The sequence below is a fragment of the Danio rerio genome, chromosome 13 (genome assembly GCF_049306965.1).
Source record: "Danio rerio strain Tuebingen ecotype United States chromosome 13, GRCz12tu, whole genome shotgun sequence".
Taxonomy (NCBI): Eukaryota; Metazoa; Chordata; class Actinopteri; order Cypriniformes; family Danionidae; genus Danio; species Danio rerio.
Window position 1 is genome coordinate 9,167,035 of NC_133188.1, and position 62,966 is coordinate 9,230,000.

A 62,966-nucleotide genomic window follows, 5' to 3' on the forward strand; every position below is an offset into this window, starting at 1 on the left:
TATGTCCGTTGTCAATGAAATCCTCTTTTTCACTAAAGCAATCTGAGATCTTTATATTTTTAAAGATCTTTCCAGGCGACACAGTAGGTAGTGCTGTCGCCTCACAGCAAGAAGGTCGCTGGTTCGAGCCTCGGCTGGCTCAGTTAGCTTTTCAGTGTGGAGTTTGCATGTTCTCCCTGCGTTCGCGTGGGTTTCCTCAGAGTGCTCAGGTTTCCCCAACAGTCCAAAGACATGCGGAACAGGTAAATTGGGTAGGCTAAATTGTCTGTAGTGTATGTGTGTGAATGAGTGTGTGTGGATGTTTCCCAGAGATGGGTTGCAGCTGCATAAAAACGTGCTGGATAAGTTGGTGGTTCGTTCCACTGTGGCGACCCTGTATTAATAAAGGAACTAAGCCGAAAAGAAAGTGAATGAATGAATGAATGAAGATCTTTCCATTGCTGCATGCTTTGAATGTGAACTTGCAGCTAATTAAAAAAGTCCAACATGTCAGCAAACACATGTCTGTGATTCATTTAAATTAAGTAGAACATAAAATAAACGTATCCCTGGTTTAATTATTCACATTAAGACCAACTCCATGCGTTAATAAAATATAAATCTGAAGTAAAAAATATAAAAACTGAAGTGGTTTCACGCACCATTTGTTTAACTATAGTCCTTACTTTCTAAAGACAAATTTAATTACAAAAAAAAAAGATGCTTTTGAGGGCAATATAGTCACGAAGGAGCCAATTGTAGGTGTTAAGAATTCCTATCCTAGTTTATTTTGAGTTAATGTGGAAGTATGCGCTGAGCATGTTTACACATAAACCTAGATGACGTGTTTGCCCTACAATAGTTTTGGGTATGAGCGATTATACCATATGTGGGCTGAAGTGTGAAGGCAAGGCGTCTATGTATATACTTTACTCATCTCAATGTGTTGTTCTCCTGAAATGATTCACTCTTCCATGTTTTTACAAGCCTATTTATCTCAGAAGTTTTTGTTTCTTCTAAGGTAAGGCCTTATTTGTGGCGACCCTGTATTAATAAATTAACCACTTACAATGGTATGATTCATTCTTAAATTAGGGGAGGGGGTGGATGTATATCCATATATGGATGTATATGGAATGTATATTTATATTATCTATTATTTTTATTATACATATTATTATTTAACATATACAGTTTAAGTCAGAATTATCAGCCGCCCTTTGAGTTTTGTTTTCTTTTTTTAAATATTTCCCAAATGATGCTTAACCAGTTAAACTCTGCTGTTATTTTGGGATTTCCGCCTGGATTTTGCCTTCTCAAATTTAGAAGCTTCCCAAATCCACATGCAGAGGTGTAAATGCAAAAATTTGGTATCATTTTAAAGAAAGCCCTTTGAATTTTCATAAAACACTATTGAAAGTGTTAAAAATAACTGTATATGTTGTCTGTGTTATAATAAACACCTAAAAAGAGGCGCTTTTTGCATTTTTTTAAAAGTATTGTATATTTTTTTTAAAGTGAACCTTTTAGGTTTTGTGTGGTCTAGCTTGCTTTAATTAATTTTGGTGGTTCCTGCACATGTCTGTAATCATAGAAAAAAAAGAAAAATGTCTCCACCATAATCTATGCAAAAGTTATTGTATTCCAACTGATGAGAGGTGCTATACAAGCCACAGGGATCGCTCATTGTTTTCATATTTCACTATTCTTTTGTTTGATCAAACATAATAAACTGTGTTTGGACCACGTCAGACATATAAAAGGATTACTTATGCACATAACCTCAAAAACAGAGGAGAAATGGCCCTGAAGCACACAGCATAAGGTAAGAGATGACAGCTGTCTGTGCTATCTGGGGCTGCTTATTGATCATAAATGTATTGTTTTCACTTCTGCACCATGGAAACTTAGCGATTCATTCGGCAACTGTTTGATATATGAATATAATTCAGTAAAAAAGAACGCTAGAACTGTATGAGCACCGGCAAGAGCTTTCATTTGAGCTATAACTTGTACATGTGTCATATATGAACCATATGAAAAATACCGGGTCCGCAGAGTTTAACGGGTTAACAGAGCAAGGAAACTTTCACAGTATGTCTGATAATACTTTTTCTTATTTGTGAAAGTCTTATTTGTTTTATTTCGGCTAGAATAAAAGCAGTTATTAAATTTTTAAACACCATTTTAAGGTCAAAATTATTAGCCCCTTTAAGCTATATTTTTTCTGATAGTCTACAGAACAAACCATTGTTACACAATAACTTGCCTAATTACCCTAACCTGCCTAGTTAACCTAATTAACCTAATTAAGCCTTTAAATGTCAGTATAACCTGTATAGAAGTGTCTTGAAAAACATCTAGTCAAATATTCTGTTTTGTCATCATGGCAAAGATAAAATAAAATAGCTATTAAAAGTGAGTTATTAAAACTATTATGTTTAGAAATGTGATGAAAAAAAATCTACTCTCCGTTAAACAAAAATTGGGGAAAAAATAAACAGGGGGGCGAATAATTCTGACTTCAACTGTATATAAGAACAATCTATTTCTCACCATTTAAAGGGATCCAGTGGCTGCCATCTGCTCGGATGATTTAATTAATTAGTTTGATCTCCTATTGCACTTTGTATCTCCAAATTCATAATGTTAGTTAAATTATGACCGTGTATTACATTAACTACATCATATTAAAATTACTTTGTACAACATATCTACAATTTAATTAAAATAAATGAATAAATTGCTACAGTATGTCAACAAGTTCAATGAGAGTAAATTCTTAATTTTGGGCATACTTCTTTTTTTTGTAAACAGGGCTCTACAAAAACACGTACTTCTGTCATTAGTATATGCAGTGTTAAAGTATTATATTTGTGTCATTAATATGCCAGTGTTAGTTCCAAAAAATGCACCCCTGCCAGATTATGCTTCTTCTTCTTCTTTTTTGGCTTTAGTCCCATATGGTTGCGGGGTCGGCTCTTTTGGAACAAGTCCTCCATTTAGATTTGTCCATATGATAACGACTTTTTTAAACCTTCTGGCCGGCCTGTCGCCTGGGCCTGTCACCCTCATACACTCATACAGTACGGACAATTTAGCCTACCCAATTCACCTGCAGCATCTTTGAATCTTCTGGCCCCCCCGCCAGATTATGCATGGTTGAGATTTAGCTATTAGGTAGCAAATTCAGATGCATCATTTGACATGGGCGCATTTTAAAGCACATTACACCGCCTCAGAAGTCAAAAGTTGTGTGTCAGTGCCATTAAGCTCTTGTGTGGCAAATAGTGACATGGGTTGGTTAATACAGCAGAAGGACATTAACCTCAAGTTCAGTGAAGATTTACAGCCAGATGTTGTTGTATTCATGCAGTTTCTTAACGGTTACACTTAGACTGAAAAGCCGTATTCAACATTACCCAGAGCCCAACTCTGGATTAAATTGCTTGGCAAAAACCAAGCTTGCAGAAATTACGTAAATGGGCACATCAGGCCGGAGCATGAAAGAGCTTACTTCACATCCTAAACTTTATAGTTTTATGGCTGGGAGATAAAAGCTGCCAAAGTGCAGAGTCCAAAGGCATCAAGACTGATAGCTATTTACTGCAACAGTTAAAAGGATCCAGATTCACTTTATGCCATTTATGTCACTACAAATAGAAAAATTTATTTTATTAGACAATTTACTTCTCATCTAAATGAAAAGACCCATTTACCTTAGAAGATAGAACATACTGAGAAACTTTACACATCTTTCAAGCTATGTGACATATTTGCATGTAAACCATCTCTCTTTTAGTAAAGTAAGAAGTTTATATTGTGTGTGTGGTCACCCTGAGGCTGTATAAATAGACTATCATACTTTAAAATATCAAGTTGGAACATGATGACAATAGCACACTTCTCAAAAGTATATTTACAAGCATTATAAAATTTCAAGTCAAATGGAAGTCATACACAGGCCAGTAGCCAGCCATTTGTAAGGTGTGGTTCTTTTGTCTCAAAAAGTGGACCTTTTTGCAGTTATTCACCACATTTTCTATTTAATTATGAGGTTTAAATTTTCCTCAGTTAGAATTTGGCCATTTTAATGAAGTTTCACAAACCAATTTCGGGAGGAGCGCATGATATGATTGACTGCAGCTGGCCACTCATCTACACTCATTAGCTAGCCAATCAGATTGATCCAAACTCACTATAGGTAACCTAGCTAAGAACAACTCCCTTGTCTTCGTTTCCCGAAGAAACCCCCCATCCACCCCTTCTCCTCCTTTCCTCTTTTGCTGAGAGAAGCTCTCGAGAACACCTGATCTCGTACTCCCCTCACATGCTCTATGGACCTGGCGGGAGCCCTGGGCTCAACTATCTCCGAGCTCAGGGTTCTCTCCTGGGACAGCATGCCAAACAAGTTGTCAAACAGTATCTGAGTGTGAACTCTTGAAATAACAAATGAACAAATAAATAAGCAATAATAATGTAGAGCTTTACACTTTTTAAGGATTTTTCTCTTGTAAAAAAATTCAATTAAAAATTCATAAATAACAACAGCCTGATTAGTATTAAAATTTACTTTAATAAGGGCCATCTTTGATGCTTCACACCTTTTTATTGATAATTTTTTGTTTCACGGATAAGCAGGGGCGCCCCCAAGGGGTGGCCAACTCTGGCCCTGTGTCCACCCCAATATGATTTTGCTGTTGATTTTATTAATTTAAATGTACTTACGTAAATTCACAATATTTCAATAAATAAATAAACAAATAAATAGCAGCCACTAAATTATTGTGGATTGATTGATGCCACTGACGTTGCTGATTCACTGCCCCTTCCCCCTCCCCAATCATTGTTGATAGCACCTTCAATAGACAGCAATAGCAATTTAATATTTATGGTACATCAATACAAGAAGCTGTATTAATATTATCATGGCTTAAAAAGGAATAAGGATAAATTATATTATTAGGGTCTGTATAGTGAGTGTGTGTGTGTATATAGTAATGCCTTTTGTTCAGTTTTTCACTTATTTGTTTTATTAATTAATTAATTTTTATTTATTTTAGACATGGCATATACTGTATGCTGTAAATAACATTTTTTCCTTCTTTTTAAATACTTCCCAAATGATGTTTAACAGAGCAAGGAAATGTTCACAGTATGTCTGATAATATTTTTTCTTCTAGGAAAAGTCTTATTTGTTTTGTTTTGGCTAGAATAAAAGCAGTTTTTAATTTTTTTAAATCCATTTCAGGAACAAAATTATCAGCCCCTTTAAGCTATATTTTTTCTTTATAATCTACAGAACAATTTACTGTTATACGATAACTTGCTTAATTACCCTAACCTGCCTAGTTAACCTAATTAACCTATTTAAACATTTAAATGTCACTTTAAACTGTAAGTGTCTTGAAAAATATCTAGTAAAATATTATTTACTGTCATCATGGCAAAGAGAAAAGAAATCAGTTATTAGAGATGAGTTATTAAAACTATTATGATTAGAAATGTGTTGAAAAAAAATCTTCTCCCAGTTAAATAGAAATTTGGGAAAAAAAAAATAAACAAGCAGTCTAATAATAAGGGGGGGGGGCGCTAATAATTCTGACTTCAACTGTGTGTGTTTATATATATATATATATATATATATATATATATATATATATATATATATATATATATATATATATATATATAAATATAAATAAATATTGATTTTCATTTGGTTTACACATGTACTTGCTAAATCATTTCAAGAAATAAATTGCAATATTTCAAGAGTAATTAATTAAATTAATTAAAACCACATTATTTCATTTACCAAAAGCAAAAATATAACATTACACTGAATTCATTTTTTTTTGTGCCGCCTCCACCTGCCAGATTGGGTGTGGCCTCTTTTGGCCACCCCTAAGAAAACGTTCTGGGGGTTCCACTGCAAATAAGGTCCATGATATAATTTTTTTCCCTTCTATTTAACAGCAAAACAGGTCAGTGGTGAAAGATGACTTGACTTTCGTCAGATTGTATGTTGTCTTGCACAGATGTTGGATTCATGTAATTGAATATAATTCAATTCAAGTCATATAATTGTTTGAATTGGCCAAAACTAATAAGTCACGACAGCCAACAGAGCATTCTGCTTGATCCTAAAGCCTTTCTTTGATGGGTTATTTTCACAATTTATGATGGAATAGCAGTCGAAATGATTTCATGTATGGGTCTTTTGTCAGTGGGGGGTGGGGTCTTTTAAACCACCCGAACGTCCCCGGCTAAAGGCCTGATACATGAGGGTGGGTTGGTCAGAGGAGAACTGTTCCCAAGCGAGTCTGTTTTTTCCCTCCTTTTCTGTCACCTTGTGGAGTTTGGATTCCTACGGTCACAATTTGGCTTGTGTAGCTGGGAATGGTAGGGCTTCCCTAAAGCTAAATCACATCCTTCAACAGTGACATTCGCATTGAACTAAGATGAATCTTGACACAAAGTGAAAACAGCGCTCATTTCCGTTGAACTGATGAATCTCTGTGAAGCTGCTTTGACACAACCTACAATGTGTAAAGTGCAATGTATGAAGGGACTTTACATATTTATTCTGGCAGAATCCATTCGTGAAGACAAAAGGAGTGTGTTAGCTGAAGAAGTTCTCTAAGAGATTTGCAAGATGATTTGCAAGGAAAATAGAGAAAAAATAAAGCCACGAAGGGCTGATGGGGGAAACTATTCAAACAGTCTATGATAATAATCATTGTATAGGGACAAAAATAAGGATGGTTAAGAGAGGAGGTATAATATAAAGGACGGAAGAAATTAAAGTGTAAATGTGGCTACTCCCCTGCCCTTGACCCATTCTCCTGATGTGGGTCTTCCTCTGCAGTGCAGGGCTGCACACAACTCTGATGATCTCATCCTGCAGGAGCCACCACACACACTGCATAGGGAGAAGTGTAGGTATCTAGCCAGAGCCTCTTGTGATTGACTGCCTGCCCTAAACATCACAGAAACACATTGCTGCCACCAAGGGGTAAACTGTTTATACTACACTTTTACGTCACCAATTGTTAACACCTCTGTTGTACAGCCACATACCGTACATTGGGGAAAAAATGACACATACAGTTGAAGTCAGAATTATTAGCCCCCCTTTGAATTTTTTTCTTTATTAAAATATTTCCCAAATGATGTTTAACAGAGCAAGAAAATTTTCACAATATGCCTGATAATATTTTTTCTTCTGGAGAAAGTCTTATTTGTTTTATTTCGGCTAGAATAAAAGCAGTTTTTAATTTTTTCAAAAACATTTTAGGGTCAAAATTATTAGCCCCTTTAAGCAATTTTTTTTTCGAGAGTCTACAGAACAAACCATCAATATAATGTATAATATCTTGCCTAATTAACCTAGTTAAGCCTTTAAATGTCACTTTAAGCTGTATAGAAAAATATATAGTCAAATATTATTTACTGTCATCATGGCAAAGATAAATTAGTTATTAATTAATTAGTTGTTAGTTTTTAACACTATTATGTTTAGAAATTCATTCATTCATTTACTTTTTAGCTTAGTCCCTTTAATAATCCAGGGTCGCCACAGCGGAACGAATCGCCAACTTATCCAGCAAATGTTTTATGCAGCGGATGCCCTTCCAGCTGCAACCCATCTCTGGGTAACATCCATACACACTCATTCACACTCGTACACTACAGACAACTTAGCCTACCCAAATCACCTGTACTGCATGTCTTTGGACTGTGGGAGAAACCGGAGCACCCGAAGGAAACCCCAGCGAACGCGGGGAGAACATGCAAACTCCACACAGAAATTGCCAACTGACATTAGAAATGTGTTGGAGGAAAATCTTCTCTCTCTTAAACAGAAATTGAGGAAAAAATAAACAGGGGGGCTAATAATTATGACTTCAACTATATATACAATTGAGTGTTGGAGGTTTCCTTGCTAAATTTGACCAGCCTAGTGGCCAACCTTCATTGAGTGCAGAGTAATAGCACAGTTGTGCTTAAAATGCAATGCACACAACATTATGGGTGACATTGCATACCTGTCAACATTGGGATGTGAAAATAAGGGATATGCACACCATAATAAGGAATCCCCTCTAAGAAAATCCCCAAATTGCTATGCTCATTTAAAGCTGTTTCATTGTAAATTAACAGTTAAATGGTTAGTAATTTGTTTTAGTATTATTTACAAAAGAAAAAAATAAATAGTATACATTAGCAGCAAAAAAATAGCATTAAGCTTATTAAAATTAGCTATTATTATCAGCTTATAAAAATGAGCTATTATAATGAAATAGAATCAAGTTATCAAATCTCATTAGCCGTTTCTTCACTGTATAACTTACACATTCTGATTAGAGAACAATGAATGAATCTCTTATTTATTTAGATTTTTTTGTTAGATTACATTAAATAACAGGTTTCACTTTAAAAAAAAGCACACATCTAACGTTATAATGAAAGCATTTGATTGCTTTTATAACTTTTTATGCTCATTTAGGACAAAATTAGTTGTGTTTGAAAAAATAAAAAAACACTAAGATCGACACCTTTAGATGTTATTATTAATAATTATGTGTACATGTCTGTTCAAACACGCACCCAAAAGCCAGACTTTCGCTCCGCTTTAAATCACGAGTACAGAATCCGTTTGGGAAACAGCGTCTATTTATCACTATGGAGCGAGTCAGCTGACAGTCACGCACCGCTACATGACTGTTTTGAGGATTGCATATGATAGGGGGGCGATGGCACCTGTAATGAAAAGGAAGTAAATCCCACCTTTTTAATGTTTATTTCAGTGTTTTCATGCCTAAATAAAGCGAAAGCACAGAACAGACTCACATTTAAGAGTGAGGGGCGGCCCCTGGTGGTTCGGCAGTATGGGTTGCGTAAAGGGATGCTCGGCTCTTTAATGTTTATTTAACACCCTTCAGAGAAAGACTGAAAATACAGGAGAAATACCGGAAAATACTTTTACAGGATGATAGCGGGATAGAACTGTAAAATACGGGAGAATCCTGGGAAAAACGGGAGGGTTGACAGGTATGGGTGACATACAAGAGCTCAAAAGAGCACATGTGTGACCAAGACAGCAAGTTTTTGTGATGTATCAAGAGTGTATCCAAAAAAAATTATCAAAAAAACCCCCAAAACATTAAACTACAGCTAAGCAACTCACCATATACTGTCAATACTGATCTAAAAAAATTACATTTATTTAATACATTTATTTTCTTTACAAAAATTGTTTACTGACTCCTCAGTTCAACACAAAAATCACGTTTTAAAAAGAAATCATTCTTTTTTTACATTTAAAGAAAATTTGCTAATGGGTGTACAAACATCATGGTCAAAACAAAGTATCTGATGATGTTTGAATGGGATTAACGGTGCTTTATATTTATTACTGATAAAGGCATACATTAAATTGCATCAAATTCATATTTATTTTAGCATCGAAGACATTACAGTTTTTACAGACGCTTGGACACATTTCTTAATGCTTGAGTCACTTTTGCAAAACTCTTCCCACAGTGAGCACAACAGAAGTCCATGTGGGCCAAACTGAGGATCAATATCATTGCACAAAGTCGAGTCAATGACTACATCTCTCAAATTTCATGAATTATTTGATGACATTTTTTGATAAAACATGGGTTTTGGGTGCATGTTTGAGCAGACATATACACATAAATATTAATAATAACATCTAAAGGTGTAGATCTTGGTGGGTTTTTTTCAAACACAACTAAATTTGTCCTAAATGAGCATAAAAATGACATTTTGCACGTGCTTATATACTGTTTTCAAAACTGTTAAACTTCTGTTTACAACAATAACATAATGCAAAACTGAAAAAGACAGCAAAATTCAACAGCAATATTTTATTGAAACATATATCAAATCTAAAAATGCAGTTTAACCAGCCTGATTGCTATTGCTATTGAATGCATTGCTATTCTGTATCAGTGGATGGTGTGTATACAAACTCTTGTATTTTAAAAGTACTTACAGTAGTGCAAAAAACATTTTAATAAATAAATGAAATAAAATATTGAGGAATTCTGCATCATGTCTGATTCATTCCAGTAACATATACTGCAGTTATAAACAATATATATTGCAATTATAAATAGAGAATTGTGCTTGTGTGTAATGTTATGTGTGTAATGCAGCATGTTGTTAGTGTTTTTAGGTAATTGCTTTGCTAGTGTTCTGGAAGAATGAGTTTATTTGAGACCTGAATAAAGTGTTTTGGTAGTTGTAGTGCATTTTGAATGTGAAATGAACTGCTTTGCCAAGCTGATAGACGACTTCATGTGAAGAGTTTTGCAAAAATTACTAAAGTATTAAGAAATTGGTCTGTAAAAAACTGTAAAATGAGGCTATGCATCCTGGACACCTTTATTTACACACAGGACTTAAAAAGTCAACAGTTTATCTCAAATTAAATATCATTTTGGGGTTTCCTTTAAATACAAATGTCCGCTGTGTTATCTGTACTGATGCTTGTGTCTGGGCGTGAGGTTATCAAGGATACGCGGGCTGCAATGAGGTTTATAGTGCAGAGAGGGGTCATCAAAGTTGAAAGGAGGGCTGAAGTGCTCCTGAATGTACTCGGGCAGCAGGTGAGGAATACTTGATGAAGAGAGAGAGAAAACAGAGTTAGGATCCAGCATCAAGCTTTTTTTGTCAACCAAATCCACAAAACAAATAATTTAGCAATTCAATAGGGTGCCTTGATGTCAGACATGTCATGAAAGTAAACAGATACAGTATACAACATTTACATATTCAGTATTCATTTTTTCACCATTTATAAACCTATTTGCTGGCACAAACACTTCTAGTATGCAAAACTGTATCTATAGACAGTACAAAATCCAGGGTTTCCACTCTAAAGCCAAATATTTCCCAGATTTTTGCCTGACTTTTACTCTAAAGCTGAATTTCCAGACATTAGAAAAAATAAGATATACTGTAAGAGGTTGTACTGATGTGTTTTTTCTTACCTGGCAACATGTTATAGATCACATAAAAAATTTGTAAATACAAATTAGTTATATTAAGAAATCGCTAACATTTAACACCAGGTGGAAAATAACTGTTTATAGAATATTTTAAATCACTATTTAGATGCTGATAAGCTAAACCTTATTTAATACCCACAAGCCACTTGTGACTTTATATCACATTCTCATTATTTTCATTTTTAAACAAAAATATTTCCTTTCTATTTAAAATAAACGCATTTCCAATCTGACATGTAATGGGGAAAAAAGAAGAATGAGTTTATCAGACGCTGGATTCGAACTGGTTGATGATCGATCGTGTCATAACATGTTGCCACGTGCTTTACGAGCTATGACACTCACGCTGCTGTCAATTGTGCTCTTTAGTTATTTTGCGTCTGTCAATCAAACAGTGATAGGGTAAGTTGCTCAAATAGCTTATTCCAATGAGGTGCGCTATTTGCACTTAGCCTAAATAGACACTCCAAAATCGTGAGTGCACACGGCCCTGTATTTACAGCGATAAACAAAAATCCACAATAATCCATTGTTTGGACAATATATATACAGTGGACATTTTCACAGTATGTCTGAAAATATTTTTTCTTCTGGAGAAAGTCTTATTTGTTTTATTTCGGCTAAAATAAAAGCAGTTTTAAAAAAAATTTAAAACCATTTTAAGGTCAAAATTATTAGTCCCTTTAAGCTATATTTTTTCGATAGTCTACAGAACAAACCATCATTATACAATAACTTGGCTAATTACCCTAACCTGCCTAATTAACCTAATGAACCTAGTTAAGCCTTTAAATGTCACTTTAAGCTGTATAGAAGTGCCTTGAAAAATATCTAGTCAAATATTATTTATTGTCATCATTGCAAAGATAAAATAAATTAGTGATAAGAAATGAGTTATTAAAACTATTATATTTAGAAATGTGCTGAATTTTTTTTTCTTTCTATTAAACAGAAATTGGGGGAAAAAATAAACGGGGGGCTAATAACTTTATAAATAAATCCTGACTTTCAGTGTCTGGAATAGATCTTTTTAAAAACATTTCCTGACCCATGTAAATCCTACATTGCTAATGTATGTATCAGGAGGACACTCACTCCCCAGTAATGGTTTTCTTTCTTGAGCAGCAGAAGCAGGCAAGGGCTGCCAACAGCAGCAGAAGTAGAAGAGGGATGCCGATGCCCAGGACCAGCCCCAAAATGAACGACTTCTTATCCTCCACATCGGAAATGTCTGTGCGGTTGTTACCTTTCCATTCTTTGGTTAGGAGAAAGAAAGAAAGAAAGAAAGAAAGAAAGAAAGAAAGAAAGAAAGAAAGAAAGAAAGAAAGAAAGAAAGAAAGAAAGAAAGAAAGAAAGAAAGAAAGAAAATCTGTATATGACAAGTGGTTTTCACATTTAATCTATAACCCGTTCAAGTATCTATTTTCATGTTACCAGTGATTTTTTTAGATACTAGTATATTTTCCATTAAGTACTAGTACTTATTCATTAGATACTAGATACTAGTGCTTTAAAAAATAAACTAGTGCTTACTCATTGCACTAGTTCTTTTTATTAGTGTCAGGGTTTTTTGTGTTTTCTCTGTCTCCCTCTTGTTTCTAGTTTTTTGTATGTGGTCTCACCTGTTAGCAATTCCCTTGTTTCCCGTGCCTTAATAGTACTTAATAGAAAAAATACTAGTATCTAAAAAATAAGCACTAGCAACATGAAAATAGATACTAGTACAGGTTATAGATTAAATGCCAAACCAGCTTGCCATACCCTTAAGGTATTGTACAATAATGGCTTTTAAAAAAAAAACACAGAATCCTTAGTTCTGCTCTTACCTGGAAAGCAAGACTGGGATTCCTCCTTTAAATCAGTGCCATTGCACAAGCACCTGTAACCACCATAAGTGTTGACACACTGGGCTGTTTTCGAACATGGACCCTCATCTGTCTTACATTCGTCAAGGTCTAAAGAAAACCAGGAATACCAGTTGACCACCTTTGTTTTGGAACAGTTTGAATTTGAGCAAAAATACACATAACTAGCGATCATTGTGTCTAAAATTTAAGCTTTTTAAATGTTGAGTTCAGAATTAACAATGAAATAACTTTGCTTACTGAACTCTATATACAGTAAAAGCAGTGTCACACTCTTAGTAGGACTATTTGTCTTCATAATCAGGTCTGAACATTAAATCGCTTTCTATTAAATATACAATGACCAATCAAAGTCAAGTTCAGGTGTAATACTCTAAGTGCAAATGATACTGCACTGTACTATGGCTTACCCTCAACAGAGGCTGAATGGATGCCGTAGTACTGACTAACTCGGGTCAGGTAGTCCATGACATACCAGTGTGGCGTGTCGCTGGATACATTGATTCTGTACTCACTCTGGCTGCCCCCTGAAGCTGAAGGAGCTTTAGCACTGGCATTGTAAAACTTATTCTGAAAACCAAGTGACAGGATCTGCTCCATCTGTAGAGAAAGCAGAAGCATTATAATTAAATTTGTCCTGAGTTGAAGTGTTAATGACATGCCGTGTCTTTCTATTTATGTGGCATCTCAGATCCATACACTGACCTGACTTAGTCCCTGTCCAGAGTCCTGACTCCCCCAATCTACAGACACATTAAAAACATTCCATCCTAAAGAAAAAAAGCACATTGATATAAATCTCATGGTGCAATTTGGGGGATTTATCTGCATATACAAACATAAAACACATGCTCTTGCAAATGCATTCATTCATTTATTCATTTTCTTGTTGGCTTAGTCCCTTTATTAATCCGGGCTTGCCACAGCGGAATGAACCACCTACTTATCCACCAAGTTTTTACACAGCGGATGCCCTTCCAGCCACAACCCATCTCTGGGAAACATCCACACACACATTCACACACACACTCATACACTACGGACAATTTAGCCTATTCAGGTCACCTGTACCGCATGTCTTTGTACAGTGGGGGAAACCAAAACTCCCAGGGGAAAACCACAAAACACAGGGAGAACATGCAAACTCCACACAGAAATGACAACTCACCCAGCCGCAGCTCGATCCAGCAACCTTCTAGCTGTGAGGCAACAGTGCTACCCACTGCGCCACCGTGTCACCCTAGATCAATGTTATGTTCGAATTTTCGATCTAAGATTTCTAAAAGGATTTTTCTTACATATTTTTAATAGAGCTTCAAAATTTTCAGCAACAATTAAAGTAATCCATTCAAACAACAAAAAACTAAATAGTTTAGAAATGAAGTGTGTAACAAAAATATATATAAAATGTAATAAAATATTATACAGGAAAAAGAAAATGAACACATGAAGAAAGTGAGTTGTAAAAAATGCATGGAAAGCCCATACAGTATCTCTCAGTAGTTAGGATGCAACCCTGCCCCTCATCAGTGTAACATAATATTAGCTGCTTCAGTCCCAACACCTACATTACCAGGGTGATGAAGATGCAACCAGTGTGGACATTTCAGCAAGACAATGGCTGTTTCTCAATATGCGTTCTCCAGCGGTCTTGCGTCCTCGTGTTCTCGTGCAACGTCATCATCAGCTGCCTAAGTTCAGTTCCAATACTCAAGACCGCAAGTACGGAGGACGTGTGAAACTTCCCGGATGTGTTCTTGATATCGAGGACGCACCGATGCAGACTTGAGCACCGAACTCGCTCTGGAAGTCCCAGAAGTCATTGCGACTGGAGGTGGGAAGCGCAGCATTTTATTTAGATTTATTATTAAAGTTCAGAGATATCATTTATTTACCTCAGGAGTTTCCCTAAAGGAAACGGTGAAAGTAAACATTACCATGAACATGTTAATATAGGAATTAACACATTAAGGGTGTTTATTTGCTGAAATTCGTATTAAAATGTGTTTTATTTATATTGTGAAGAGTATATTTTTAATGTTTTTATGCAAAGTATATATTTTGAAGAGGGGAAAAACAATAAATCGTTGTATGAGTGCTGTAATGTTTAAATAATTTACCATTTAAAACACGTGAAGGTCATGTGACCATCAGGAAGAATGCAGCATCTCAATTCTCAAAGGACGCGTTCTCTGCCCTCGCGGTCTCCTGAGTTCGTTCTTCCGAGGACACCTGGCAAGACTGGTCTCCACAAGAACGAAAGGCCGTTCTCTGTGTTCTTGGAATTGAGAAACAGCCAATGATCCCAAACACAACCAAATAAAGTCCCAATTGGTTTCATAAAAGAAAAAGCAGCTAAAGTGGCCCAGCCAATAACCTGACCTGAATCCAGTAGAAAATAAGAACTAGAGATCAGGCGCAGTAGGTAGTGCTGTCGCCTCACAGCAAAGAGGTTGGTGGGTAGCTGGTTCGAGCCTCGGCTCAGTTGGCATTTCTGTGTGGAGTTTGCATGTTCTCCCTGCGTTTGCGTGGGTTTCCTCCGGGTGCTCTGGTTTCCCCCACAGTCCAAAGATATGCTGTACAGTCGAACTGGGTAAGCTAAATTGTCCGTGGTGTATGACTGTGTGTGTATGAATGAGTGTGTGGATGTTTCCCAGAGATGGGTTGCGGCTGGAAGAGCATCCGCTGCTTAAAAACTTGCTGGATAAGTAGGTGGTTCATTCCACTGTGGCGACCCTGGATTACGAAAGGGACTGAGCCGACAAGAAAATGAATGAGATCGAAGGTGATAAACAAGACCCATAAAACTGTCCAGATTCTGTTGAAGTCTGGGGAAAAGTTCACTCTTGAGAGATGCAACATGGTTTAATCATATATGTTTGTGTTTTTACTAAAATCTCAATTTCATGTCAAATTTCATGACAATTTCATGTCAAAATCAGCTTAAGCAAAATTGTGATGTGTTTAACACTTATTTTACCCTCCTGTTTATATAGTTAAAAGCAAAAATATTGAATTGTTTGTTATTTTTTCAAATTTTACCCATGTGATGTTCAACAGTCAAGGAAATTATTACAGTATCTCCTATATTTTTTTCTTCTGGAGAAAGTCTCATTTCTTTAAGTTTAGCTTGAATAAACTATTTTTTATTAGGACTGATAGCAAACCACATTGCCAAACTTACCAATTTAACCTAATTAAGCCTTTAATTTCCACTTTTAACTGAATACTAATATACAAAATAACTAGAAACATAGTATTTACTATAATAATGGCAAAACCAAAGGACATTAGTTATAATAAGTCATTAATTAAAACTAGTATTTTTTTTAATTTTGCAAAAATAAACAGCACTTAGAAAATATTTAAAAAATAATTACAATTTACTTATTGGTTAAGTGGTTAGCAGGATTACCTCATAGCATTACACTGTATTACATTTCTACATTGAAGTTAAAATGACATTTTCAGTCTCACCTGTTGGATTAGCAGATTCACCTAGAAAATAATAGACAAAAAAAGTGTCAAAACAAAGTTAAATAGCTTTATTTTATTTTGTAATACAAATATAACTATCATACATTTTACCATGCTTTACAGAAGATAGATTTAAAAATGTCGCTCAGTGTAACAATGGTTTATGTTCAACAAAATTAATAGAAGAAAAATAATTAACATATTATTACATATTAAAACCATATTAATTAATAACATATTAAGTAAGGAATAATGCACATCCAGCTGGTTATTAGAGAATAACACACACACACACACACACACACACACACACACACACACACGCACGCATATAAATATGTTTTTTAATATATATAAACACATATTTAAATTTTGGTTCTTGCACATTTCAAAATATGATACACTGAGGTTTTGTGAAGTGAAATGATCGGTTATTTACAATATTATTAGCTTTAATCCAAAGGCTGGTCAAACAGTTCTCGGGGTATGCACAAATGTAGTCTGATGTAGTCCTGTTGCTTTCATAAGATATTCAGCTAAAATTTATATGCATAGGAAGGGTAGGGTGCTTGCTGCAGAGCCATTTGAGGAGAGCTGAGCTCCAGCGAGGTAGAGCATGAGCTGTCGCTCCTCCTCCTGTAAGCTGTTTTAATGCGTACACCAACCCCACCCCTAACCCTACCCCCAGTGACATCACTCGTAGAAGAAGTGCAAAAAAGGTGGAGCTCAAGCTTAAGCTCCCCCTCGCTGGAGCTCAGCTCTCCTCAAATGGCTCTGCAGCGAGCACCACTTGCTTTAATAAAGTATAAATTGCAACCTCTAATGCATTTACACATTTTGACCAATAGGATGGAGTGTTTCTACCACTTTAATGTTTTTTGAAGTAGTTAAGGAAGGTCATAACCAGTTTGAATGGAATGCAGCACTGGTTATTTGAATAACTTTTAAAAAACAAAGAAACCACTTACCACAGCCATCAGTATCTCTGGTTTTCTGATAACGGCATGAGCACCGCACTGATCCTGGCAAGTTCACACATTCAAACTTGGCATTGGGACAAGCAGAGGGGTTCAGACACTCATTAATATCTGTGGGCGATATGAAACCAGCTAAGTACAAGTGTGTCACAAAGTGACAGTAAAAATGTCAATTCATATGGCATACCTTTGCACTCATGTCCATTTCCAGTGTAGCCATGTTTACATTTACATGTGTAATTGTAGCCAGTGCTTGTACATTCTGCCATCTCATGGCAGGGGAAGGGGAATGGAGGAAGGCAGAAGTCTGTAGGACAGGGTTAGATAAACTCTGGTTACAAAAATAGACAGAAAGACTAAAGTTTTAATGTACAAGCTGCAATTTGAGGTATTGCAAGATGAATACCAAAATAAAAATACTAATTTGTGCATTTTGAGTAACGTCTGACCATTTTCAAAGCATTTGTATCCTTGTTTGTCCTGGGATACAGTAGGAGAAGGGCACTGTCCACACGTAAACAGGTCAGCTTCTTTCTGTCTTATGCATTCCGCACCAGGAAAACAGGGTTTGCCTTTACACACATCACTTCTGTTTTCACAGTACTTGCCACTGAAGCCCGCTGGACAAAGACATCCCACGATCTAAATGTATGTAAACAAAAAAAAAAACATATTTGACTGTCTTTAGGGAGCATTCCACATTTATGTGCCCAAATTACCACAAACCCCAATGTACACACCAGGTTAAAACTTGGTACATTCTAAAAAAATCAGTGTATAGTAAAATGGGAAAATATGATTTTTGGAGGTTGGTTGCAAACACTTTGCATTGCATTTTGTTAAAAAATAAATGTTTACTTTTATAAAGTATATATATACAGTTAAAGTCCCTGAATTATTAGACCCCCTGTTTATTTTTTCCCCAATTTCTGTTTAACGGAGAGAAGATTTTTTCAACACATTTCTAAACATAATAACTAATTTCTAATAACTTTTTTATTTTATCTTTGCCATGATGACAGTAAATAATATTTGACTAGATATTTTTTAAGACACTGCTTAAAGTGAAATTTAAAGGCTTAATTAGGTTAATTAGGTTAACTAGGCAGGTTGGGTAATTAGGCAAGTTATTGTATAATAATGGTTTGTTCTGTAGACTATGGAAAAAATATTGCTTAAAGGGGCTAATAATTTTTACATTAAAATGATTTTTGTTCAAGCCGAAATAAAACAAATAAGAAGAATAAATATTATCAGACATACTGTGAAAATTACCTGAATCTGTTAAACATCATTTGTGAAATAATTAAAAAAGAAAAAAAATTCAGAGGGGGGCTAATAATTCTGACTTCAACTGTATATATATTTCTTATATTCATTCATTCATTTTCTTGTCGGCTTAGTCCCTTTATTAATTCGGGGTCGCTACAGCGGAATGAACCGCCAACTTAGCTCCAATTTATAGCAGCAAATTAAAATGATTTCTGGAATATTATGTGACACTGAAGACTAAAGTAATAACTGCTGAACATGAGTTTAACCATCATTTAAACAAATTACATATACAAGTATTTTCAAATTCAGAAATGTATTTTTTTATTTTAATAACAATCCTTTAAATTACAGCTTTGACCCTTTTTTTGTTCATGAGCACTCCCAACTGGTGGTACAATCGCACAAAGCCAGTTTCTTTGCAGCTGAGCTGACTACTGTTTGTGTAATGTTACGGTTGTGGCTTACCTGGAACTTTCCCAATAAAAGGTTCTCGGCCACACTGTTATACTGACAGCTCCCTCCATTCATACAGTTACAGAGCCGCAGAACTGGTGTGATCAATGAGCTAGATGTTTGATCGCTCACTTGAATGGTCAGATTCACTGGCTGAATACTTGAAGGGGTCCACACCAGGACACCATCACCTTTATGACACAATCAATCAGTCATGTTGTGAAATATTAATGAACCAAAATGTAGAGAACAATGTTTAATGGCAATAACTCCGTATAAATCTTTTGAAATAGATCTAACAATCTCACAGACGTGCATATTACACTGTAAATAGGCTTTAAAAATAAAATGTTTTGCAATATATCTTACTGCTGCCGATGGTGACCTGTGGAGAGCGTGGCAAGGCCAGGGAAAAAAAGATTTGGTCCCTGTTTGGATCCTGGGCCTTGAACTGAACTTTAACTGTACTGTTAACCTTGCACATGATAACCAGTGGCTCGGTCACAATGGGTGGCATGATCCCTGTAGAAGTCATGCAAAAGAAATGAACTGATTAAAAAACACAGTGATATAGTGAGATCTTTTTGAAAATCTTGGAAAATGTTACCACAATTGGAAACACTGTTAACAGTTAACCTTATGAAAATCACACAGGCCTTTTTTTTTTACAATGTTTTTAATGTTAACAGTTGTTTTATGTGTTTTAATAACAACCTAGGCTCAATTTTGAAAACATATCCCTATATACATTTCTGGAGAGCACCAAATAAGTCCCTGTAGGTCTCTTTTTTTTTTTTGGTTGCAGTTTTTGTTTTTCACGAATCCACCAGAAATTTTCAAAACGTGAAAATTAGGGTTGCGCTGGTTTGAAAGTTGCAACAAATCGTGCCATACACCTCCTGCGCATTATTGCGCTAGGTGTGTGATTCATAGTTATCATTCATGGAAGTGTAATTCATAGTTATGTCTTTTTAAATACAAAGTTTACATTGTTTAAGATGTCTTTATGATAACTTGACCTTACCAAGACAACAAATCCAGCCAGTGTCTTAGTTATAAAAAAACCTGACACAACCAAGACAATATACTATAACATGTCATAAATCTGTCATAAACATGACTGTTATATGGTCATTATAATTGTGTCATGATATGATATTCAGCTAATATCATATCAAGTACTGACACATAAATTTTTTGTGACAAATTCAGTTTGTTACACTGAGAAAGTGGCGAGGCAGTGGCGCAGTAGGTAGTGCTGTCGCCTCACAGCAAGAGGGTCGCTGGTTCAAATCTGGGCTCAGTTGGGGTTTCTGTGTGGAGTTTGCATGTTCTCCCTGCCTTCCCGTGGGTTTCCTCAGGGTACTCTGGTTTTCCCCACAGTCCAAAGACATGCGGTACAGGTGAATTGGGTAGGCTTAATTGTCCGTAGTGTATGAGTGTGTGTGTGAATGTGTGTGTGGATGTTTTCCAGGGAAAGGTTGCGGCTGGAAGGGCATCCTCTTCGTAAAAACTTGCTGGACAAGTTGGCGGTTCATTCCGCTGTGGCAACCCCGGATTAATAAAGGGACTAAGCCGACAAGAAAATGAATGAATGAATGAATGAATGACACTGAGAAAGTGATCAGAAAAATGTATGATAATTTATGATAAGTTAAGTCAAGACAGGATATGATGCACTGTATAATGTGTAAAGTTCATTCATTCAATCATTTTCTTTTCGGCCTAGTCCCTTTAATAATCCAGGGTCGTCATAGCGGAATGAACCCCCAACATATCCAGCATATGTTTTACGCAGCGAATGCCCTTCCAGCTGCAACCCATTACTGGGAAACTCCCATACACTCCCGTTCACACACATACATTATGAACAATTTAGCCTACCCAATTCACCTGTACCACATGTCTTTGGACTTTAGGGGAAACCAACAAATGCAAACCGAGAACATGCAAACTTCCACAGGAACGCCAACTGACCCAGCCGAGGCTCAAACCAGCAACCTTATTGCTGTGAGGCGATTGTGCTACCCACGGTGCCACTGGAAAGCCATGTGTCAAGTTGTCATGTTTAAAATATTTACTAATGCATTTAATAACTAGGGACTAGTTAGGTGTTAGACGCCTTGCTCAAGGGCACCTTAGCAGAGTTTTGAAAATGGACAGGATTTGGTTTTCTTCACACGAACCCTAAAAATCTCATTTATATTCATAATGTGTCGTATCATGTTTATGAACACCCCTTCAAGTAAAGTGTTACCAGATATGTATGTGAGATAAAGGAAGAAAGTCATCTAACCATATATTTGTGTTAGGTTTTGAAGCTGCTGCTGGTCTCTCAGAACATCCTTGCCGAGATTTGAATTTCCTGTGGCCAGGATGTCATGCACACACTGCATGTTGCCCTGGCAAGCCTGGCTGTGTTTGGCCAGCACATCTGGGCTCACTGAGGACATCACTTGCTCGGTCATGACCGGATTGAATGGAGTACTAGGAGGTTCTGAGAACAGAAGGCTCTCTGGAGCCGGAACAGCCCCTGTAGAAAAACACAAGTATGCATAAATTCAGTGGCCTCTCAAAACATCTTAGAGAAAAATGCAGAGTTGTCCTGTAAACAACAATTTTTCAATTCACCTAGTTTCCCATATGATTGTTATTAATGTTCATGACATCACAAGGACATTACAAAGGAATTTAAAACTCCTATAGCACCCTCTGGATTGGATACCTACACAAGCTCATTAACATCCAAAACAACTGGTGATTGTTACTGGATACTTGGTAGCTACCAACGCTGAAAAATCCAGCTTAAACCAGCCTAGGATGGTTGGCTGGTTTTAGCTGGTCGACCAGCCTGGTTTTAGAGGGGTTTTGGTCACCGCCAGGCTGGTTTCCAGCCATTTCCAGCCTGGTCTTAGCTGGCCAGGCTGGAAAGTGACCAGTTAAAACCAGCTTGACCGTCCTGGTTTAAGCTGGACATAGCTGGTTTTGGCTGGGCTCCCAGCTTGGCTAGGCTGGTCAAGCTGGTCTTAGCTGGTCATCTCCCAGCCTGTCCAGCTAAAACCAGGCTGGAAGTGGCAAAAACCCCTCTAAAACCAGGCTGGTCGACCAGCTAAAACCAGCCAACCATCCTAGGCTGGTTTAAGCCGGATTTTTCAGTAGGGACAGCAAATTATAAAAGAATGAATGGCAATATAATGCTTCTTAATGTTGAAAGTAGTAATTCATTTGACATAAACTGCAGTTTCAACCATATTCACATTATCTCACTAATATAATACTGAGGAAAACGAAAGAATACACATACATGACTGTCCAAAGGAAAGCAGAATCTGCTCCGAAGGAGTGTTGTTATTTAAAACAGGCACCAGACGGCCATTAGAAAGCAGGAAGTCATCTATCCTGTTTGAGCTCCATTGGCCCAGCAAACCCAGTGTACGATTGTAGAACCTCTGAGGAACCTCCACCAGAGCGGACAACCTCCCACCATCACCTCTCCAAACGACCACATTCAGGCCTTCACCATACACAACTCCACAGCGACTCGCAGAGGTACAGCGCACTGCGAAGGCCTCCTCCTCTACATGCACCACTCCTGTAAAAACAGCAGAGGGTGCTAAGTTAAAACCAATACAGGTGGAGCACCTGAAATCGCACACCTGACTTTCCTACGGTATAGCAGGCTAAAACAGTATGTGAAAAGATTAGCATGTCCAAATTGACAGTATTCATCAAACAGTAGTTAGAAAGTACCTAAATAACCTACAGGTTCCACAGCAATGAAGGCTACTTTTCTATCCACAGGCACAGAGACTTGTTGTGAATAGTAATGTTAGACAAAGCCATTCCATGACTTGTTTTTCTAAATGACTGTAATAATTTAAGACTAGAGTTTAAAATTAAAGAACAGCATTGTTATCTCTTTGCATGAGCATGTAAAATGAAGTCTCCTTACCAACAGACACAGGAATGACCTTATCATTAACCAAGATCGCAAGCCCATCCCCAGATTCAGCACATCGCCACTCAACCTTAAGAGAAATCATTTGATGGTCTTTACATTGTGACAACCACACTTATACCTGTCCACCTGCATTTTATGTTAGAAATGTCAGACTCACCTTTCCAGCACCCTGGTGGAAGGCGGCTAATCGTACCAGAGCAGGTACCTGTTTGGCCTGCCCATTGACCACCAGAGCCACTGTTTGTCCTTGAAGAGTGAAGATGTTTGATCCCGTGCTGGAGGAGAGACGAAGTATAACATACTCCCCCACGGCTTTAAAGGTATATTCACTTCCATCAAAGGTAATAAAATGAAGACTACCATACACCATGCCTACATGGAAAAAGAAAAACAGGTAGGCTAATTTCTTAAAAAATGACAAAATCTGACAGAAATGTATTAACTCTAGAAGTTTTATGTTGTTTTTTTATTATACATATATAATGCAGCAATTCCACTTGTATCATTGAATTATTAATGCTGTCTATTATTTATTTAATCAAAATAGTATATCAATTTTAATTGATTTGTTGTTTCTTCCATACTTCTTTTAATAGCATTATATCCCCTGGTAGTCTTGCATAAAGGAGTTGATGGGGCATAGCATTCTTACCAATTCCTGGTGCTCCCCTGTTCCCAGGTATACTGCTGTCAGAGCTGTTCCAGCTATACCCTTGGCACCGGTCTAGTGGTCTCTTTGCCAAGTAGACATCACAAAGAGGTGATTGAACACAGCACCATTGAAAGGGTAATAGATCATTGTCTAGAAACAACATGAAAATAAATCAGGCAAGGTTAGAATTAATATTTAATTTAAAATGGACTCTACATAAAACTTGAAAAAGTCAATTAACCTATATATATATATATATATATATATATATATATATATATATATATATATATATATATATATATATATATATATATATATATATATATATATATATTTATATTTATATATATATTAACTAGGCAGATTTGGGTAATTAGGCAAGTTATTGTATAATGATGGTTTGTTCTGTAGACTATCAAAAAAATATATAGCTTAAAGGGGCTAATCATTTTCACCTTAAAATGGTTTTTAAAAAAATTAAAAACTGCTTTTATTCTAACCAAAATAAAACAAATAAGAGATTCCCCAGAAGAAAAAATATTATCAGACATACTGTGAAAATTTCCTTGCTCTGTTAAACATCATTTGGGAAATATTTAAAAAAGAAAAAAAATTCAAAGAGAAGCAAATAATTCTGACTTCAAAACTATACAGATGAATTCAGAATTATGAGCCCCCCTTCAATTTTTTTCCTGTTTAAATATTTCCCAAATAAAGCAATGAAATGATAATAAAAAAGTCTGAAAGTCTAAAAAGTCTGATAATATTTTTGCTTCAGGAGAATTTTTTATTTTTTTTATTTTGGCTAGAATAGAAACAGTTTTAATTTTTTTAAACCACATTTTAAGGTCAAAATGATTAGCCCCTTTAAGCTTTTTTTTTCAGATAGTCCAAAGAACAAACCATCGTTAAACAATAACTTGCCTAATTACCCTAACCTGCCAAGTTAACCTAATAAACCTAGTTAAGCCTTTAAATGCCACTTTACGCTGTATAGAAGTGTCTTGAAAAATATCTAGTAAAATATTATTTACTGTCATCATGGCAAAGATAAAATAAATCAGTTATAAAGATAAAATAAATTAGAAATGAGTTATTAAAACTATTATGTTTAGAAATGTGTTGAAAAAATCTCTCTGTTTAACAGAAAATGGGGGGAAAATAAACAGGGGGGCTAATAATTCTGACTTTAACTGTATATACATTAGTCCACAAGAGAAAATAATAGTTGAATTTATAAAAATGACCCCATTTTAAGTGATTTTCCTGAGTCTCTTATTTTCTATTAAGGAGAATATGTGAACATATGTGAAATAGCTTACACAGAATTATTCATGTGACGCAGTGGCACAGTAGGCAGTGTCACCTCACAGCAAGAAGGTCACTGGTTCGAGCCTCGGCTGAGTCAGTTGGCATTTCTGTGTGGAGTTTGCATGTTCTCCCTGCGTTCACGTGGGTTTCCTCCGGGTGCTCCGGTTTCTCCCACAGTCCAAAGACATGCAGTACAGGTGAATTGGGTAGGCTAAATTGTCCGTAGTGTATTAGTGTGAGTGAGTGTGTGTGGATGTTTCCTAAAGATGGGTTGCAGCTGTGGCTGCCCCAGATTAATAAATGGACTAATGAATTAATTATTTATTCATTAATTTTCTTTTCGGCTTAGTCCCTTTATTAATCTGGACGCCAACTGACCCAGCCGAGGCTCGAACCAGAGACCTTCTTGCTGTGAGGCGACAGCACTACCCACTGCACCTCTGTGTCACCCACACAGAATTATGATCCCTCTTGTTTTCTTATGAATGTCAAAGTAAAAACGTTAAGGTTAATTGCAGCTTACATTAATTGGCACTTACAGTTGACATTAATGTCTAAATGAGATTGAAATTCAAAAATAATCACTTTGGTAATTTATACTTTTTTCCAATTGTGTACACACATTTTCTGAAAGCAGGTCTCATATTGTCAGAACTCTACTCACAAATCACAAAACTGACACACTTTAGGCAAAACTCTTCAATTCTTCTGAAAAATGAAACTCTACGTTCAAAACAATGTGATTTCTTCTCAAAATGATATTTTGTTTTCAGATGACACACACAAACCATCACATGAATAGACCGATATTCATGAGATCAGTTGAACACTGATGTGCTTAATGTAAAACACTATGACCACTTCTTTTCCATTCATCATAATGACTTTCTGTACGCCTTATTTGTTCAGTGTTACACTTTCTAAACACAGTAGGCCTACATAAGTGCATTGTAAAATATTTCTGAATATTGTTTTTATACAAAACATACAAATACCAAATATATTTTACTGTATTTTCCCCACAAAAACAGTGTACACAGTGTTCATCCCAACCAACACAAAATTGGAGATAACGTGATCTACATATGCCATCAACAGAAGTATTTACTGAATACAGTTACAGTAAAAAACAGCTATACTGCATCCTCTTTTCTGTTTTGGTCTGGCCAAGCAGTGGGGGAAATGTCACCTTGCATGGCGAATCCAGCCACAAAAAGCATCAACTGCTATAGCTTAGAGAAGGGGTATACGTGTGTGTGGATTTCAGTAATACACTTTTGATCTCCAGGCAGAAAAAAGTGCTCAGTAGGTTTGAGGAATGGAGAATATGGAGGGGGAGATACACAACTAAAAAACATGGGTGGGCAGTAGACTACATGTGAACCAGATGAGCTCTGATTTCTAAATTGCAATTCTGTGTGACAGATGTTTACTCATGTGATGAGTTAGTATACAAAGTAGGACAACTGACTTTACAATTGTGAATGACAGTGTGTTCCTTGTAAAAACAAGAGATTTTCCGCAAAAATCTGAGAGATTTTCTGAAAATTGTGCAAAATGCCGAGAATTGTGTGTAGTGTTTTAAAAAAAAAAGTGTGTTTTAAACCTGCAATTTGAGTGTAAAACAGGAATTGTGGTTGCAGTTTAGCAGAATTGGTTCAGGGGGTTGATGCATCAGTTACATGTTGTAGTCATTGTGTCTGAAGTACAAGTAATTGTGTGCAAACAATTGGAAAAAAAACTGTCAAATACTTTTTGGATGAAACCGTAATTCAATAACCACCTGTTTAAAATATAACAGAAATGAAATACTATTCAATACTACATTCTCTAAATAAGTTAGTTGTATTCCATTACTCCCTGAAGCTTTGGAATCACTTTACCTATATGTTGTTGTGTCTTGTCTTCAGTAAAGAACCTTTCACTGTATCCAGCCAGCAGGGGTCCCTCTGGATCATACAGGCATCTCTTTCCTGCTCTTTGTTTGTTAAAGAGGATGGACTGAACAACACGGCCCCTTTTGCCACCCCATCTCATACTTCTCAGGTCCCTCACTTGTGCAGTCTGTTCTGATGGTAGAGTCTCAGGGCCAAAGGCCAGATCTTCTTGTGCCTGTACACGAGTACAGGGACATGTTGCCAGTCCTAATGCCCATTCTTTGGGATCTGGCTCACTAAAGGCCCATATATGGCATTGCCTCTGTGGATCTGAACTGGTTTTATCAGATCCTGTTAAGTCATACACCAGCTTCCCCAGTTCGCCTGTGTTACCTGTCACAGTTTGAGGACGATATCGCCCTCCAGAGTTGAACAAGTTGTTTGGCGGATTTGGAATCTCATTATGGAAGTTGTTTTTGCCATCTGTGTAGCCTATAAGAGCATCATGATGGGTTCTTTGTCCTGGACCCCAGTTCATGTCACTGTAGCGAAGCAGAGCAAATGAACGTAATCCATCTGTGGTCAAAATGCACTGGAAAGTGTTGGTCTGTAGAAAACAGGATAAAATGGATTTTAATTAGTGATTAGCGGTCATTCACAGAGGAAAACACAATAATTTCTTGTAGAAATTAGAGAACTGAAAGGATTAATCTTAACCTGGTTGTTAGCCTGCTATACCTGCAATACATTTTTTTTTGAATAATTATTTCTTGGATTACCTTTTTGGTTTGTTTGTTGGTTGGAGTGTGTTTTGACTACTTTGCCTGTGACATTATGGGCTCTATCATACACATGGCGCAATGTGGTGCAAGGTGTGACGCAATAGTCTTTTGCTAGTTTCAGCTTGGCGCAAGAGTCGTTTTGAGGCGCTGCGCCACACTGTTTAAATAGCAAATGCATTTGCGCTCATATGTGCGCACATAGGTGTTCTGGTCTAAAAAGGAGGTGTGTTGAGGCGCATTGCTGGCGCGCTGCTATTTTGAGAAACTATAATAGATTTTTCATTAGACCAAAACAAACCAAGGTCTAAAGTCCAGCGCAGAGTTGCACCTCGATTACACACTGCTTAATACACACAAGATGTAGAGCAATACGCAAATATCTTTACATATGAAAAAAATTGTAAAAATTAAGGATATATATAGGATTTAAATATAAAGGATTAAAATATTAAAAAACATATTTTTTTCTAGCCTACATAAATTCAAAAAACGCTTCTTTTATGCCTTCTTCATCTCGGGAGGCTTTTTCAGTTCATTCATAACAATTTGCTTTTGTATAATGTTATTATTATTAGCAGTAATATTTATTATATCCATATTTATATTTGTTTTATTAAAAACAAGCTTAGATTTGCCCACCTGCAGGTTTTACACCATATGGGGCACAGCATGTGTTTTAAGGATATAACTCAGGTTTTTAAACACACTTCGTTATTATTGTTCATTTATTTGTTTGCTGGAAATTAGAACTAAATTTAGAAATAGTTTTGAAACAAATCTTTGCGCTTAACAAACAAAATGAATTATTTTTGGGCTAACTGATGTCTGTGTGTGAAGGTTTACTATTCACGAGAGCGAAAGTGAAATCTCATTTATTTATTTATTTATTTATCTCTATCTCAAGTTTTCTTGCTTGTGAAGTGCTCAGTTTTTCCACTTTCACTTACTTTACGTAATGGAAATAGCAAATGCGCTTATGGCACGACACAACTGACTTTTAAAGGGAATGGGAGATGAGACTCTGATTGGTTTATTCTCAAAACACACCTCTAACTCATTAAGAAAATAAACTTAACCCTTTTAGATCATACGCCACGGCACAAAGTGGATTTTCCCGTCCTTTTATTAGCAAAAATTAATTCTGACACGCCCTGAAAGTGTTTGCACCCTGCGCTTTGCGCATGGACCATCAAAATAGAGCCCTAACTTGGGTTTTTGCCTTACAATTCAATTCAATTCATGTTTATTTATACAGAGCTTTTCACAATGTAGACTGTGTGAACGCAGCTTAACATAGTTCTTGTAAAGTCCAGATTTCAGAGTTGAGGTTCAGTTTAGTTTAATTCAGTGTGATTTAAATTGCTGAAAGTTCAAACACTGTAGAGAAAATTCACCGATATGCAGCTCCACAAGTCCCAATCCAAGCAAGTCAGTGGTGACAGTGGCGGGAAGAAAAAAACTTTAGATTTATATTTTTAGATTTAAGATTAAAATTTAGATCGTTGAGATGTTTGAGTAATATGAAACTTTCTGCAGATGGATTAAAACACAGCTTCATGATAATACAAGATAAAACATACGAAATCACATTCACCTGCTGAACTCCACATGGATAAGATAAGTGAATCATTTACTAGACATACACTCTGAAAAGATCATTTGAATCAGCAAGCTAGGGGCTAATAATATCGACATAATTTTTTTTATTCTAGCCAAAATAAAACTAATAAGACTTTGTCTAGAAGAAAAAAAATTATAGGAAATACTGTGACAATTTGCTTGCTCTGTTAAACATCTTTCATTCATTTATTCATTTTCCTTCTGCTTAATCCCTTCATTCATCAGAGATCGCCACTGCGGAATGAACCACCAACTTATCAACCAGCAACCTAACCACTGAGCCACCGTGTCCTCCTTTATTTGTAATATGGAAAATATATGTAAATGGCAGAGGGGATAGAGTGACTGTAAAACACAATCATTTCTTGTAGCATTGACAACAAAGGTGTGGGCTAGGTGTGGGCTTAGTGAGTGTTTCCAGTGTGCTGCTCATGGCCACTGGGGGCCCAAAAATTAGCCCAGGCTTGTTTCCAGGGTACAGTATGTTGTTTAGGTATTTAATAAAGTAAAAATTCATTCATTTAGGCCTATTTTATTTTCGTCTCTTTATTAATCAGGGAATACAGCGGAATGAACCGCAAACTTATCCAGCATATGTTATACGCAGCGGATGCCCTTCCAGCTGCAACCCATCTCTGGAAACATCCATACACACTCAATCACACTCATACACTACGGACAATTTACCTTACCCAATTGAAGTAAAAATAAAAGATAAAAAAATACTAAATAATTATTGAAAGTATAAAACTTAATGTTAACTTTAGTTTGTAATGTCATACCTGACTCAAATTATGAACAATATTAATAATAGTAATGGTGGTGTCTGCATTAGCAAATACTATTAATTGTATCTTAATAATGCTTTAACTTGCTTAGTGTTCAGTCATCAAGCACTCACCTCAGACAAGTTGATCTTTTGATAGGATACCGGTAAAACATGATCCCATGTGATTTTCAGTATCCAAATAGGAGTAAACGGGGGTTTGCCCCTTTGAGACTCAAATCTGCTAACGTCTTGTGCTGTTCTGTTAAACACTGTCAAAGCATAGATATCAGGTACATTGGGGAAACTGTATTCCTGTTGGACAGAAAAGGAAAATGCTTACCAAGATTTCCATAATTCATACGAAAATATGAAGCAAGAGAAACTTAAATATTTGTCATTTAAAAATATAAATTTAATCTCATTTTTAATAGGCATATACAGAAATATATACACTTTGTATATATGAGAAGTGGATAGAGTCTTAATTTAGTATTGAAGTTTAAACAATGCATTCTTTTAGCCTTGTCAAAATATTGTCTTACACAGGGTGGAACTACTGTATATACAACCTGAAATCAAATTTCAAATATTTAACTAGCATATCTCCTTAAAATCAGATTAACCCACTGGATTCAAATTAAAAAGTAAATAAACTGTGTTATTTTGAAGGTTCTCTTAAGTATTAGTAGACTGTTTGATTAATGTCTGCTTTAGTTTACAGACTTTAAACACTTTAGTTGTGTGGATCCCTCAACATTAAACAAGACCATACGATTAGTTGACATTATGTTTTTGTGAAACTAACCTGGTATAGCAGTTTTCCATCACCAAGTGTAAGGTCTGCGTCATCCCAGAACACTGCTAACATAGGCAGGCTTTCATTACCATGAAACCCCTTTGGGATTGGAGCAGGGAGCAACAGTTTTTCATTCTCATTGACTGACTGAAACTGCACCAGGCCATTATCTGAAAACTAAAAATAAATCAAGACTCTATTAACTTAAACACAGTTTCCTATAGTTACAATGTATTTATGGTACAATAATTTACCAAATTCAAATTCATTCATCTTTGAATTGTCATTAAAATGTGAACAGTTATTTGTACATGCTTACTAATAGTCGTTCATATTGTTTGCCCATGAATAGGAAGCCTGTAGGAGGTAAGATGTATGGAGAAATTCCATCTGCCGTTGTTATTGTTAACTTGGCATCACCTGCTTCCTCTCCAAATGGATACAGGTCACTTTCTGTGAAAGTATATATAAAACGCAACCAAAATGCTTGGTTAGCCACTGTTGTTTGATGGTCACAAAAACAATCTGCACCTTCTGATCACAAAATTTTTCAATAGTTTGACCTTTGTACAATAAAATTTTGCTGTTTCATGTCTGGAATGAAGTAAAGTTTATTCTAAGTTTTTGTTTATTTACTTTATTATATTCCAACTTGATCTCACAAGGAAACGTAAGTATTTTACATTTTGTCAGTTTAATGGCTAATTCGTACAAATTTGTCGAGTTCAGTCGTACGAAAATGTACGATTTTAAAAAGGAGGCTTGGCATCCAACCCCACCCCTAACCCCAACCGTCATTGGGTGATGAGCAAATCCTACTAAATTGTATGAATTAGATCGTACGAATTCATACAAATTAGCAATTAAATCAAAAAGTTGTTGTGAGATTGCATTGGATATTTATATAATATTGAAATGGCAGTCACAAATCAATGTTAAACAGCAATATCAAGAGAAGGTCCTGATATGATTGTAGCCATCATGTCACATAAAGCCTGGTTTATACTTCTGCGTCAAGTGATCGGCATGACCTACGGCGCATGCAATGTATTCATACTTCTGCGAGCTGTTTCTGTTGTTCTGCAATAACACTTCCGAAACGCTAGTTGGCAGTGAGGTGTTAATGTTGCTCTTTGTGGAGTTTCTTTGCTAGTGTTTTGCTTTTTCTTAACGCTTACTTAATGTACAAGTGGCTCAAACTCGCATATTTTGAGGCAGGAACTGGCGGATGTGCAACAACTTTAACCATGAGGTAAACACAAAACAAAATTTTTCATCCGGAGCTCCTTTACGGGACTCCACACTTGTAAACAATCGATTCATCGGGCTCGCGCAGCTCTCGATCCCGCCCAGACTCGTCAGCGCTACCAACCCGACCAATCACAAAGCTTGCACTACGTGTCGTTGCAACGTGTAGTTATATTTTTTGTGAGGTGCGCATCAGCCAGCTGACGGCCACAGTGTAGGGCTATGCGTCAACACGTAGGCAGCTCCGTAGCATACGTGTGCGCTTGACGCAGAAGTATAAATCAGCCTTGAGTCTGCATCATGTTATTCCAGAATTTATGTAAATACTGCATATTAAAACTAAATATTGATGTATTATTTAACACACATAATATTTCTCAAATGTAATATAATAGCCCACCCATCAGTGATAGCTGTGAACAGTGGGTATCTCTGGGAGAGCAGGCACAGCTGTACGATCCTATGAAATTGGTGCAGGTTCTGTTTCTATAACACACATTGGGTGAGAGACACTCATTCTGGTCTATGCATCCACCCATTCCACGTCCATTTCCAACTGAGGCATCCCAACCATTGCCACATTGGCATTGAAACCCACCTATGGAGTTGTAGCATGTGGCAGCAGGATGGCATATACCTCTATTGGCCTGACATTCATCAAGATCTACGCAAACAGAACCTAATGCAACAAAACCTGCTGCACACACACATACATAAGACCCTGGGGTATTGATGCATTTGCTTGACTTGTGGCAACGTGAGGAAGAAGTGGAACACTCATCAATGTCTTTACAGTATGTCCCATTCCCAACGTAACCTAAGCGACATTGGCATGTGAAAGTCCCCACTGTGTTCCAGCATCTCGCCAGAGGGTGGCAGGTAGTGTTATTTGCACATTCATTGTTGTCGATGCAGTTACCACTTTCCTCTTGATGTCCTGGTGGACAGGAGCACAGGTATGATCCAGGTTTGTTGATGCAAACCTGATCAGGACGACAGGTTCCATTTGAAAGGCATTCATTGATATCTGTACACTTTAGTCCGTCCTCCTTAAAACCAGATGCACAAAGACAACGGAAAGACCCAACTGAGTTTATACATACAGAGTTGGCAGTGCAGGGACTGTCATCTGCAAGGCATTCATCAATGTCTTGACATTCTGTTCTGTTAAGCAGGAAACCTGAGTCACAGTGACATTTATAAGACCCAGGGATGTTGGAACATGTAGAGTGGAGTTGACATATCGATTCATTCTGTGATCCTGAACACTCATCTATGTCAAAACAGCTAGTTCCATTGCTCCTGAATCCCATATCACAAACACAGCCAAACGAGCCAATTGTGTTTAGGCAGGTCCCATTAGGGCAGATTGACCCATTGTCTGGGTTTGAGCACTCATCTATGTCCTCACATTGGGTATCACTGGTACCATTAAGGGTGAATCCATCATCGCAAAGGCACATAAATGAACCTATGGTGTTAACACAGATACTGTGGTCTGAACACATAGAATTGTTCAGGCATTCATTGACATCTTCGCAGATTGTCTGATTGCCTATATACCCATCCCAGCACTCACAAGAATACGATCCCACGGTATTGTGGCAGTTTGAGGCATTTGGGCACTGTGCTTTCCCTGTGGCACATTCATCAACATCCAAACACACAGAGTTGTAGGAGTAGATGAAACCATTGTTACATGAACAATTATACCCTCCAACTTCATTGTAGCAAGTGCTGTTGACAGGGCAACTAAAGTTTCCTACACTACACTCATTTATGTCATCACAGTGTGTCCCATTGTACTGGTAACCTTGCAAGCAGTCACAATGAAATGATCCTTCTGTGTTAAAACAGTTGGACAAATTTGGGCAAGCCCCTGTTTGTGAACATTCATCTAAATCCTTGCAGTCTCTACCATTTCCATGGAATCCATTCATGCAAGAGCAATAGTTTGACCCATGGACGTTTTTGCACTCAGCATAGATGTTGCATGCATTAGTTGCATTCTTACAGTCCTTCTCAGTCACACAGGTACCCAGATCATAGACCAAACCAAGGGTGCATGTGCAGGTAAATGTTCCAGGGAAGTTTTGACAGGTCATGTTGTTCCCACAGATTGAAGGTGGAAAGCACTCATCCAGATCACTACAAGTAAACCCATCTCCCCAGTATCCCTCCATGCACTTGCAAATGTAGGAACCCTCTGTGTTATGGCATGTGGAAAGGAGACTACAGTTATGAGGCAAAGTTGAGTTTGCGTTGCATTCGTCCACATCCTGACAATCAAACCCAGACCCGGTCATGCCAAGCGGACAGGTGCACTTGAAGGATCCAGGGGAGTTAGTGCAGCTTGCAACTGGATGGCATCCTCCATTTTGGAAGTGGCACTCATTAATGTCTATAAGTCATCCAAAATGGGACAGGGTGAGGAAAACAATCCCTAAAAGACTAAGAAAAAAGTCTTCAAGCAAGCAAAGGCGTGCACAAAAGAATTTCGAAAAGGAAGAGAGACTTACCAGAGCAGTTTTTTCCATCACCAGTGAAGCCACTGAGACAGAAGCACAGGTGACTTCCAACTGTATTGACACACTGTGCAAACTTGCTGCAGTTGCTGACTCCAGATTCACATTCATCCAAATCTGAAAGATTGAGAGATATCATTTTTGACTCAATAGACCTTTTTCCTTTATTGGTTTACGGTGCATTCAAGATACTTTTCAGGCTAAATGTTTAATAAAAAAATAATTAATAATAAATAATTAATTAAAAATGCACCTACCTGTGCATTTGGTTCCATTGAAAGAATAGCCCTCTTTGCATGTGCATTCAAAAGAGCCTGGATTATTGACACATTGTGTCTCTTTCTCTATGCACACATTCTCTTCACATTCATCAATGTCTGAGCAAGTGAGTCCATCCCCCTTGAATCCAACATCACACACACATTGAAAGCCAGAAGGTGAGGGATGGCAGAGTCCATGCGGATGGCAGGCAGGATCACATTCAAGACTAGGGAAGACACAGGTGTTGTTGTATGCTACTGTCCCGTTCAGACATGAACAGACATATGCTCCCAACGAATTGACACATACAGAGATTCCTGGGCAAGTAGCATTTGAAACAAAACATTCATCTACATCTGTACAGGTGACACCATCACCTGTAAAACCCTGGTGGCATACACACAAGTATTCACCAATATAATTGTAGCAATTAGCATGTAGATGGCATATACCACCAAGTGCACATTCATTTATGTCTTCGCATGTTACACCATTTCCCTTGAAGCCACTTTTGCAGGTACATGAGTAGGAGCCTACCAAATTCAAGCATGTGGCATTTTGATGACAAGGTTTCTGAATGTCACATTCGTTAATATCAGAGCAGAAGTCATCAATGATTCGACTGAAGCCTGCTTTACACTGGCATGAATATGATCCTTCCAGGTTGGTGCACTGCTCGTTGGTGCCACAAACCTTTTCAGGAAGCTGACATTCATCTATGTCCTGGCAGGTGGTATGATTGACTAGCCGAAAGCCTGAGGGGCAAATGCAAGAATAAGACCCCTTACTGTTGGAACATGTTGCTCTGTTTTTGCAGCCACCATTATCAACAAGACACTCATTTATATCTGTGCACTGCGACACACCATTGCCTGTATATCCCACCATGCAGCTGCAGTTGTATTTCCCTGGTGAATTTATACAGAGTGCATTAACATGGCATCGCTTTTCTGTGACGCACTCATCCACGTCTTCGCATACAAGCCCATCACCTTTGAAACCAGCTATGCACGAGCATTTGTATGAACCAGGCATGTTTTCACAAGAAGCATAAGGACTGCAAAGTCCCATGGCACATTCATTCAAATCTACACACTGATTTTGAGTAAAGTTATACCCTTGACCACAGTCACAGAAGAATGAACCTGCTGTGTTGACACATGCAGCAACGGCTGGGCAAATGTTATCGGTGGCACATTCATTAATGTCAGTGCACTTTGTACCAATACCCAAGAACCCAGAGCGGCAGGAACATTTGTAGCTTCCAAGCAGATTTGTACATAATGCATTGGGGTCACAGCTGTTCTTTCTATCACACTCATTGATGTCTACACAAGCCAAGCCATTTCCATTAAATCCTTCAGGACAGGTGCATCGATATGAGCCTGGCAAGTTAGTACAATCAGCAAATGGGCTGCAGAAGTTGATTTGACATTCATTGATGTCCACACATGTCTGTCCATTGCTTTGATAGCCACTGTTACAGAGGCAGGTGTAGGTTCCTTGCAGGTTCTTGCAACCTTTATATCCCAATAAAGCAGAGCACACACCAGGTGTCTCTGAACACTCATCGACATCTAGGCAGAGATAATTTCCATTTCCTTTATAGCCAGAGTTGCACGTGCACACGTAGGAACCAGGGTTGTTGGTGCAAGTGGCATTCCAGTGGCAGATTCCTGGTCTTGCACACTCATTATCATCCGTACACTGAAAACCGTTTCCACTGAAACCAGACCTGCAGCTGCAGTCTCTTCCTCCATCTTTGTTGGTGCAAAGTGCATTGGCATGGCAGTCACCATTATTAGTTTGACACTCATTGATATCTTGGCATTGGAATCCATCGCCAGAATATCCATTTTGACATGAACAGGTATAACTACCAAGAGTGTTAGTGCAGACTGCTTTTGCATGGCAGCTGTGTAGACCAGTAGTACACTCATCAATGTCCTGGCATTGCACTCCTGTGCCCCTGTACCCCATTTGGCACATGCAGACAAACTTATCATCAAGTGTTTTGAAGCAGTCTGCATTAGTATGGCATATGGTCCCGCCAGCTGTACAGTCACTGAGCTCTGCAACTGTGTAGACAGAATTGATAAGACTTGGGTAATATGGTAATATGTCTCTCTATTCTCAACTGTAAGTCATTCAAGCATAAGTCATTGAAATAGGATGTGCTACTAACCTGCAGTTGTGTACTTGAGCAGAGTACACAGGCACAGTAGGTACAGCAGCAGATTCCTACAAGAGATAATCAACAACTATTGACCAAAAAATAACCACAACAGAAAGCTAAAAAGACATATTGGAATAGTGGCACATCACATCCATAATGCTGCTAGTGTGTCTGTGTGTGTCTTGAAATGTATTTTGAAAATGGCAGTGACAGATTGGAACAATCTATCTAATTGTTCCAGATGTATTGCAAAGGTTCAAAAGAACCGATGACTGTCTGCTGTTAGCATTACCATGCAGAGACCATTCAAGGGGCTAGTGCTCGAAGTTGAAAAGGGCTTGAACATGTACTTTTGAGAAAATACAAGAATGCCATGGCTGCCCCCTAACAGTCAACCAGTGGATAGTAAACCAGAACAGACTTGGTCAACAAAGTTAGTCACATAGCAAGAGGCGCAGTCAGTGCTCGTGTCCACCAAAGTGTTTGTGCGATGTGGAATTGCAACCTGATAGCCAGCAGTGTAACTGTGCTTTGATTATACAGTATGATAATTATATAAATGATTATAGCACCTTAACTTGCTTTGCTTTTGGACTTTTTGTACTACATTCGGCAAAACAAAATGATAGACATGGGAGTCGTAAAGGGCAAAAGAACTTTGCAATTACTTCTCTGTGAGAGGTGTAAGGTCTGTCTTTGCATGAACAATTGACTGAAACGGCTATTACACCTCTCACTAAGAGACATAAAAAAGACTGTAAACTGTTTAGTGTAAAAAACAAACGCAGACAAACTGCCCGAAGTTTTCTATTTTATTAAAATCTTATGGGTAAACTTTGTTTGTAGCTAAAATTAAAATAGTTTTGAGAAAAAGTTACCAAAAGGTCTGATGAATCAATATGATACATAATAAATTCATAAAAACATGTATATGGTATGAAAAATGGGGAGAATGATTTTTTTATTTAATAAAATGTAATATTATACGGTATAAAATGCTAAATAAGCATTAACAAAAATGTATTTATTAATGTTTATTATTAGAAACTTTTAATATGGATAATTACAATAATAGTTTTGGCACAATGGCGCCCCCCATGTGTGGCGCCCCTATGCGTCGCGTATACTGCATACCCCCTTTTTGCGCCACTGCCCTCAGTGAAAGATTGTTAAGCGTATCTGGCAAATCGACCTGTCCATAATATTAAAGAGAAGAAAATCGATCATATCATCACTCCATCCCTTCTACAACTACTCCATTGGATTGAATTTAATTTAAGGCCAGGTTCATTGCAAATAAGACAGATCTCACTTCTTCCCAACAATGTGTAGGCAAACTTGTATCGCTTTCTCATAAAATGAAAAAAGTTGAGAAAATGATGATAGAGACCATCATTTATAATTATATTTTTGTAATGTTTATGTATACACTGTTAGCCCACATTGTATTTATTCAAATAAGTTTTAGTTTTAATTGGTTGTCAAACAAAAAGTCTATTTATATGAAATAATACATTAAATAATAATGTGAAAATGCTTTTTATTTTGCAACCAATTGAAGCTAAAACTTATGTTTCATCTGATGTTTCATTTAAAGTATTGACTTATTATTTTTCATAACAGTATTTTTTCATTAGATGTTTATATTTAAGCCTTGTCCTTTATCCTGACTGTGTCATTGTTACCATTTTCAACATTATTCTCTTAAGACTTTTCAGCCTGAGATGGCTAATGGCTTCAATGAATGACTAATGGGCGACAGAAAATCTTTAGTTAAGGACAGCTGTAATGAATACACAGTACAAACACAAAAATGTACAATAAATACTGTAAGCAGAATTGCATGAACTACTACTGTATGTGCCTCAGGTAAAAAAATAAATAAAAATAAGACATTCTTCAGATCAACAAACCCCAGACAAACCTGATGTCAAATGAATCAGTGAGTACACCAGAAGTTCTGGTATAAAGGCCCTTTAAACGTAAGATAACTAAACCAGAAAATAATGGGTAGAAAGGAATAAGTTTAAATTTATGTTTAAATATGTAAAGAATGCCTTAAAAAATGAAACTCATAAACAATCTAAATGTAATTGTGAATATGAAGATAATAATAATAATAAGCCTATAATGGTGTGAGTAATAAGGTTACCTGGGTCATTACTGTACGCAGGGGCGTAGTGGACATTTTAAAAGTGGGGGGGACAGCTGTATGAGATCCAAAAGTTTACGTTCATATAAATCAGGGGTGGCCAACCCTGTTCCCAGAAAGCCACCTTCCTGCAGATTTCAGTTGCTACCCTGATCAAACACACCTTAAACAAATAATTAGGGCCTGAACACCACGTGATAATTACAGGCATGTGTGTTTAATATGGGTTGCAACTGAAACCTGCAGGAAGGTGGCTCTCCAGGTACAGGGTTGGCTACCCTCGATATAAATTATAATGGCTATAAATATTAATCTAAATGATCTGTCTCAAAAAGTGAGGGGGATAATTGTATGAGTGGTAAGGTTACCTGCAGGGTCATTACTGTACACAGTAACACACAGTGGACATTTTAAAAGTGAGGGGACAGCTATGAGATCCAAAAATTTACTTTCATATAAATATTAATCTTAATGGTCTGTCTCTAAAAGTGACGGGGGAAGTACCCCCCACCCCCCCCACACACACACACACACACACACACACACACACACACACACACACACACACACACTACACTTTAAAAAAGGGGTGGATATGTTCATAGGATATCTACCTCCAACATAAATAACACAAAAAAAACCTAAGAACGCCAATGCGTCCTTCTCTAGAAGCAATTTACTCCATTAAATCTATCCATCTCTGTCAATGTTCCCTTTACAGTGATTTAACCTAAAGTACGTTTTAGATTATACCATTTCTAATTATAGAACAACACCCTAAAGTTTTGTTAATTCATTTGCTTGATTATGTTTGAAAAGTTCTATTTCTAGTAATGACTGGTGTCAACAAAATAAAAAAATAAAAACGGACTGAAAGACAAAGAAGTTTTCTCAAGTTTGGTAATTAAAGTAATCATTGGCTTTTGTCCTGAATAGGAAAAAATATATGTCAATATACCATGATATCTGACTTGGTTACGTGCTGAATGTTTTATCTGACTCTGGGTCAGATTCAGCCTTTGTCTGTCAGAATTCTAGAAAAACCTTTTTTGTGCACCAGAATCAAATTATGACAAAACATGTCTCTTGCTAATCACTACTGGAAAGAACATCCTTCTCTCCATCACATCATGGTTAAACATCCTGTCCCAGTAGACACTTTGATCTCTATGGAATCATAATCAGAATAAAATTACAAAAAGTTTGTGTCAAATCTAAACAAACTGTGGATTAAAATCTTATTTAAAATCTTATTTAAACTATTTTCCTTAATAGTTGTGTTTGACTTTTTTTTTAGAATATATTTATTGAAACTATTTGGAGATCTTGCCCTATACCAATACATCAAATTTAATTCAGAATTCAGAGCATAAAAGAAAACATTAAGAACATAAACTGTTTCTGTTAATCAAATGTAAATCTTGATCTCACTCTCTCAAAAATAAATGCACACAGGTTACCAATAGAGCAGTAGAGTTTAAAAGGTTACCTAAAGATTTCATTTTCTATCTTAAAAGAACATATACATTTGAAATCAGAATTATTAGCCCCCCTGAATTATTACACCGCTTGTTTATTTTTTCCCCATTTTCTGTTTAACGGAGGGAAGATTTTTTTAACATATTTCTAAAGATAATAGTTTTTATAACTCATTTCTAATAACTGATTTATTTTATCTTTGCCATGATGACAGTAAATAATATTTGACTAGATATTTTTCAAGACACTTCTATACAGCTTAAAGTGGCATTTAAAGACTTAACTGGGTTAATTAGGTTAACTAGGCAGGTTAGGGTAATTAGGCAAGTTATTGTATAACGATGGTTTGTTCTGTAGGTTATCAAGAAAAAATATAGCTTAAAGGGGCTAATAATTTTGTCCCTAAAATGGTGTTTTAAAAATTAAATACTGCTTTTAATGTTGGTGAAATCAAACAAATAAGACTTTTTCCAGAAGAAAAAAATATTATGAGAAATACTGTGAAAATTTTCTCGCTCTGTTACACACCATAAGAAAATATTTAAAAAAGAAGAAAAAAAATCGAAGGGGCTAATAATTCTGACTTCAACTGTAGGTACCTAAAGTCTTTAAATTGGTATTGGTATTTCATAATTTCCTCACTTATCTGGAAATGCATATAAGTGGTAGCTTACAGATTGCATTAAATATTGTATTACTTAACACTGCATCCCTGTAAATTAATTAACAAGACATTTAAACTAAAAGATCAAATTGACAGTACTCACAGCATATCTCACAGATGCCCGTTTTCCTACAAGACATTAGAGTGGGTATGTCTCAGGCTTCAGAAAGTGTGTGATTTCCCTTCTCTGTGGATTATTTTTCCCCAAGTTCTTCCTGGTACAAAGCACAATGACCCATCTCTGCACCAAAGACATCCTAAACCAGAATAACAGGGAACACCCATATATTCCTATGATTATGTTTCTCTCTTCTATTAAGTTTAGTACTCCCACTGGGCTTTAACTTGCCTCTGGGTGTAAAATAAAGGCTGATACAAAAAAGAAAAGAAAAGAATTCCTTTACCTTGTGCACAAATAGATAATTATTACTACCAGGGATGGATGGATACAGACCTTGACTTAATGGGGTAATAAGATTATGCACTGGCCAGTTAGGTTTCATTCACTCCACTTTAGTAACATGTTACTCACATTGAAGTTTTATACAAATGACCAAAGTCTCATAATATGCGAGAAAAGTCATCTTCAAGCTGACTTTAAGTGAAAGCTAGCTCTAACTTTATCTAGATGTAGATTTACCTGGATTCTCTAGCACATTATACTGTTCAGACAACCTAATATTTCCCTGTTAGACATTTCTTACAGACTGATTCTGTCAAGTCATCAGGGAAGGGTATCAGAATTTAAAATATATTGTGTAATATTTTCCTGGGGTTATTAAGGGACTAATGGCATTTGGCATGTTTTTTTCCCTTTAAACATTTCTTTGAAGATCATGATCGTAACATTAACACCTTATGAATGTAATAAATCAGATGCTCTTTGTAGTAAAAATCCTTATTAATGGCCATTTTTTGGCCCTTCACCTTACCCCAGTGCCTCCCAGCTTAAGAGGATTGGGACACACATACCCCTAAAATGGTGCATCTCCTATGTGCAAGACAAGGGTGACACTGAATTTACTGCAGCAACTGAAATATTGAAGCTAAGCTGGTACAGTTGGGTTCATTTTTAAATTATACAAAATATAATGGCTATATACGTACAAACAAATATACAACAATTATATTGTCTCAATGTATAATAAATAAATAAAGCGATTCCTTATTGTAATGCACTCTGCAGGCTAAGGCAAGGAGGTCTGGAAATGATTGTAAAACCTAATAAGTTAAGGTAACTCAAACCATTTAAGGAAATCGATTGCAAAAAAATATATATATATATTTTATATACAGTTAAAGTAAGAACTATTAGCCTCCCTGAAGTATTAGACCGCTTGTTTATTTTTTCCCCAATTTCTGTTTTACGGGGAGAAGATTTATTCAACACATTTCTAATCATAATAGTTTTAATAACTCATTTCTCGTGATGTTTTTATTTTATCTTTGCCTTGTAACAGTAAATAATATTTTACTTGATCTTTTTTAAAATTCTTCTATACATCTTAAAGTGACATTTAAAGGCTTACCTTGGTTAATTAGGTTAACTAGGAAGGTTAGGGTAATTAGGCAAGTTATTGTATAATGATGGTTTGTTCTGTCAAGAAAAAAATATAGCTTAAAGGGGCTAATAATTTTGTCCCTAAAATTGTGTTAAAAAAATTAAAAACTGCTTTTATTCCAGCCAAAATTAAACAAATAAGACTTTCTCCAGAATTAAAAACATTATCAGACAAACTGTGAAAATTTCTTTGCTCTGTTAAATATCATTTGGAAAATATTTTAAAAAGAAGAAAAAAAATTCAAAGTGAAACTAATAATTCTGACTTCAACATATATATATTCATTCATTCATTTTCTTGTCGTCTTAGTCCCTTTATTAATCCGGGGTCGTCACAGCGGAATGAACCGCCAACTTATCCAGCGCGTTTTTTACGCAGCGGATGCCCTTCCAGCCACAACCCATCCCTGGGAAACATCCACACACACTCATACACACACATACACTACGGACAATTTAGCCTACCCAATTCACCTAAACCACATGTTTTTGGACTTGTGGGGGAAACCGGAGCACCCGGACGAAACCTACGCGAATGCAGGGAGAACATGCAAACACCAAACAGAAACGCCAACTGACCCAGCCAAGGCTCAATCCTGTGAGGCAACAGCACTATCTACTGCGCCACTGCGTCGCCCTGTGTAAATATATATATATACCGCATGTCTTTGGACTTGTGGGGTAAACCGGAGCACCCGGAGGAAACCCACGCAAACATGGGGAGAACATGCAAACTCCACACAGAAATGTCAACTGACCATTATTTTTGCTAGACATAATGTCAGCAATTAGAAATAGAGCAAAGAGCTTCTAAACCACATGTAAATGTGACATATTGTGGTTGGAAACACAAAGTTTCCGATAGTTTAACAGAATGTTGCAGCTGATGTCTTAAATGGTTTTGACAGAGTAACAGAGAGCTGACAAGGTTTTCTTTACAATTTAGAGGATTTTGGGTGAGTATTATTACTTTTATTAATTTTTTTTTCTTCTCAGGTTTATTTGCAGTTGTACTAGTAAATTCAGATCTCAACAAGCAATCACAGCAATTCAGCCAAGCAAGGATATGTGCAGTGGCAATGTGATATTTTGCACGACACTAGCTGATGGACAGCCTGCGAACATTTTAGGTTCTGGATAAAACCTTTTTTTAATGTTCCTAACGCTATTATAATTCCCTACTATCACTGGTATGTTTCAAATATTCACATTCTGCTGATCTGTAAGTCTTTGCATTTACTGATCTTCTCAGTCTCTATTAACGTGATTTTTGTATTATCTGGGACAGCTATAGTGATCAGCAGACATGTTTTATCCTTTTTGTCATGCAGCCTTACAGTATGTCAGGACAGTAAGTTAGGATGGTTTTAATTGGTAACTATTGGGATAATATGGTGCTATAATTATTATTATTCATTCCTTCATTCATTTTCTTTTCGGCGTAGCCCCTTTATTAATCTGGGGTCACCACAGCGGAATGAGCCTCCAACTTATCCAGCAAGTTTTACGCATCCATTACACATTCATACACTACGAAAAATTTAGGCAAGGCAAGGCAAGGCAAGGCAAGTTTATTTATATAGCACATTTAATACACAATGGCAATTCAAAGTGCTTTACATAAACAAGAATAAAAGAAACAAGTAAAATAAAAATAAAAACAAATAATAAAAATGCATAAAAACAAAACAAAACATAAAAACAGGTAAAATGTGATATGAAAGAATGAAGAATGAATTTAGCTTACCTAGTTCATCTATAGCACGTCTTTGGACTTGCGGGGAAACCGGAACACACAGAGAAAACCCATACGAACACGGGGAGAACATGCAAACTCCAGATAGAAATGCCAACTGACCCAGCCGAGGCTCGAAACAGCGACCTTCTTGCTGTGAGGCGATCATGCTACCCACCGCACCACTGTGACGCCGAAATTATTATTATCATCATTAATAATAATTATTATTATATTTAATAAATTTAATAAAAACTAAATAAATGTATTAACTATATTTTATTATTTAATTAATTAAATTATAAATTTCTATAATTGTCATACATTTTTGTGTGCTCGGACTGTTTCCATGACATATTTCGAAATATTAATGGGTTAACCTGAAAAACTGAAAATGTTACAGCATAATAAATTGTCTCATATCATCATCATTATCATTAACAGCAACAACAAAATTATTATTATTACTATTACTATATTGCTTAAAGCTAGGCCCACACAGAATCTGCACGCTCAGAATTCCGCAGATTTTTAGCCAGTCATTGAATCAGTTTATTTACCTGTGTGCAAATTCATATATATTTAGTTTTTAAATTAATTTCAGTAATATTATTGACTAGTATGAAAATATTTATATGATTTATTTACAATACAGCTAGTACAGTAATATTTTCTGTCTTTAAGTAGAGATATTAAATGAGAGCCTTGCTTTGTTCACCAGATAAAGTGGATCTAATTGGATTTGCATTGTAAACATTTAATACAAGTTAAAAAGGCATTACTTTAAATTTTATATATAAAGGTTTTAGTCTTGATACTCCCAAAATAATTCTGCATAAATCCGCAGACTTTTAACAAAATTCTGCGCAAAAATAGCCAAAAATGTCTGCAGATTCCGTCTGGCCCTTTTTATAGCTCAGATTTGCATACTCTGAGAATAGTACTGTGCCCCTAAAGTTAAAGGCAATTGTTGTAGCTCAATTTTTTTAATTTACTTTCTGCTTAATTCAGGATCACACACTTAAATTATTTAAATTAAGAAGTGAGATGTTGTGTTTTGTTTGAGTGCTTTACAATGTTTTGTTTTTTTGTACCATGGAAAATAATTATTTCTAACATTTAACAGTAGTGTCTAATTTATACACTCTCAGAAATAAAGGTACTTGAGATGTGACTGGTGTGGTACCTTTTCAAAAGTTACACATTTGTACCTAAAAGGTGCATATTAATACCTCAAGGTACATATACTAGTACCTAAGAAGTACAGTGTTCATCTTAAATAAATGCTGGTACTAATAAATACTTTTGAGGTATCAATATGAACTCTTTAAGTACAAATGCGTACATTTTGAAAAGGTACCACCCCAGTGACAGCTCGCGTACATTTATTTCTGATAGTAGAGCTGCTAACGTGATGAATCCAGTCACACCTTGAAACTGATATCCTGAACATCTGAAATTCTCTCCACAATGTATCACACACACAATATCACAGTTCGAGCGCCATCAAGTGGAGATACAAAGAACAAAGAAAAATATTTAGATATGATTACACTTATTCACTCATATATCAAATATAATGACAGATTTGTTTTATAAGAGTGTGTTAAAAAGATATATTTTACACTATTTTTATATTTATTACATATTTTAAAATCTGTCATCTGTGTTTAGTTTAGAAGTAGAGATTTTTAGATGTATATTTTTTATAAACACATAGCTTACATCTACATATATTAAGTTGTATTATCTTGAGCTTGAGAAGCACTTTTATTTTGGGGTCTAAAAGAAAAAGAACAATACAAACAAATCCAGATGTACATGCATGACATAAAATTGTTGTGGAAATGTGTTTAAGAGATACTGCTACACTATACAGAGAGTATGACATCAGTTTCGATGTTGTGGGTATCAGTTTGGATTGGGTGTGTCCATTTTACAGATTGTTCCGTTGTGATGGTGCTTTGCTTCTTGTAAGGTTATGAGACCTGTAGGCTATGTACACGACAAAGATAATCAATTGAGTAGAGAACAATCTTCCAAAAAACTACTCTACATTTTTAGTTTAGAATCCTAGCAGTGTTTTACAGATTACTTTTAAAATGATTGTCCTGATTGTGAAATGCTCAGGAAGTAGTAGCTGGGGGTTGGGCCATTTCTGTCCAAACTCGTTCACCGGGTTCTCGTCACATTCTTTGTGAGAGTTGTGTGTTGATGTCTTGCTGAATGTCTTATTACTGACCATAACAATATCAAATGTGTGTCATATGCTTATGATTGTCATTCTTTCACCTATGATTTCATAAATTTCAACATTTTACTGACACAAGTGTAGGCTATGCTACCAAATTCTAGATAATGAGCTCTGTTTACCATCTGTAACTAATGTTTTTGATAATTTTCCGACTTTTGCTTTAAAGTACTTCATAAAAATACATATTTTTTGCCTGTGTGAATTAATGTTAAGTCTAAGTCTAAAAAATGTAGTAATCAAATTTATTTGTTGTTTATCAAAGATAGGATTTGTAACTCCATTCTCAACACCTTGCTAATTGTTAAAACATTTTTAAAAATACAAATATAATAGTAAAAACATTGTATAACATTTAAATCAAGTATAATTAGTGCTCAGCATATATAAGTACACCCCTCACAAATCCTTTAAATGAATATTTTTAATAGGAAGCTATACAATATTATATTTGTGCATATACATTAGATTAGTCAGTAATGAAGCCAAATCTGTTGCTTATTTAATGAAATAGCTTACGATAATGGTCCAAAAACGAGTACACTTAATTTAATATGTTACAGAAAAATATTAAATACTAATTTAAAAAAAGAGGAAAAATCTAAAGATTGATTGAAATTTTGTAGGTTGTAATTTTTTTTCAATATTTTGCTTGAATTTAGCTGTATTATTTTTAAATTTCTAAAATATTATTTTAATAGATACATCTGTTAAATAAATCAGTTTTGTTTAAATGCACCACAATACATTGCCTATGTTCACTAAGAAAGTTGAGTTGAAGTCAGAATTAGTTTTTTCTTTTTTAAATATTTCCCAAATTATGTTTAGCAGAGCGAGGAAATTTTCACAGCATGTCTGATAATATTTTTTCTTCTGGAGAAAGTCTTTTTTATTTCGGCTAAAATAAAAGCAGTTAAATTTTTTTTTTTTTAAACATTTAAGGTCTAAATTATTAGCCCCTTAAAGGTGTATATACTTTTCCAATAGTCTACTACAGAACAAACCAACATTATACAATAACTTGCCTAATTACCCTAACCTGCCTAGTTAACCTAATCGACCAAGGTAAGCATTTAAATGTCACTTTAAGCTGAATAGAAGTGTCTTAAAAATATCTAGTAAAATATTATTTACTGTCATCATGGCAAAAATAAAATTATTGTTAGTTATTAAAGTTATTAGAAATTAGTTATTAAAAAATCGTCTCTGTGAAATTGGGGAAAAACTCAACAGAGGGCTAATAATCCTATTAATTCTGATTTCAACTGTATACATACATACATACATACATACATACATACTTAGCTACATACATACATACACAAACACACAAACACAAACACACAGGTAGTGTGTCATAAACAACAAACTGAAACTGCAGTGTACCAGGGTTTGCATGTGTCAAGTTTCAGCTGAAAATCTTCGTCGGTACTTTACATTTCCAAAATGCAGAAAGGAAGTTTTGCGTTCACTCTCGATGCATTAAGTGACCAAATATGGTCATGGGCGGAAAAGAGAGCCTGTTTTTGCTAGAGTTGAATCCACCCCGTAACCTGACGTCACTTTACTCAAACAGGTACATAATTTGTCACCTGTTGCGCATCTAGATCAGACGTTTGGCGGGCCAGAGAGAGGATATCTTCGGGATCTGAGCTTGAAGAGTTCACAAGACGAGCCATAACTTTATTTCTGTGTTTCATTGGAATATATCTGTTTCAGTTTAGGATTTGCTGAGTCCTTTTGGTAAGTAGTTTTAAACCTCTGTGTTAATGATTAAAGTGCTCTTCAGTAATAAACGAAATGGTTTCTCATATTAAGTGATTTGTAACGTGTAAACGTTTATTTTTCAGTTCTCGCTCACAATGAAGGTTTTAGTTGCCTTGTTTGTTGTGGCATTGGTTGATGTGGTAACTTCACAATGTAAGTAAATGTTTTCTTACTGCATACGATTAACTCCAGTTGAATTGTATCTTAAATTTTAAGCCGAACTAAATCTAGTAAAAATGGTTTTAGTCGTTATAACTTGACGTGAATAACAACCATACAATGAGATCTAGGGTGTGGTTCAGTATAGGGGGGGTGGGGGTTAACAGTTAGCTCTACTTGAATTGGCTCATTCACTTAAGTTTTAACAGGGTTTAAGCAATGTTGACTTCTCTATGAAGAGTAAAAGGTTAAACTTTTTTCTCTCTCTCTCTCTCTCTCTCTCTCTCTCTCTCTCTCTCTCTCTCTTACAGGTGCTTGTAAAACAATGAAGTGGGCAAACTGTGAGGAACCGTGCTCATGCAGTCTTACATTAACTGAATCTTCCAAGCAAACCCTTGACTGTTCTAAGTGTATGTGGGTTTTTATTTTTTATTATGAACATTGTCGTTTGGCATCCATTTTAATTGTTTAACTGGCCTCCTTCTCTGGTTTTGGGTGCTCCATGATTACATGAGCACAGACATGCCTAACTGGGATTAACCCATGTAGGTTTAAGGCAGCTTGGGTTGAATGATTTCTTATTAAAAATTTTACACTTTGTGCTTTCACCCCATAGTGGTTCCCAAGTGCTTCCTCATGAAAGCAGAGATGTATCGTGCCCGTCACAACTTGGGCACAAGAAAAACTGGGAAGCCAGATGAGAATGCCTTTGTGGACAATGATGGCATCTATGACCCAGAATGTGAGAGTGATGGGAAATTCAAGGCAGTCCAGTGTAACAACACTGAAGTATGCTGGTGCGTCAACAGTGCTGGTGTACGAAGAAGTGACAAGAAAGACAAGAACATAAAGTGCGAGCCTGCGGAGACCTAGTGAGTGATGTGGTTAAGTCTATGGTATAAAGCATGTTCTGCATTGTTTTGAATGTCTAAAATGTGTTTTTGTTTCTAAGTTGGGTTCGTGCAGAAATGATGCACAAAAGCGTGGATGTGCCCATTGATGTCGCTAATCTGAGGACGTAGGTCAATTTTATACAATGTACTCCACTTCCAAAGTGTGTGTGTGTGTAATGGAGTATATGCAAAGATATAACTATTATTATTTTATTTATTAAAAGGGGGATTGAGAACGCTCTGCAGCAACGTTACTTTTTGGATAAGAAATTTGTCTCTGAAGTTCAGGTGAGATTGTTTCCCCAATCATGGGCAAATTCTCAGTTTATCATTTTGTTTTATAGAAACTGACCCTTTCCCCGATACCCTCTTTCTCCTGCAGTATGACAAGGATGCCAGGCTCATTGTGGTGGATGTCAAAAAAGATGAGACCGACCGTACTACAGATCTGTCCCTGATGACTTATTACCTCGAGAAAGATGTAAGTGTGGGTTTATTTAGCTCTACATTTTTATTAAATTTCTTGTTTCATAACTTGAGTTTGTCTTCCACAGATCAAAGTTAAGCCCCTGTTTTCCGATGAAAAACCATTTGTGCTTAGCATTCAGGGAAAAAATGTTACAATGGAGAATGTCCTGATCTACTATGTAGATGACAAAGCACCCACCTTCACCATGCAGAAGCTAACTGGTGGTATCATTGCTGTCATTGTTGTAGTCAGCTTGATTGTGATTGGAGGATTTCTGGTTCTGGTAATTATTATTATTATTATTATTATTATTATTATTATTATTATTATTAGTTGTTGTTGTTGCAATAACATTGATTCTCTCTCCCCACCCTACATAGTTCTTTCTTGCACGGCGACAGAAGGCCCACTACAGTAAAGCACAGGTTTGTTCTTACTTCAGAGTTTAGGTCTTGTTTTCTAAATGCAACCTTCTAATTTAACATGTCTTTCTCTTGCAGGCCAGAGAGATGGAGACAATTTCTTAAATTAACGCTGTTTCATGTACTTTCATCTGAAATTGGGGCAGTTGTGCTATGACATGCCATGTTTTTCATACTGGGGGAAACGAAGTGTCTGTTACATGAGGAGTACAGTGCTGTTTTATTTTATTTTTTTTGTTTATTTAAAAGGGCTTGTCTTCAATTGGATTAACATTTTTAACGTTGTACAGTTTGATGTAATTTTTAATAAAGTTTGTTTTGTTTTAACTGTGGACTTGTCTGACAGTTTGACTAAAATTTCAAAGGTCGGTTTATTAAAGCTACTTTTGGCATTTAGAAACTATTACACATTTGAGAGTAGCTTGTTTTTAAAGTAGGGATTCAAACCATTTTATTTCCTTTTTAAACTGGTTTCTTTTAATCAGTCCCCATCCCCCTGTGAAACAATTATTAACCTGGAACTGCTTACCATTCAGGTGCATGTTAAACTAAAAATTAAACCCAAGAGGGAGAGCTAGCATTGAGCAATACAGGTCTGACCTGTTATTCGAGTTTCGGCTAGAAAGGATCCTATATCATTTTGCTTTATGCAAAGTTCAGCCTAACAAAGACTGCAACCTCCTCTGATAAACCAGGAAGCTGATTTTATTCTAGGTGGAAGATTTAGTTAGATTTTTAACAGGCATGTTAATAAATGACCAACATGTAGGGAATGAAAAGCTTAAAGGGCACTTGTTGTAAAAATGGCTTGTTACAATGTCGAATTTGGCCAAATCACAGGAATGAATGCTTTATCTAATGATTGTGCAATTTTTCAAGCTTTTATTGAAACAACAAAGTAACAAGTCAAATATGACTTAAGACATGTTTTTGTGAAGTCTTTGAGAAACAAATGCTTGGCTAACTCTCCCTTGCTGTGTATTGTATCCCACAAAAGCCCAAAGCGTTTGTTTCTCAGACTAGTTTAGACAGGTTTGGGTGGATCACATGCTACCCTCCCCCATCAGTGCTCACACCTGAGTTGGGAGTCACACATACTCTGTGTTTCCATGGCAGAAAAGGAGGGATTAAATGACAAGGCAGAGGAGGGAGGGACTTTTTTGAGGAATGGAGTTTGTTCACGGTTTAATTTCTTTTATTTACATAGCATGTATTCACATTATTTTCAATAATAAAAAGCAGGCCTGGTTCTTAAAGTATAGAAAGGTGAGCTGAGATAACCTCATCACCCCAATGACTGCCCTTCTGGGATAAGTGGAAAGATAAACAGACTCATTTGGTTTCTATGTTGGCACCAAAATCAATGTAATAACAGTACAATATAACTGCTAAGTGTTTAAACGGTTTTGTTTTTAGTGCCATTTCCAATTGGTGTGAACATTCACAGTAAAAAAAAAAAAAAAGTAAAGAAAAAGGCACAGAGTTTGACAGAAAACAGAAGTGTCCCTTGGTTGCATTTTATCTATGAGTGTGATTATATGTTTCAGCACTAAATGTTTGCGGTGTAAACTCAAATGTACATTTAGTGTAGATATTTAATACAGGCTGGAATGATGAATTTAATTTTAGGTTGTCTTTCGGTTCCACCAACAGCTTGATTTTTGGGGACTCCAAGTTGTTTCTAAAACATGAGCTGGTGAACAATGTTCAGCACCTAGCATCCACAAAACAGTAACTGCTGCTGGATCAGCAGACATTAAGTAGCACAGGAAAACCATACATTGCATCTGCACGCAAATATCTCTGATCTATAACTAGTGTGGCTGTCAGCTTCTACTTGTGTGAAAACACCCACTGAGCGTAGACTTGCAGCCAATTAGGAACAGGAAAATATTCTATTTCTGCAATCATTTTTGTTTTTATTTGCAGTAATCTACAATGTGCTAAAATATCTATTATAATATAATTATAGTAATATTTTTGGTAACACTTTATTTTGATGGTCCATTGGAGTATTAGTAGACTGTCAACTTAATATCTGTTGATATGCTCCTTCAACAGTCCTTTAACTGACTGTAACTTTGCTAATACATGTCAACTTACACTAACTCTAACCCCAACCTAACAGTCCACTTATAATTTAATGAGAAGTAGTTGGCATGTGGATGCAATGTAACTTAAATGCAACAAACGGACCATCAAAATAAAGTGACCATTTTAAAAAAATTGACGATAGATTAAATATATTTCAGTTATCAGATGTTTATCTAGGTGGTGTAGCTTTGGCTTGCAACTGTAATACTAATATGAGTCACAGCTAGCAAGCACAGATATCAACAAAAAGGTAAAGCATGACTTTATATAAACAAATGGTTCACAAAATAATAGGTAAAAAGATTTGGTTGTATGAAATTAATAAGGAGGCTGCCAAGTGAACAATAAATGTGTGTTTGCATGTGTGTGTGTGTCTGTATATATAATGTTCATAAAAATATAGTTTTTTATTATAATACAGTGTTGTTTTGAGTAAGAAAGTTTATTTAAAATTGCACAGTAGATAATACTTACAGAAAATACAGCTTTAATAGCATCTACAATTTGCTATGATATGGCATAGTGTCCATATTCTTCATTTATTTATTTTCCTTTGGCTTAGTCCCTCATTTACCAGGGGTTGCCACAGCAGAATGAACCGCCAACTACTGTGGCATATGTTTTACGCAGCAAATGCCTTTCTAGTCACAACCCAGTACTGGAAAACCACCATGCCATCTATCCCTTATTCATTCATTCATTTTCTTGTCGGCTTAGTCCCTTTATTAATCCGGGGTCGCCACAGTGCAATGAACCGCCAACTTATCCAGCAAGTTTTTATGCAGCGGATGCCCTTCCAGCCGCAACCCATCTCTGGGAAACATCCACACACTCATACACCACGGACAATTTAGCCTACCCAATTCACCTGTACCACGTCTTTGGACTGTGGGGGAAACCGGAGCACCCATAGGAAACCTACGCGAACGCAAGGAGAACATGCAAACTCCACACAGAAACGCCAACTGAGCCGAGGCAAAGAGCTTAGAATGACCAAGAGGCTACACTCAATAGAACGTTCCATTGCAACAGCTGCGCCCAGCAACAGCCCTGGATTCTGCCATTTTGGAGTGAAAGTGATCGGCCGTCCATTAGATCTCACTACTGTCGTGATAGTTTTAATGCGCTTTTTAAATAAATAAATAAAAAAAAAACAAAGCAGCTGCTTGCTAAGACACAACCTAAAAGACGACAATACAACACTTATTATCACAATCATCAGCACTTTTAATAATTTATTTTACAGACTTATAATATGCTGATGTTCTATTGGAGTTTTCATTCCAAAATGGCCGCCGCGCCCTCTAGTGGCTGTTTCCCAAATTACACTAGAGTGTCGCCTCTTGGTCATTCTAAGCTCTTTGGCCGAGGCTCGAACCAATGACTGTAAAAAATATGGACGACGCGACAGCCCTTTTTCCCATTGAACGCCTTGAGGGCAAAACGCCTGCTTGACGGGCACAAACTGTCGCAAAAGACTGCTGAAATTGGAGCCTTGACATGCGCAGAAGGACTGTCTGATGGAGCCAGAGGAGGAGCCGCGAAAATGAGCGGAGTCGAGCTTCCAATCAAACGCTTTATGTAAAATCAACCACGCCCCCCGAACTTCTCAGCATGCGTTTGCTGTCATATCAACACAAATGGATGTATTAACGTTAACAAATATGAGGGTTTTATATATTCAATTGCGCCAGCTCCGGACCGCAGCGCATAACCTACTCGCGGCATCGCGGGCTGATTCCGGCTCGCATGCGGCAGCGCCGGCTCGCTCGGCTGCCGCATCTGGCTCGATTGACTTGGGCTGGAATCGGGTAGTGAGTCCAGGCATCCGGAGTAGGTCCAGCAGAGGTAGTCAGTCTGAGCTCTGAGGGGTAAGTCTCCGGCAGGCGAGAATCTAGCCGGAACTGTGTTTTGCTATCTGGGTGGTTAGGCGTGTATCAGCAAACTAATAAAGCCCGAAAAAATCCCTGAACTTAGCGAATAAACAGAGTTCCACCAGGATCATGTATGTCAGAAACTGTAGTTTACTTCTGAACTCATTTTGTCATGGTAAAATGACACAGAAATCGAGTAATAACACTTCAGTCTTCTGCGGAAGCTCAGATGCGCTGCTTTGAGAAACTGTCAATCACAGCTGTCAATCACGATGACACGCCCAGCATTAAATTACTGCTAAAAACAAACTGTTTACAAAAATGAGGATCTGCACCTATTTCAGCACAATAACCAGTGCCTTAATCCACCAGAACTATCTTTCGGGACATTTTATTGCAAGTGTAATTAATTTTTTCATTTGGGCTCAAGTCTCCTTCATTAACACGGAGGAGGCGGGCTTTATGACTTGTACTGCAGCCAGCCCCCAGGGGGCGATCTAACGGCCGAGACCTTCACTCAAACGCAGGCTTGCGGCACACTTGGCTCGAACCAGCGACCTTCTTGCTGTGAGGCGACAGCACTACCTACTGCGCCACTGCTTTGCCCCCTTATTCATTAATATTTTATTTTAAAAAATTATACGTCTCTTCAAACCTCCTGGTTCATATTTTTTCTGCTGTTATTTTCAGTACTCCAGTACACGCAATCTAACTCATCAACCTCCATATTGTCATTTTTTTAAAAACACATACCACCAGTCTATTGCATTAAACCAATTCCTTAACCTTTACCCTCTCTCATTTTCTACATGCGTAAACATGCAAAGATTAAGAGAGATTTTAGAGCAAGATTACATAAGTGAAGTATTACTCATTCTGTGAATTTAATTTACTCACACTTTTGGTTGAAAACATTTCGTAACCTAACAGATCTTAAACTGCACTTGAAGCTGAATTACTAGTATCTTCAAAAATACACATGAACTGTCATGTGAACTGTTATTAGAAATTAGTTATTAAAACTATTATGTTTTACAAAAATGCTGAAAAAAGTTATTTCTGTTAAACAGAAACTGGGTGAGGGAGGGGGGGTATACAATGGGCTTACCGGCCACTTTATTAGGTACAACAATTATCCAACTGCCCGTTTCTCCAAATCCAAATGTCTAATCAGCCAATCACATGACAGTAACTTGATGCATTTATGCATGTAGACATGTTCAAGGTGATCTGCTGCAGGTCAAACTGAACTTAATAGGGAATAAAGGCGATTTAAGTGACTTTGAAATTGGCATGGTTCTTGGTGCCAGACGGGCTGCTCTGAGTATTTCAGAAACTGCTGATCTTCAGGGATTTTTAAGCACAAGCATCTCTCAGAGTTTTCAAAGAATGGTCCGAAAAAGAAAGTATCCAGTGAGTGGCAGTTCTGTGGGCGCAAATGCTTTGTTGATACCAGTTTGAGGAGAATGGACAAATGGCTCGAGCTGATACAAAGGCAACAGTAACTCAAATAACTACTCATTACAAACGAGGTATGCAGAAAAGCATCTCTGAACACACAACATGTCCAACCTTGAGGCAGATGGGCTACAGCAGCAGAAGACCACACCGGGTGCAACTCCTGTCAGCTAAGAACAGGAAACTGAGGCTAAAATTAACACAGTCTTACCAAAACTGGACAATAGAATAAAGGTAAAATGTTGCCTGGTCTAATGAGTCTCAATATCTGCTGCGACATTAGGATGGTATAGGGTCAGAATTTGGCGTCAACAACATGAAAGCATGGATCCATCCTGCCTTCTCGCTAGAGGTTCAGGCTGCTGGTGGTGTAATGGTGTAGTGGATATTTTCTTGCCACACTTTGGGTCCATTAGTACCAACTGAACATTGTGCCACAGCCTACCTGCTGACCATGTTCATCTCCTTATGACCACAGAGTAGCCATCTTCTGATGGCTACTTCCAGCAGGATAACACACCATGTCATAAAGCGCGAATCATCTCAGTCTGGTTTCTTGAAAATGACGAGTTCAATGTACTCAAATGGCCTCCACAGTCACCAGAACTTAATCCAATAAAGCACCTTAGGGATGTGGTGGAACAGGAGATTCGCATTATAAATGTGCAGCCGACACAGTCCAGTACCTTGTCCAGTATCTTGTTGAATCTATGCTATGAAGTATTAAGGCAGTTCTGAAGGCAAAAGGAGGTCCAACCCGGTACTAATAAGGTGTGCCTAATAAAGTGGACACTGGCCAGTAAGTGATATATACATACTATTACTACTGCTACTAATAATAATAATATAAATAAATAAAATTGTATACTAGTAATCTAATAGAAAGTGGCGGAGAAATGTAAAAAAAATACTTTAAATGATCTAAATTTATCTTCACGAGATCTTACTCAATACTGTGTCAAGGGCTGCAGCGGAAAAACATTTTTGGATTCTAGTAAAAGCTTTAAAATCAACCAGGATCAACTGTTTAAATATTCTGAATGAACACCAGCACATGCAGCCCATATTACAGGAGAGTAGGTGCTTTACAGGGCCTGCAGGCCACTGGTGGAGACTTGCTTCTTGGCTCTTTGTTCTTCATCTCTGCAGACAAGGCCAGTAGCAAGGCTGGGGCAGACAGGTGGTGCGCTGCTGCCATGTGTTGTTGTGTGCTTTTAATGTAGCTGGCTATCAGTAACACCAGGTCTCTCACCTAAAAAAGAAAGCAGAGAACGGGTCTTTATAAAACTATGGACCACAATTTATAAAACAAGCACGTGTGTTTGTTGTTGTGGTGTTTTAAGTGGTGGCAGGTGAAATGTTAGATGACATCATGTTATGTTTATGAATGGCAAACAGTATGCATTAGACTCTGTGTTTCTGTGTACTTTGGTGTGCATGTTCTCTATATACATTTCTGTGAGTAGTTCCAACCTCAGGCCCGGGGCTGTTTTGTTATTAAACTTAAATATTCAACATTCATTTATTTTCCTTTGGCTTAGTCCCTGATTTATCAGAATGAACCAACAACTAAAATATTTGTTGTATAAAAAAATACATGTTTTAGCATGAACATTTATTTTTGGTACTTTCCAAATTCCAAAATTATGTTGAGAACAGTGATGTAGTCCTAAAAAAGGTGGTGAACTATTATCCACCCAACCCAAATTTTAACAGAGGGCAAAGAAATGACGAAAGTTTCTTTGATTCATTAGCAGTATATATTTATTCAACAGAAGTTACCTGTAACTATTGACTTCCACAGAAGAAAAGACAAATACTACGGATTACGGTTACTGTCAACGGTTACAGGTGTACAGCGTTCTTCAAAATATCTTCTTTTGTGTTCAACAGAATGAAAAAAGACAAACCGGTTTGGAACAAGTAAAGGTTGAGTAAATGATGACAAATTTCACTATCCAATTAAAAAGGAAAAATATTTTAACAAATTTGTTCATTTTAAAGCGAGAAGCTAATAGTCTAATCCTATTCAATGGTTTATGCTTAGATAATAGTGCTCCCAGAGATTGGCTAAATATATTAAGCTGTGGTAAAACCCCACTGTTTAACTCTAGCGCACTTGTAAAATGAGCCTATTTAAAAATATGTATTTAATTTAATACTGTACAAAAATCCCGTTTCAAGACAACTATATCAAGTATTCTATGTTGTTAACAAACTAAAATTAAAATAAAAAAAATCTGGAAGCACACTTCTTCAAAAACCCAAATACTAGCCTACTGTTTACTCAAGTACATTTTTCAATGTATTAAATAAACAAAACTGCCACTTTTTAAAATCAAAATGTCATAAATATAAACATAAAAAAGCACAGGCTAATTTACATATTGCACTATCACAATAGGAAATCATTTTTATTAGGACACCACATACTGTATGATGTTTCACATCATGGGCGTTGCTAGGCCTGTTTTAGGGAGGCTGTAGCCCCCCTATATTTCTACTCAGCCCCCCGTAAAACTTTTGCGATTAGCTCATAAACAGTACACTAAATTATCGCCTCAGTCCCCTTTAAATTTGACACTAATCTGGCGGCAAAATTCGGCTGCTCCCCGTCTTTTGTTTTTCCTTTGATCAGAAAACCACAGCCGTGGACAGCGAGAGTACGAGGTGTGTGTTTATCGATAAATTGTTATAACATCTGCTTATTTGCAGTTCTTTGATATAGATAACCTTGTATCATCTGGATCCCAATGTCAATGTTATTCACCTCTGAGTACAAAACTAGTTGAGAAATAAAGCCTACTGGAATGTCATTTCAACTTCAGACCAGTCTGACTGTGTGCTCATTTTTTTTCCAAGTCATCAGACTTTCGGTTTTCTTAAGGATCCTCAGAAACAGAAAAAAAAACCTCAGTATGTGAGATCACATTTGAAGAGTTTCACAAACTATGTAAGAACATAACTCACAAGATTGTGTAAGGTTTTATGCCTGGGGTGCAAGAGCTGCTGTTCCATTGAAAACAAAGTAGTAAAGAAACTCCCCATGTAATTACACTGACAAAAACTATTAATTGGATTTACAAATATTTTTAAAGGTTTTTTTTAAGAGCACCTACCTTAGATGAGGTCATGGCAAACAGATGCTTCCCTTTGGATGTGCCAGAGCCAGAACTCTCTGCTACTACCAGTTTAAAATCTTCACCACAAACTCCAAACGTCACAATGCTTTTATAAGGGTAGGATGCAAGCACTTTCTAGTAAAAACAAAAGGTAAAGACTTTGCTCAGCACTTTATTAACTTGATTAATGTGACCTCCAAAGCTCTCAAGTGAATGTGTTTACTATTGCGTTGAATTCCAGCACACTGATTCCATCTTCATGTACTGCCAGCCAAACTCGCACATTCTTCAATGCCGATGGAGTTACGGTCTATGGGAAGACAGAGAGTGAAATAAATAAAGAAATAATGACACATCATTATTAAATTATCATCAAAAGACAAACATCACATTCAGCCTTGAAAGGAGACTCACTTCAGCCTCGAATAGTTTGGCTCCGAAAAATGACCACTTGCGAGCCACTGTCAAGTAGATTCGTATGCACTCTGATGAAGTCTGACCTCTCAGAGATGCCCAACGTGTGGAAAGCCTCTGTATCAGCTGCCTGAGAGAACATTTCAGTGCGTAAGATGGACAAGTATTCTCTCTGAGTATTCATATTTCTTCCACCGGAGACATCAATACCTATTTTCTTCCTCAGTGCAGGTGTGTTGGTAATGCTTTGGGTAGAAGCGCTCTAGAACTTGTTTCAGGGTCTGGTTAGACTTAGTCGGAGTATTTCCTGAACCACCTGGACTAGACAATGGGTGCTCAAAGTCTCCAAACTCCACCTGTATTGCACAAATAAGAATTTAGCGTTTACTTTAATTCAAAACCTATTCTTTATTTACAAATTATTGAAATGTAATGGATATTTATTTAAATAAGCAGTTCAACAAATTCTACTGTGTAAGAACTTTAAATTGCGCCTGGAAAGTATACATTGAGCTTCACTTTTTCCACATTTGTTTATGTAACAGCCTTTTTCCAAAATGGATGAAATTCATTTATTTCCTCAAAATTCTACACACAATACCCCATAATGACAATGTGATTTTTTTTTAAATTGTTGCAAATTTATCCAAAATAAAAAACCTGAAGAATCACATTTACAGAAGTATTCACAGCCTTTGCAGAGAAGCTCTAAATTGAGCTCAGGTACATTCTGTTTCCACTGATCATTCTTGAGATGTTTCAGCAGCTTAATTGGAGTTCACCTGTTGTCAATTCAGTTGATTGGACATGATTTGAAAAGGCATACACCTGTCTATATAAGGTCCCAGGGTTGACAGTGCATGTCAAAGCACAAACCAAGCATGTAGACAAAGGAATTGTCTGTAGACCTCTAAGACAGGATTGTCTTAAAAACACAAGGCTGGGGAAGGTTAATTCTGCAGCTCTGAAAGTTCCAATGCACACAATGGCCTCTATTATCCGTAAATGGAAGATGTTTGGAACCACCAGGACTCTTCCTAGAGCTGGTCGGCCATCTAAGCAGAGTGATTGGGGGAGAAGGGCCTTAGTCAGGGAGGTGATCAATAACCTGAAGGTCAGTCTGTTTGAGCTCCAGCGTTCTTCTGTGGAGAGAGGAGAACCTTACAGAAGGACAACCATCTGTGCAGCAATCCACCAATCAGGCCTGTATGGTAGAGTGGCCAGACGGAAACCACTACCTGCCTGGAATTGCCATATGGTATCTGAAGGACTCACAGAAACAAAATTCTCTGGTCTGATGAAACTAAAATGGAATTCTTTGGAGTGAATATCAGGTGTTACATTTGGAGAAAATCAGGCACCGTTCATCACCAGGCTAATACCATCCCTACAGTGAATCATGGTGGTGGCAGCATCATGCTGTGGGGATGTTTTTTCAGCAGCAGAAACTGGAAGACTAGTCAGGATAGAGGGAAAGATTAATGCAGAAATGTACAGAGACATCCTGAATGAAAACCTGCTTCAGAGTGGGGCGACAGTCCATCTTCCAGCAGGACAATGACACAAAGGACAATACCAAAATTTCAATGTGAGTGGCTTCACAACAACTCGGTGAATGTCCTTGAGTGGACCAGCCAGAGCCCAGACCTAAATCCCATTAAACATCTCTGGAGAGTTATGAAATGAAATTAGAGAGCTAATATGAAATTAGAAAATGGCTGTACACCGTCTCTTCCCATCCAACCTGATAGAGCTTGAGAGGTACTGCAAGAGTAATGGGCAAAAATTCCAAAAAACAGGTGTGCCAAGCTTGTGGCATCATATTCAAAAAGACTTGAGGCTGTAATTGCTGCCAAAGGTGCATCAACAAAGTATTGAGCAAAGGCTGTGAATACTTCTGTACATGTACATTTTCAGGATTTTTATTTTTAATAAATTTACAACAATATCAAAAACTATTTTTTTCATTGTCATTTTGGGGTATTGTGGGTAGAATTTTGAGAAAATAAATTAATTTAATCCATTTTGGAATAGAAAAAGTGTGGAAAAAGTGAAGCGCTATAAATACTTTCCTGATGCACTTTATAACAATATAGTATTTACTATTAAAGAAAGCCCAACATAGCTTTATCTGTTCTGGGAAGGCTTTCCACAATGTTTGGAAGGTGGTTTATTTCATTTATGACCATTCATCTAGAAGCAGATTTGTGAGATTAGGCACTGATGTTGTACAAAAGGTTCTGGCTTGCAGTCTCCATTTTTTATTCAACCCAAAGGTGTTGAGTCGGGTTGAGGTTTGGACACAGTCCAGTCCGGTTCCTCCACATCAAACTCACTCAATAGCCGCATTTCCACTGTCAGGCCAGGACTTTTTATCGGGCTGGGCTGGGCCAATCGCCCTGGAGATTAAGCAGTGAAGCTGAAATCATGTCCCATTTCCACTGTTGGGCTAGTAACTCGCACCGTATCACGTAAACCCCGCCCCCAGAATCAAATGCTACGCAACCCGCCCAGTTCAGCAGGAATCAGGTAGGCAGATAAGGCACACCATCGCATCATAACGAAACGATTAAAAGGAAGACAACCAAAACAACTAATGACACAGTACTGTACAGCATTACATTATACGTCCAGGTGCACAGGCCTGTGTACTTTCATTCATTATATTTGTTTAGGATACTCGCCGACCAACTGTTGGCCTTTGTAAAATGAAAGTTTAAAATGGCTTGAAACTAATTCATTTATTTGTATTGTATATTCCTCCATTGTTCTTGCTTTTGTTTGTTTTATGGTTTATTTATTTAATGTGATTTTATTATATCCAATATTGTATTTATTTAAAAGATTTCAATATAGCTTAGGCGATTTTATCGAGATATGACACTATTGTTTTGAGCCTACAAAAGTGAACACGTAATTTGTAAAGTTTTATGTCTTTCTGTTAATTTTTTGTATTATCTCCAAAAAAAAAAAAAAAAAACAGAAAAAAAGAAGCCGCTCGCGGCATCAACAGAGCTGTCAAGCAAGCGCTTTTTTGCCCGGTCTCTCGCACACATACAGGCATCTAAATGCGCACATATCGTGCACAAACACACCTTCTAAACTTGACAAAAACTCTCAACAACCTTTACTGGCTGTTGTGTCTTTAATATGGTGTAAAGATTATTATGTGTTATTGAAATATCTAGAAGGACGCAGCAAAGAAATGCCACTTATATATTAAAACTTTATTATTACATTTAAAAGGGAAACATAATCATTAGCAAAAAGACCCCAGTCTATAAGGTGTTTTATGGAATAGCCTATCTTAAACTGAGCAGCTATACGTTTTCTTTCCCTTATTAATTAATTTATTTATTTGTTTGTTTGATGCATGTACTCGTGTGCGATCAGAAAACTA

General features: G+C 36.7%; 3 protein-coding genes across 4 annotated transcripts in view; 1 reads left to right on the forward strand and 2 right to left on the reverse strand.

Moving 5' to 3' along the window:
- Positions 1-8,768: 8,768 nt before the first annotated feature.
- Positions 8,769-41,579, reverse strand: si:ch73-105b23.6. 2 transcript variants are annotated; one of them, XM_073920655.1, is made up of 25 exons: positions 41,451-41,579; positions 37,062-37,117; positions 34,873-36,954; positions 34,610-34,732; positions 32,491-34,491; positions 31,162-31,295; positions 30,852-31,019; positions 30,179-30,358; positions 26,882-27,482; positions 23,685-23,834; positions 23,190-23,404; positions 23,024-23,099; positions 22,376-22,663; positions 21,368-21,604; positions 19,441-19,593; positions 19,084-19,262; positions 17,793-17,985; positions 17,531-17,650; positions 17,335-17,454; positions 16,367-16,387; positions 13,595-13,659; positions 13,300-13,489; positions 12,851-12,979; positions 12,120-12,279; positions 8,769-10,632 (listed from the first exon to the last, which is right to left on the reverse strand). In XM_073920655.1, the coding sequence occupies exons 1-25, from the start codon at positions 41,453-41,455 to the stop codon at positions 10,488-10,490; spliced, it is 7,791 nt and encodes a 2,596-aa protein (XP_073776756.1). In that variant the 5' UTR covers positions 41,456-41,579; the 3' UTR covers positions 8,769-10,487. The 2 variants fall into 2 exon arrangements, with proteins under 2 accessions (XP_073776756.1, XP_068069103.2); XM_068213002.2 differs by lacking the exon at positions 32,491-34,491.
- A 6,925-nt stretch (positions 41,580-48,504) lies between these two features.
- epcam (epithelial cell adhesion molecule) lies at positions 48,505-50,936 on the forward strand. Its single transcript, XM_073920658.1, has 10 exons — positions 48,505-48,637; positions 48,745-48,814; positions 49,132-49,230; positions 49,437-49,692; positions 49,773-49,838; positions 49,938-50,001; positions 50,096-50,194; positions 50,268-50,465; positions 50,563-50,607; positions 50,683-50,936. Exons 2-10 carry the CDS (start codon positions 48,757-48,759, stop codon positions 50,707-50,709), a joined length of 912 nt encoding a protein of 303 aa, XP_073776759.1. The 5' UTR covers positions 48,505-48,637; positions 48,745-48,756; the 3' UTR covers positions 50,710-50,936.
- A 4,723-nt stretch (positions 50,937-55,659) lies between these two features.
- Positions 55,660-62,966, reverse strand: part of plekhh2 (pleckstrin homology domain containing, family H (with MyTH4 domain) member 2) — a 52,528-nt gene continuing 45,221 nt past the window's right edge. The window contains exons 26-30 of the mRNA XM_001921404.10: positions 59,777-59,922; positions 59,567-59,696; positions 59,376-59,462; positions 59,150-59,287; positions 55,660-57,282 (exon numbers count right to left, since the gene is read on the reverse strand). Of these exons, the coding sequence (XP_001921439.5) occupies positions 57,097-57,282; positions 59,150-59,287; positions 59,376-59,462; positions 59,567-59,696; positions 59,777-59,922 (687 nt within the window). The 3' untranslated portion in view covers positions 55,660-57,096. The remainder of the gene's footprint in view (positions 57,283-59,149; positions 59,288-59,375; positions 59,463-59,566; positions 59,697-59,776; positions 59,923-62,966) is intronic.

Coding starts and splice junctions, on each gene's coding strand:
- si:ch73-105b23.6 (XM_073920655.1), bottom strand. Junction 19,594..21,367: donor AAACCTAACACAAATATATG/GTTAGATGACTT, acceptor TGACTTCTACAG/GGATCATGCCACCCATTGTG. Junction 13,490..13,594: donor CTGGACAGGGACTAAGTCAG/GTCAGTGTATGG, acceptor CTTTCTCTACAG/ATGGAGCAGATCCTGTCACT.
- epcam (XM_073920658.1), top strand. CDS start 48,757: ATGAAGGTTTTAGTTGCCTTGTTTGTTGTGGCATTGGTTGATGTGGTA. Junction 49,231..49,436: donor AACCCTTGACTGTTCTAAGT/GTATGTGGGTTT, acceptor TTCACCCCATAG/TGGTTCCCAAGTGCTTCCTC. Junction 50,466..50,562: donor TTGGAGGATTTCTGGTTCTG/GTAATTATTATT, acceptor CACCCTACATAG/TTCTTTCTTGCACGGCGACA.